Genomic DNA, 68,832 nt, shown 5'->3' with positions numbered 1-68,832 from the left:
ATTTAATATCCACTTTCTGTTTTGCAGCTCAGTGGGATAATCTTGTTTCCTTGAGAGGAAAAAGAAAAGTCTTTGAAAATGTTTCTGAAACGATTCCCTGTTCTTAATAGCAGAGGAACTTTTAGCTCCTCCTTACAAATTTTTGTTTGCAGAGTTTTGAATTAGTGAATGTGCATCTGCTACATATAGTAAGTATGAACTACAGTGTGGTTGTAATTGCTGATGCTGCATACAGATTGCACAGACCGAAGATCCGGTCAGCCTGAATGGATCCAAGCTTTAGCATTTTGGGTGTAGACAGGTACCGACAAGGCACCCACACCAAATCTTTGATCACCTCTGTGTACTTGACTTTCTGCCATCAACGTACTAGAGCTGGCGTCTCCTCCTCTGTCGTAGTGATCAAGCAGGCTGTGGGCAATGAAGCTGCTTTCTGAATGCAGTGTCTCACATTTTCGGCAGATGAGGATTTCACATTTCGGACACATTTTCCCAGAGTGCGGCTGCCTTAAAGAACATATTTCCTCCCGCGCTGGCTTCAGCTTTTTGGAACCTTTCCTGTGTAAACATCTCTTCTTGTCTTCAAACAGTTGACTTCTTCCCTGAGGGCTAGAACAGTCAGAAAGAAAGGTGACGAGTTTAACCTATACACTTCCTAGATGAATGAGCTCAGCAGAAGCAATTAGTGTGTGATTTATGAACCTTTCTTGAGGCTTTACCTACGACATGCTAAGAGCAGGTGCAGTGTGTGGTCACCTGCAGAGAACAGGAATGAACAGAAAAAGGAGAGTCTGTCTCTGGTGCTGTGATGGCAGAGACAAGTCACTAGTTCTAGAACACAGAATTATTAAAAGGATTGTTACCGTTTAAACAAAAACGTGAAAAAAATCATAAGCTAGGTAGGAGCTTTCCACTCAGTTCTTTAATATGCAGTTTTTCTGTGGGTGATCGTGGCACGAGCCTCGTGTTTGCATGAAGACAAATTTAATGCAGCTCTGTGTGTCTAAATTACAGCCCTCTGACCTAATAGACCTCACCTATACTGTCATAAAGGTTCTTTTTCCACTTGCATGCACGACTCATTATGCTGGCTATAGATAAGCCCTATATTGCACTATCCTTGAATAGAGATGGAAGGGCTGAAAGAAAAGCACTCTTGATCAAATTATATACCATTTTATTTTATATAAAATAGTACTTCAAAATCAAGACGCGAACCTACGTAATTCCTTACAAGAGCTTGCAAATGAGTGCTGAACTGCAGATGATCTGATGTGGCTACACCGCTGTGAAAGTTCTGTAGGCCCTGATGACTTGAATGTTTTTAAAAACCACTGCCGTGCAATCTCTCTGTAGAAATATATCCAGTAAAGTCTGAAGACTGACTCTCTTTCCATTAATGTGAGAGTACCGTGGGAGGAGGATGCTACATTACTGGTTTGGGGTTTTTTTTAGATCAAACTAGGGAAAATCCGTATTCATCACTTACAAATGAGGATCGAGGCCCGGAAAGCATGATTTTACTGCTTCAGTTGCACATGTTTGCCTCCCAAATGCACGCTTCAGTGAAATTATGGACAACAGAGAAAATTCACAGCTGTAATTCACTAACTCCTTGGATGTTGGCCTATGTTTCCAGTCCAGTTCCTCAGCAATGCAGCAAGATAAATCCCAAAGCAAAGCCCTTGGTATTGTTCTGCAATTGGATCAGTCTGAGAGAAGAATCTGGCGCTCAGGATCATTTCTGGCTAGTGTATTTTAATTTTATGTCAAGCTTGTAACCAGCTGCTGTGGCTATCAAGCTTAATGTAGTTAGCTGAGTAATTGCCAAGACTTGCATGCACTTCCTGCTAAGACAGTAATTTCATGATAATTACCAAAGACAGACTCTTTTTAGGAGATCTGTATAGAAAACAGTTCTTGTAATGGATGAGAAAATGCACTTTTTGGAAACTACTCCTGATCTTTGCATGATGCATACACTTCTACCTCATGTTAAGGAAGAATAATGTCAAGTACAAAGACCCAAGAAGAGAATTTCAAATCCCGTAAGAATGCTGACAATAACTCAAAGCTAATACATGCACAAAGCAGTAAGCTCAAACTAATTTTTGCCTCTTTGCCTACTTTGGTTAAAAAAGGAATAGTTTTGCATTGCTTGTCTTTTTTTCTTTCTTTTTTTTCTTTTTTTTTCTCTCTGAAAAGTAGTAAGCATAAAGGCACTATTATAGGAACGTAAGCAATAATTATGCTCTGATTCAAGAAACTTAGTAGCACTAACTTTGTTGAACAGTGATTTTGGCTGCTACCCATATGTTGCCACTGGCCTTTTCACCCTGGAGCTAGGGATATTGGTGCAACAAAAACTGCAGCAATGTTATTCCTAGAAACAGTGTCCTGGGTTGTCACAACTGGCAGCGCTTGTCTGTATGCGGAGGAATAGAGATGCTGCCCTGCCAAATCTCTCTTGCTGGGTGGGAGGAAGCATAGGGAAATGGTTATAAGATAAACATGCAGACACACGAGGTTTGGAGACCTTCATTTCATAAATACTTCTGCCAGTGACTTGCTAGTTTTTAGGTCAAGTTGTTTTAATTAGCCCGTAACCGTTTCCTTGTTTGTGAAACAGTTAATACAGCAGAGGTAACAAAGGTGTCTGTGGCTCTTTGAAAGGTGCTCTGGAAATACTTACAAAATTTCTTGGTTAAAAATGTATACAAAATATGATCTTGGATGTACTTACAGTTTACTCTTAGGAGACCCAGAGAAGAGGCTCAGTCCAGAAAATCTCTTCTTAAATAGTTGCTCTCGCTTTTTTCGGCTGTGCTTCCCATCTCCTATGCTTTCTTCTGTGAGTTCCTTCTTCCCTTTGTGCCAGCTCATTTTATCTGTCATAACAACAGCACCTGCTTAGATGAAAGCAGAAGTCTGAGTAGCTTTTCGAAAGTCTCCCTTACTGTGTTGCACCTGGTGAAGTCTGGATCTGTTACTCTACAAACCTGTAAGTGTCCTGGTTACGCAGAAGGTTTAGTCGAGATCAGTGAGCAGCCGCTTTCCATCAGATGGAGCAAATACCTGCTTTGAAAATATCCTGCAGACACAAGACGACTCTGGATATTCTTACTCAACCACTATTCCACGTAATTACAGAAAGTAGGCTTGGACATTAAATATAATAAATATTTCCCTCTACGTGCTCTCTTTCATGATTAGGCTAGTTGCTGAAAACCAAGAGAGGAGGCGGCTCGTTTGATAAAAGCAAAGAACAAGGAGCCTATGAAACAGTTTTGTGCAGAGAAGAGAAGCGGTGAAACAAATGTGAGATGAAACAAACACTGCAAAGCATAAACCAGAACCCTGAAAAGATGAAGAACCAACTGGGGATTTTAGTTAAGGCTTGGAAATTGTTTCCTTTTTCTTTTGATAAAGCAGTTGATTAGTCTGCATTTCCGCGTTGCATTGCTTTGTCTCCAAGAATTATCCCTTTGGCCTCTCTGATTGAATTAGTCTCTCTGCTCTACATTTGATACTTAGTAATTGCATTAACTTTTGGTTGCTTGACTCGGAGGGTTGCGTTCACCCCCCCTAATGATTGGAAGCACTTGTCTGTTCCTACCTGTTCAAAATATTTTCCACAAATAATCTAAAAGAAGTCACACAAAGTTTGCAGGCTTAAAAACAAAACTGACAACCATTTTGAACTATGCACTTTTCTGATTTTACTCTTCATCTCTTCCCCCTCGTGTGCCTCCCCCCAGCCTTTTAAGGACAGTTCTCCTTAACCAGTCCTTACAGGAGGATATACACGGGCAGTAGGGACTCACTGTGCAAATGCTTTGCAGGATCTCACCCTGAAACAGGCTTTCTATTGTGTTATAATTATTTACCAAAATTATACGTTGACACACATTAACAAGAAACTATAAGTACCTCAAAGGAACAGAGAGTGACACACCTTGCTACTCATACTTGGTAATGAGACATCCAGCTTTTTAACAGAACCTAGGTAAGTTGGCCTGTTTCTCCCACAGAAATGGCAGAAAAGACTATGACAGAAATTACAAACAGTTCATTGACCTGTAAACAGAAACTGTCACTAAAGAATTACCGTGCTATTAAGGAATGAATAAAAGTTGTGAATGAAAGAAAATTACACACCTCACAATTATAGACTTCCCTTCAGTTTTTAATTCATGACAAAATAAACTGCAAGTTCCAGACCCATTTTAGGCATACAGTGGTGCTGAGGTGAAGCTGTGCAGAGCAGACCAATCTGTGGCTAATAAAATCAGCAAGCGGGGAGGCAGGAATCTTCCTTACCTCCGAGAAGTGAGCTTCAAAGGCTTCTCACTGCAGGATCTTTCAGTACTAATTCCACCTGTCTAAAAGATCAAGAGAGGAAACTGTAACACTGAAAGTGCAGGTGTAAGTATGCGGAAATCGGTGACAATGAATCAAAGGTACACAGAAGGGGTCTTTTCTAAAGCCTTTTAGTCAATAATTTTTTAAAAATTGTACTGTGGACATGTATAGTATTTAATTTCTCTTCTTTTAAAGATGAAGTTGTCTGCCTATGTTGAGTTTCCAGTGTAATTAATTCTAATGATGTAGGAGGAATTCCTCCTATACTTTAACTATATATTTAAATGTGTTGCCAGATCAGAAGATCTGAATACCCGGTATTTGAGTAATTTATTTCTTTGCCTTGCTTTTCTTCTCTGCTTAAATCTTGTGAAACTTGACTACCGTTGCTTTCAATATACTGATTAACTGCCCTCACCTTTCTTACGTAGCAACAGCAATAGGGGTTTTTTGTTTTGTGAGCCAAAGTAACCAATAATAGCGTTACTGTGGCTAGCCCCGAGATTTACTTCAGTATGTGGTCAGTCCGTAAACCTATAGATCACATAATGACTCTTTAAAATGGGAATCCGACTTGTAGATCTGGGAGAAAATACGTTTCCTTCAGATGCAGATCACGTAACAGCAGTAGACAGCATTTTCAGGAACCTCAGTGTTGCATCTGTAGGTTGTCTCTAGTTAATTATAAGCGAGGTCTAGTACCTGCGAGACTTCAGATGTCAAAACTGATTTGCACTGATGCATGCTGTTGACTGCTTTCATTCCTGGACTGCCTGAGCAGTGTATTGGTGCCTCTGTAACTGCCTTCATATGTACAAATATGATTTCAGGACAAAGTATGAATTATGGATGGCGTAAAAAAACTCAACCAAACTCCAACAATTTACAAATGAGACCAATAGTTTTCGCTACCCAGATGTCTGGCAGGATAAAGATGCAGGAAACTGTTTTCCAGAAACGGAGCATTTCCACAGCCATCCCTCCAATTGCAGCAGCACACAGCAGCCCTGACCCAGCTGATATCCCCTGGGGTAAAAGAACCGAACAGAACAAGAGGTAAAATCTCTGTGGCAGGGACTGCCGTGCAAACACACAGGGCAAAAGATGCCAGGCAGGAAAGAGGTCTGGAGAGAGGAAATTACATGACTTGCAACTTGGGAAAGACTTCTCTGTGTCCCCAGGATGCAGCTTTTCTGATCTAGTTCTGTGTTTTAATTAAATAAAATTTAAGCTGTTTGAACTAATTCTGATCTTACTATTTTTGCCACCACAGGGTGTCTCTGCATCTCTTCTTACACCAAAGGCCTTTAATGGCAAGCTGCAATCTCGAGGGAATGTAGGGCTAAAGGAAAATGTTCCCCAGCTTAGCTGTGGATTTTCTTCAGGATCATGAGCCTTCTTGGATTGGAATGGTGATGCCTTCATTAGCTGGTAGGAAATTCTTCTTTAGCAATTGAGGCCATAGTCCAATGATGTTATTTAATTTGGTTTTGAGAGCTCTCCTGTATCAGATCAAAGAAAGCTGTGGCCGTATGATGTGGTGCACCGACCTAGCTTAAGCTCATTCTGCACTATGTTCACAATGTTTGAAGCATTATCCCTGTACTGGCACACAAAGCAGGCAATGTCTGTCTGCCATTTTACCTTTATGCTTATGTGGATATTTTCTGTTCTCCTTCAATCAGGATAAAGCTGGCATGAAGTCAGCATAAACACTGTACTATGTGCTCTGGATAGTTCATATATTAAAACTGTTTCATGTTGGGTTTGGGGTTTTCCAGGATTTTTTTTGAGTCTTACGAGCTTTCATCTAGCATCAATAGTTACTTACTTCACCCTCCATATAGTAGGGACATGAAATGATACCACAGAAAGGGCAGGAAGGTCTAGATAGCAGGTCCTTCTGTCCCAGGAGCTCCTGGCCACACTAGCCATGCATGACACTTCACTTCCTCAGTATTCAAATGTGTTTTGGGTTTGAGGACTAAGAAGATAACATACCTGGTAGCAGATGGTCCCAATATTGGGCTTTAGTCTATGCGTGGCTGTTGGTGTGGCTGTATGCTGCAGGGGTATTGTATTAGTATATCTTTGCCTAGGATATCTGAAAAGTAAACTGTCCTCAGGGGGAAAGAGTTATGGAGAGGAATTCCAGATAAGAAGTGCTGAGCTAAGTGGTCTGTGGATGGATAAAGCTTAAAGCTAGTCAGGAATCAGTGACTGTCATCAGGGCATGTCAATTGGTTGAAACTCCAGCTTTCCTTAGAGAAAATCCAGTTTGAAGTGTTTTTTATTTCCATCAGGGAAAGTTTCCCAGGGCCAGGCTGTTACGAGTGCAATATGTGAACAAGCCCTTAGTGATGTGGTCAAATGTAGAAAACTAAGGCTCAAAGTGCTGCTCTAAGTGATATTTATTTATTAATGCAAATAATTAGCTTCAGTAAAAGAGACAGAATCACTCTCCGGTGGCAGTAGGTATGATGAGTCTTTAATGCAGTGAGCAAGCTCTCAGGCAGCGGAGAGAGAAGGAAGAGAGGTTCCTGTGACTAAGTCGCTCTGAGGTGTTCCACCGTTCCCAAGGGGCTGGTTCCCCTTCAGAGCTGATAGCTGGGGGCTTGCATCTGAATCAGGCTGTGGTAGCATCTGAGCCTGGATTTAGGCAATAACTTAGTACCCAGGCTGCTGTGGGTGTTGTCACAGTCCCCGGTTACTTTCTTTCTCCATGAAAATACTCAACTGGTTGATAACAAGTTGAAATTGGGACTGATGTGTTGCTCGCCCCTAGTACCTGTACCTCTGCCTGTTGCTTTGAGGAGCAGCTCATCTTTTCTTTGGCTTCCACATGCAGAAAACACAGATTTGATCTGATGACACTGATGTAGTTTATCCCCAACAGGCAGCCCAAGACCTAGATACTTATGAAAGCTCCTCCGTGTTCTGGGTAAGCCCTTGCCTTACTTGGGTAGATACCTGGTTATGAAGGCTTGTGCTAGCTGTCACTGAAATTGATTGAAAGTTAGTGCAGGCAGTGACTGGTGGAGTATCTTTTTACAAGTAAAATGGAACAAGGTATAATTGGGGACAGCAACGTTAAGTTTCCACTTCTTGAAGAACTGGCTGTGTAGACTTCCTTCTTCCTTGGCCTCTGTTTAGAGTACGTGGTGGCCTTGGTTTAAGTGCAAAGGAGCATTCAGAAGAAGTTTTGTTCTCTACAGGGGCGGGGGTTATGCAAGAGAAGTGCTGATGTTAATGAAGGGGATTGAAGGGGGAGATCAGATGCCTGGACCTAGGTTGAGTGCGAGGCGAAGGCTGCAAGAAGTCAAAGCCAGGAGCATACAGACTTGGCATCGGCTTTATTTCACCTGAGAGACGCAATCGTTTAAGAAGCAATGGTTGATCTAGCAGCTTATTTGCCTCTGGTTTCTGCTCTACGTTAAGGGTAGGAACTACAATCCTGAGGACTTGCTTTTTTTCATTCGCAAGCGCTCACCCGTGACAGCACAGCTTGAACCGCACTACCTCTCGTGGTTTTCTTCTCCCCCCCGCTCCTTTTTTTTCTTTCCAGAGAGGAGAGGGAGAAGGAAGGTGGTTACAGGAACAGACAAAGGTTCACATCGAAGTGACCCCCCCGAGCCTCCTGGCCGGAATGGGCCCGGCTCTGGTAACCACACCCCGGCGAGACGTTTCCTGCTCCGCACGGGGAGGCGGCGGGACGCGGCCGGCGGCGGGAGGCTCCGTTCGCGTTAGTCGCTCTAGGACTTTCTCCTGCCGGGCGCGAGGGTGGGGAGGGGGTACCTCTGTGCCTGGCCTCTACTTCCTACTCCGTGATGTGAGGCACAGGCATGCTCAGTAGCCGGTGCCTACCCCTCCTATCTCAGCAGCGGTGCCTACAATACTAGGAGACCGCTTGCAGCAGGAGCGGAGCCGGAAAGCCATCTTTGCTGGAGAGGGAGGCAGCAGACCCTGAGCCGCTCGGCACCCGCTCGGCTGCCCGCCATGTGAGTACCCGGGCGGCCCGGCCGGGGGAGCGGCGCCCGGCCCGCCCCGGTCCCCCGCCCCGGTCCCCCGCCCCGCTGCGCTGCGGGCTGCCCCGCAAAGAAAGGCGCGCGGAAAGTTCGCAGCCGCCGCGGGGGCGGGAGAGTTGCCGTGCGGACTTCGGAGAAAAGAGCTGGGTGTCGCCCTGTTGCTTCCGCAGCCCCGGGGGGATCAACTTTCGCGATCCGGCGTTGGCTCGGTGTCTGTGGGATGCGCGGGGCGGGGTGAAGGGGCGGAAGCGGGAATAAGATGTCTGAAGCCGCCGGGGCCCTTGCGGACGGCATCCGTGCGGCTGCGGGCTCCGAGGGAGGATTTCCAGGGCGTGGGGCTCGGCGTGTCTGATTCAGCCCGCCGGAGGCTGTAGCAGGCGGCATGGAAGTCTAATCTGTCTGCCGCCGCTATTAACCTGCGGGCGCTTAGATGGGGCTCTCGCTGCTGTTTATCCGGCTGCCAGGCAGCAGCGGAGGGGATTACTGACACGGTTCTAACTCGGATTAATACTCAAAAGGAAACGCTGGGCCAAGATCCTCAACAGGTTCAAGTCAGGATTGTTCAATAGCCTGAGTCACTCCGTGCTGCTGATCCACAGCTGCTGAGTGCTGTTTATTTTCACCGTTTAACGAAATGTTCTCCCTCAAATACTGGCTGTCTGATCAATTCAGCCTCACCGTCTCCAGTACCAATGGCTTCCTGTCAGCAGCACTTGATAATAATCTGTTCCTTCTTGTTTGCATCTCTTCAAATATCTCTCCCAAGTCTTTGCATTCAGCATTAATGAAAGCATTAATGTTCTCTGCTAGGCAGTGATGAAACCCCCAAAGTCAATTCTGAAACCAGAACCGTGCTGAGGTAAGTAGGAATTGATCGGACCCCTGTTCATTCACAAAAGAATTCAGGTAGCTAAACGCATCATTTTACTATCGTCTCAATTCATTGCTCATTCCCAGTGACTCCTAAGGGACAGCCAGAGAAGATGTCTAAAACGAACAGTCACTCACTCACATGTGGTGTATGGGCCTAAATATCTGCTGGTACTGGGTGGCCTTGGAAGAACTGGAGCTTGGTTGATTCAGACAAGATGAGGAGTGGAAACCGTCCTGGCAATCTGTGATTAAATTACTTTTAAAATATTTCCAACAACCAACTGTTCTTCATGAGGGGTTTTCAAAATAGAGTCTACAATCACATATTCTGAAATGCTGGCTTTTTTCTTTAATGCTATTTCCTATATAATATTTTGGACAATAAGCTTTTGTCCGTGTTGTCTAAAATGTTTCCAAAGCAAAGAACTCTTTGGAAGTAAAAAAAATTGCTATCTAAAAGAAGGTTCCTTATGTAAACACTGAACTCCATCTAGCAAAAGCCAGTTCGTTGTAAGCTTCTGTTGCCTAGTTCTGTTTATATCAAGCCAGACGATGACATCAAATACTTTTATTCGTATGTAAGCTGTTCTTCAATGATTAATACAAGAGTTTGCTGCTGCAGTATTATACAATCTAAGCTGTTCAGACACAAGGCAATAACGTGGATAACGTTTAACTTAACCTGTGTACATTTCAGTCTTGGTGTGTATATAGGTGTTCATGAGAGCATTTGTAAATAAAGCAGAAAGGGTGATGCTAATATAACTCAGTCATACTTCTGCAGGGGACTTGCATCAGACTTCCGACAAAAATTAGAAGAAAAAGGGGAAGCAGTTTTTTGTCTGTTTTGGCAATATAGAATTTCAGTTTGATAATCGAAACAAAGCCAAGACAAATAACCAGCTTGCCATTGGCAGTGTCAGTTGGCTTCTGTTTCATTGCCAGATATTGTAATGAAAACTTTTTTTGAACATCTGCATGAATATCATGTCCCAGTAGCTTCTGAGTTACTGATGAACAACAGAGATAAATGTGTATTAACTACTGACTTGTAGCAGCAAGCTACATTTGTAGTTCATTGCACTATAAAAGCTAATTGCTAGTAAGCACCAAATACTCTGTAGAGGTTACTTGTCCTGCTATTACACCTATGGTGCATTGCAAACATGGACTCTTCTCGTGCATATACAGACATGCATGTGAGACACGATGCTGTGTCTTCAGCTGGTGTGGACTAGTGTCGATAAAGAACTCCTTCACTGGGTCAAACAACAGCTCCATCTATCCCGGTGTGCTGTCCCCTAAAGCAGCTTGCAGGGAGTGCTCAGGGAAGAGCACAAGAAAACAGTGGGTATGCAGCGGTATTCCCAGAATACTTTCCTGGTTTCCAGCGATTTAAGGCTCAGGGAGTACCTGAACCTGAGGAGAGTTCTTTGTATTTCATGACTCCCAACGGGTTTTGTTGTCCTTTCAGAAGGTGTCCAGTTGCTCCATTTGCAGTGTCCTGTGGCGAGGAGCTCCACAGCTGGACCGTGCAGGGTGTGAAAGCTGCTTCCTGTTGGTTTTGAGCTAGCAGATAGCAGGTTCTGTCTGATCTTACTCTTGTACTGGAAATCAGAGAACGGTGTTCCTTATTCACCATCTCCTCTGTGATTCATGTTTGTGTATCCCCCCAGCAGACCTGCACTGATTTACATCAGGTGGGAATCTGTCCCTGTGGTCTCTATCGCAGTGAGTACAATCCAGGGCAGATAAGATACATTCAGGTAACAGACATCTTTCACCTTGGTGCAGGCAGAGGGGAGGAAGCTGTGACATAAAAAGGTTGAATGAAAGGACAAGGATATAAGAGGGGTCTAAAGCAAGAACAGAGAAGGGTTGGACCATGCCAGTGCAGCTGGGAAGATTGTTCCAGGTGTAAGGGAGAGCACACGAACTTACTTGGAGGAGATATGAGGAGCAGTGAAGGGCTCTCCTCCAGTGAAGGAGGAGAAGAAAATGGCGCTCAAAGCTGAGGCGCTTATAGGCTTTGTTCCTCTCTGGAAAATAGACTAACAGCAGCAGGTGAAGTATATGGTTTTGTTTCTTTTACAATGGTCACATCTCAATAGGTAATTATATATAATAGAAGCTCATGGCATCATGTCATCTGTTGTTTACAGATAGGTCAGTGACCAGACAGCAGGGTGCCTTTGATTACATTAATCCAATAAAAATGTGCTGTATTGCAGGGTACAACTTTTGTGAGACAAGCAGCAAAGCAAAGCACCTGGCTCTCCCTGGGGCAGAATTGCCTCGCTGTATCTCATTCCTTGGGTAGCAGTTAGAGCTTTCTAAAAAAAAAAAAAAATCCTTCTGCCTGTTTTAGAGCAGCAAGGAGTACATCCTGGAGGGGACGGATGGGATTAAAATGGTTCCACCAGTTGTAATGACTCTGTTCTGGTTGAATGTCTATTCAGTTTCTCTGAAAAGAATGGCGTGGCTATGGTCTCCTGCTGTTAGTAGAGCAGTACTTAGCCCTCCTTTTGTGGGCATAATTTTATGAAACTCGGCAAAATCTCCCTACCTTGCCCTTCTCTTGTACTGATCAGCAGAGAGAAACCAATTTAGTACTGTTCTCTACACAATCCTGATCCAGTGCTTTTAGGGAGTTTAGTGGCTTACAAAAGTGTGTACAGCCAGTGCATGTCCTAGGAAAGTATAACCAGCATGAAATGGAGGGGTAAATTTTCTAAGTGGTGCAGCTGTTCCATGCTGGTAAGTGTCCATGTTCCCTTAGAAATATGTTCCAAAAGAGCTCTGGAAATCCATGGTGGCAGGAAGATTTGAGTCCACTGGAGCTCTCAGGGTTTTACATCTGGTGGCCAGCTGCCTCAGACCCAGAGAAGCTCGATTCAGTCTTACATTTTCTGACATTCCCCTCCCCGAGTCAGCCAGAGGGACCGATGGTTTGAGGGTCTTACAGTATTGGTTCACACAAGCATAGCTATGAAGGAGTACGTTGTTCTTCTCATTTAAGGGATGTAATGGAGCTTGTAGTGAAAATAACCAGGCTGTACTCAGTGGAGGGGGGCTGTGTACATGAAAAGAGGATGTTGAGAAAGGGGAAAGGACCCCATTTTCAGCATGGTTCTATTCTGACCCTTGTTTGCTGGTTCTAGGGTTCACAGCTCTGAGTAAGAGCCTTGAAGTAAGGGTGTTAGGAATAGGAGCTGTTGTTTAGTCTGCTGCTTTGAGTCGTCAACAGAGGGATATATATGTTCTGTTCATTGTTTGCTTCCCTTGACTTGCTCTTTTGTGGTGTCATGCAGACAGGGATCTTCACATATTGCATTAGAAATAAATGCTTCCGGCTCACATTAAGTGTTATTCCTGATACACTCACCATTTGAAATAAGGGTGGCCCAAGTAGGTCATAAATCTTTTGTATATTTGGGTGATGAGTGAAAGTGTAGAGATCAAACTGAATGGTGTCTTGAGGACCTCAGCGAAGAAAATAATCCCAGAATGGGAGCAACTGGGAATTATATGTGACAAGTACAGACAAAATGAATATGCGTCATGATAAACATTCTTCAAAACAGGCTAATATGAGGTAGATGAAACCCAAATATATTTAGTTCGGTGGTCCCTTTCCTTGTGACTTAGCGCTCATTCATTCTGCCGTGCATCGTCCATAACCTGTTCCTGTTGACTTCCAGGTATTTTGCATGGATAGTTCCAGCTGTGGCGTGACTTAGAGGACACCTAAAGTGGCTGTAGGGGAAGCTGAATTGGTCTGCCAAAGGAGCATTTACCCTTTTTAGATGCTATTTACATAATGAATGTCTTCCTGAAAAATCAATAATTGGGCTGTAGAGCACCAGGCAAACCCATGTTTGTGTGCACTTGTGTGTACAGAATGCTCCCCGGGGCGAACAGGCATGGCTGAAGAAAGGAGAGCAATGTATTAAACCTGTTATCCCCCTCCTTCCACCGCCCTTCTGCCACCACTTGTAGGATGCAGAACACATGGAAGATTCTCACTGACAGCTTTAGCCAGATGTTTGTGGTGCCCTGGAAGGGGCAGTACAGACTGTCCCAAATAAGTTCAAATTGACTGAACTGCTCATTTTAAGCAATTACAACTTAGAAAATATCCTCTCACCTACCTCATTCAGTACTCTCTACTGTCACTATTCGTAGCCATTACCAGCAATTAACTAGGCTGGTGTGTTTTAATGATGCAATTCCTTTTTTCTCTGATGTCTGTACTTGAGCCCTCTAAACTCTTTTCCATTATCCACTGAACAACCACCAAATGATTGCAAGGTGGGTTTTTTTTTTAACTGCTCGGTTATGGCAACCTTATGTTTTTCTGTGTAAAGTAGTAACTCATTGAAATAGATCTGTCTGTACATTTGCAAGTGTTTTGTCCGTTGCAATTATATTGTAGCTTCTGTACTGGGTGAAATAATTAGAATGGAAGTTCCTGACCAGATGATCTGAATTACCTGATCAAGTTCCTTGATCTCTTCAGATGCAAAACTTAATGAGAAATACGCAGAAAAATGAAAGTATTTCTATTTCAGAGTAAATGAGAAAGAAATTTAGTTTATCAGGTGTTAACTTACACCTGCTGGACTTAGTATCACAGGGTCAAAAGAGAACTCTTCTAGAAAATAGAGATTCTCCTATTAGGACCTTTTAGAAGGTGAAAACCACATTGTTTCAGGAATTGTGGTGGGGTTTTTTGTTTGTTTTGTTTTCTTTAAAGTACATTCTCATCTATTGCAGTGCTCTCTAAATGTAAACCGGTAAATGTATTGGAATCAAGTGCTGTCACTGCATATTTATACAGCAGAGCTGTAGTTTGCTTGTGTTTTGGAAGCACCAAATAGCTGACAGTTTGTGTTTGTGAGGAGTCAGTGCTGTGAACTGCACTGGAGTTTTTATTATTGTGAAACATGTCAATACCATGCAGAATTGAGACAGCCTTTGCGAGAAGTTGGAGACAGAAACAGAACTGATGGGTGGTGGGAATACACTAGAGGCTCTGATGTGTCCTGCTTCATCGAATGGTGTCCTTATGCTGGAGTCTAAGTAGGAAAGCAAGCATCCACAGAGTTTACAAAACTTCTTACGTGGTCTAGAAAAGAGCTGAAGAGAGGAAATACGCAGTGATAAGTGTTGTACTGAACTGTTGTTAGTGCCTGATACTGGATAGATGCTGATTTTCTTTTAAGATGCTCACACCAGATCCAGTTGGAAATTTATATATTGAACTTTTAAAGTTTTAATTGGAAAATGAAATTGAAAAATTGAACAGTATTAAAAATGCAGTCATTGTAGGGAAAATGCTTTTCTTACTTCTCATTCTGGATGCAGGAAAATGTGTCATGTTACAAAATTATCAAAAGACTTCTTCGCATTCTTTGAAATGAAGTTGCAAAATTTGGTTTTAAATAACTTCTTAAAGGACTGTAGTGCACGTGTTCAGGAGAGATGTTTTGCAAACTGTTTTTGGAGATATTAAAAAAACCTGACTGGATGGTGTCCTAAGCAACTTCATCTAGTGGGCCCTGCTTTGAGCAAAGGGTTGGACTAGATGATCTCCAGAGGTTCCTTCCAAACTCAGTGTTTCTGTGATTCTGTTTGAAAAGGTCAGTCAAAATTGAGTATGTTGAAGTTAATTAAACTAACATTTGATTGTTTCTCAAACATTCAAGATTTTGACTTTTCATCCATGATAACTTGGTAGCACTTAAATCTTCAATCTGTTGGTAATGGATGCCGCAGAGATACCTGTAATAGAAGGGGAAAACATACGGTTTTCGGCAAGGGAGGAAATGTGGGAGTTTAAAAAAAAAAAAAAAAAAAAAAAGGCAGATCACTGGAATGCATTATTAAATTTGGCTTGAATGCAACGGTTCATATTCCTTTCACAGAAAACAAAACCCAGGTTCCCTGCAAGCGAACTTTCTCATCTTTCATATTCAATGCAATCTCCTCTAGCTTGGTGTCTGCTCCCATCTTTCTACACCATGTCTTACAACAGCTTGGTAGTTTGGAAAAAGTTATCATTCTGTTCCCCTGTAAATGCTGTCTCAGTAGTGCAGAGTGCACATTTTAATAAAAACATATGTGCTTATATCAAGTTAGGGTGTCCAGATCCGTAACAGAGGAGAAGGAAATCTCACTGTCACATGCAGCAGACGGGAAGAGGTAAGAATTGCTGGTAGTAGGCAAGGTTACCAAGGAGTGGTGTGCTGACCGAGACAGGAGCTGTGATCCACTGCCACAGAGCTGTGGCTTTTGCAGCTCAGTTTGTAACTTCTGGAAATGGTGGGTTTAATCCCTGGTTTATCTAGCAAGATGGTGGCAGTTGAATTAGCACAAAGGACTGTGTTGCTTCAGGGCACGGCTGTGGAGGTGGATCCTCTGTCTGTGGAGCCGTACAGGAGCTCTGTGGGCACACTCAGCAGGGCGTGCTCCTTATATCCATGCTGGTAGCAGGTACCTCTTACTTTGGGGCTGTCAGAAGCAGGACAGATCCTTAGCCCAGCACCTTCCCTACCTCTCCAGATCTCCTTCCTCAGTCTAGATTTCACGTACCTCTGGAGAAGAGGTGAGGAGTGAGTTTTCCCAGTGAGCCTTGTTGAACTGTAGTTCTTGCTGGAATTAATCTCTGAACCTTCAAAGTGAGCAATGCACCCAAAGTACTCAGCTCTACTGAAACACGGTTGCCTATAAAAGAGCAAGTGTGGATCTGTGAAGGAAAGGACTTGGGAATTGGCTCCACAGGCTTCTCAGCATCTCCTCTGCACCCACAGAAAGGCCGGGGTGCTGGCTCTGGGAGGTGGGGGGTGTTGTAATGCACTAGTTGCCCTTTTAGACACTGAGGTCCTGAGTCAGGCAGTGTGCCAGCATTTTAGAAATATATGGGTCCTGGTAAAGCTTTCCTAGAAACTATGCAAATCATTAATTATCCCTAAACCCACTTGTTATCTACTTCAGGAGGTTAATGGTTAGAAATCACATTTGTTCATTTGAATTCACATACAAAAATAGCTCCTCTTTATCATGCTAGTGAATCTGGCCCTACTCGGGGCCTTAATTACAGTGTGCTGCAGTAACGCAAAGGGCACTGCTGCTTGAAAGCATAAACCTGATCTGCTGTTATCCCCCAGCTGTTGGCACAGACTATCACATGGGATAGTGTTTTGTATGTTATTTTGGAGTTTAGAGGGGAATTCTAAGACCAGACATTTCTTACTGCTCTCAGTGATCCTGAACAACACTGAAAAAAGAGTGTTGTCTCTCTCTCTCTGTCACACACACACTCTTTTAGGTTGATCTGTGGGAAAGCTTCCTGAACTCCAGCTAGGTTTGCTGATAGCTCTGACAGAGAATAGTTCCCCCTTCTCTTTCCTTCATGTGTCTCCAGTAGCATCCATTTCCAGTGTGTGCACAGAGAGAATAGCTGCACCCAACAGCTGTCACCCATGGTGACAATTTGGATGGGGAAAGGCAACAAAGAAACAACGAGCTTTAATCAATAGCAGCAAAACCAAAGTTGTCATCTAACCCTGAAAGGCATAGAGCACTCTATGCTGTCACCAAGCAGCTAAACTGATTGGCATGGCACTTTGTGCTGCCGAACATCCTGAGTGGGATCAAATCTTGCCACAAGATAATTGGACTTGCCTATTGGTAAAAATGCAAAGATTCCTAAATAGGCATCAGATTGAGCATCAATAAGCAAAACTCTGGCGGAATTGTGTAAGCTGAGAGTGGTGAATGCTGCAGGCCTGATTTGCTAGGACTGGTTCTGGCCAAGTACTCGTATTTGCAGGGGACAGTTGTGTACAAATACAGCTTGCTTTGTTTTCCGTCACAAGGGCACTGAGTGACAAAACAGTCCTTCCAGAAGGCTTTGGGTATCTGGTTGTTTCCTACACTTCAAAAGCTGACTGAGATTTGATGATGACTTATAGCCCATCAACTTACCCGAGAATTTCAAGGCAGAATTCTCTGAGCTGGTGTCAGCGCTGCGGTTGAGAGCCTTTCTGCTGATTGGGATCCGGGGAGAGCTCAGCTTGAGAGTGGGTACTGCCAGGATGAATCAGCAGATATCTTCCTGGAAGCAGTCAACAGTCTGGATATCCCAAGTGTTTAGCAGAGATCCCACCAGGCTATAAAAGTCTGCTTCTGAAATGTTTGACGACTTCTTTCCAGCAAGGAGCTGTACGGTCATTCCCTGACAGCTGTGATATTGACTCCCACACATATATGAAGATCACACAGTGACATTTTTCAGCAACTTTGTTTACTAGATGATATAAATACAAAAATATTTCAAGTCACTTAACACTTTGATGTTTTTCTCTTTGCATTGAACATTTTAGGAAGACTAGGAGAAGGGAATGGAAAGGCAGAATATGCCCCATGTGTCTTGGCATGTTGACGCTGACCCGCACATTTTTCATGTCCGTTCTCAATTGCTTCATGTACATGAAGCAACATGGTCTCTTGTAGTTCATCTTCATAACTGATGCGTGGCTACAGCAGCAATGTTTAAAGCAAGACCGTTGCATCAGCATGTTCATTGCCCTTGTTGTGACAATCAAATCACGAAGAAGGCACTTACACTAAAACATAACGATTACAGAATCAAACACTCTGTGTATTTGGGCAGAGGAAAGAGCTTAACAAGTCAGGTAGTGTGTGTGTATGAATCAAGAGGGGGCCTGCACCTCGGGGAAGGGAGCATTGTTGCCAGAGAGAGCAGAGTTCCTCTCTCAGAAATACCCTCGTTCCTGTGCACTGTCAGTAAACAAGAGGTACCGAGATTTCTGAGTAACTTGCTGTAGTCTTGGAGGAATCTGTAGTTCTCGTACCAAGTAAAAGAACTCCAGAAACCTTAAGTTTGCTTGCACTGACTGGTTGCTGGTATTGAAGTCCCTTAGAAGATGAAATGCTACCCAAGCAAAGGGAAAAGGAATCCAAAAGATCATATCTGTTTAGGAAGTTGAATCTAAAATCCTCAGAGGCAACATGGCTACTGGCTCTAGATCAGGCTCAGCTCAGACCTAAATCATTATGTACAAGGTACTTTCACTCTGAGATGCTGCAGTAGCATTGCATAACTTGAAGGAAAACATTAAAAAAAGTAGAAAAAATGTAGTTCAGAAGGTAACTCCCAATGAATTAAGCATTTACTTACTTTTCTGAGTGAACCTGAAAAATCCCCAAATATTGTAAAACATTTAACAACTTAACCAGTGACTAGCCAAATGTTCATTTAATTTAAAACTGCACTTTTTTTTTTTAGTTTGGTGATGGTGCTTGTCTCTGAGTTTGTTCTAGCATTGCTTGTCTATAGGACTGAATCTGGTTTCAGCAAAGGCAAGCTGTTCCCCCAACTTGGACCAGAGTAGTTGTGCTTCAGTGTTTGGATATATGCAACCATCTGCAAAACACCTCTAGTTGAAAGGATTTTTCTGAAAGGCTTATGTTTTTTTCTATAATCTTTGTTTTGCTTTGAAACTGATTGTGCAGGTTGCTTATGGGATTATGCATGTAAATAGCAAAGGAAGGTACTTGATAAAGATTTCTTCATATCTTTAAAAAAATTTTCATCTGGGATTTAGGATAAAAAATGAGAAACTCCTCTTACTTGAAGAGTGGTGGGGTAGTATTGTGAGTAACAGACAGGGGATAGCAACTTGGTGGGCGTATGGGGAAGAGGAGACAAATATAGGTGTTTACACTTGCAGCTTGCTGCACCGAGCCAACATTCAGTCTCTTGACAGCACAGTCATATAACAATCTCCGGCAGCCAGGTGTCTTAGGCAGTGACTCATACGCTGAATACAGTTTTCTGTTGTTTTCACTGTGGTCCCTTGTTAACCTGCAGATGGTCTGTCTCGAAATCTGCCTTCCCCTGCAGCTTCCCAGTGGTGAATGTGACTTGTCCACCTGTATTTGAGACTTTTCCCTTCCTGAGGTGGCTTGATTACAGATTGATTATAGATTCACCAACCATCAAGCATCAACTACAGCTTCAAGTGACAGAGGGGTCCTAGCCTAACAGGCCGTGGAAATGCCCTGCCTTTGAATCTGTACTGGGATGGTAGCGTGCATTTCTGGGGCTCTAACAGCAGAAACATATCAAACAGGCTGCCAGCGGTGACAGGAGACAGGATTGCAGTAATTCCTTTGTGTTGTCAAATAAACAAAGGGAATCCCTCTGCTCTGAGCTACAATTTCCTGTAATTTGGTCAAAATAGAATAATCTGTGTTTATTCTTCTTGGCTTTCTCTTTGAGAGAATAAACTAGGCAAACTTGGCTTCATTCTTTCATAACAGAAAAGACCGGTTGTAGGCTGAGGTCAGAAGAAAATTAGACTATGTGAGGAATTAAGGTGAGGGCCTTGACTTTTTCTTACGCCAAACAGAACTTTTGAATTTCAGAAAAGCCTTTGCATTTTCTGTCCTGCCAAGCTCCAACCTTGTAAATCCTTCTCTCAGGAGCAGTACAGAAAAATGAGAATGGTTGGGATGGAGAAGGCTTCTTTTACTTTAATGTCACATCTCAAACAGCAGCATCATGGATGCCTCAGCATTTGCAAAAATACTAGGCACATGAGAAATGGTGTGACCTCTGAACAGACCAAACAGTCCAATACTGTCTTCTAATGGAGACTTGAAATTTTAAGCAAAGTTTTCTCTCTCCCAAACTCTTTTAATTAGCTAGTAGAACTCTAGGTATTCTTGCTATGTACACACAGAGGTAGAGAGGTGGTCATGCTAAGCCATCCTTTCCCTGTTTCCTGTTAAATAAAGAGCTTTTTGGACAAAGGCTGACTGGCTTTGTACCGAACACGTACACTGGGAGTGCAGTGAAGAGAAATCGGATCTCTGCCCTGCTAAAAATGAAGCAACATGCTAAATCTCCCTATGTAGTATTCATGCAGGAACTATTACCGGGGCAATACCATTGCTTCTACTGCTAACTCATCAATGAGCCCTATAGCAGGGCTGAATCAGGGATCACACATCTTTGGGATGGAATAGATTGCTTTGGCTTCCTTTTTACTATAGCTACAGAGGGACTGAATGAAGAGGACACAAGGATAGACTGGGATGCACAACCCACTGCTACATTAGATGTCACACCACCTCACTATTGCACAGAGAAGGAAATTAGTGCTGTCTCTGTCCTCCTGTCTTCAAAGTGGAACAAAGGGAAGATATTGTAGTTGGCTCTCTTTTCCCTTAAAAAAAAAAAGAAAAGAAAAAGACTCAAGGACTTTGTTTAGTTATCTTTAATTACTAGACCTCTGCCCAAGTAATGGGGGGTGTTTGGAACTGGGAATTCCTTATAGTTACTGCCATAACCAAAATAGGGTTCTTCTCAAGAAGCCTTTACTTTTCCAGAATGTAGTGTATTTTGTATTTCCAAGTACAGCACAGATTTTTATATAGAACTTGCTCTTGGGCATATTCAGATAAATGCTCAGGATGCTTAACTCAGAGATCAAAGAGACAAGTAAGTTGACCTTACAATGATTATGAGAGAAGATATTAATACTCCATGAGAAGTGTGAGATTTCTAGGTGAGAAGATATTCAGCACAGGAACAAACACCTCTGCCTAGGAGCATGCAGACTTTTTTCAAATTGCCAATGTTTTTAATGACAGCTGCTGTGTGCAGATGTGTATAGAGAATGCCCAATTTAGATGTTTCCATGATGCTGTGCAAGAGCTATTCTGCATATGAGCGTTATGATGCAAAGCATGTTCTATTTGACAACTTAGTGTTTTGCTCTGTCTTTAGAAATAAAATCCCGAGAGGCTGGTATTTTTTGCACGTGTGTGCATTAGATGGGTTGTTTTGGGATAGGCAACTTGTTTTGTTTATTTTTCAGACTATCAAAAATGGAGAAGTTGTTTGACAAATTAAAATGTTGGAATTCAGCCTCTTGTTTTTGGGTCCCCATCTCCAGTCCACTGAGGTGGCTGTTGTCCCAGTTCAGGCAATCTGGCTTTGAAGAGTACTCGTTTCTTCCCAGCAGTACTTTGCTTTACACAGGTATGTGTTGTTGGTGCTTATCTTCTCTATGTGGAGGTATCCTTTATAGTAAGTCTAATGACAACAAAACAGTAACAACTATTTTAAGTCATGTGTCCATAGCATCAGAGAAATAGAGAATACATTTCATAGAGGGACAGCGTGTGGCTGTTGACTGCACAGGAACTAGCCCTGTTCATAAAAGCTGAAGGTTGTGGACCGTATAATACCATACCAGGTAGAAGAGAATACATCCAGCATCTTTCTTGTTCCTTCTTGTCCCCAGTCTGTAACGTACATGTAAGTAAAGCAGACTGATTCTTGGAATATAGCAGTAGTCCTGTATCAGCCATATACAATTGGCTGAAATCAAGAGAAATGTGTAAATGGCCCACAGGGCCTGGGTCTCTCACATCTGGTACACCAGAGCAGAGCAACAACATGGATCAGACGAGCAGACAGGGATTTGAAAGTTCAAGTGAATGTATAAGGTTGAAAACTCTTCAAGAGGGGGGTGAGAGATTTCCCTCTAAAAACGCCTGTCTGAAAGACAGAGCTTTTTTAAGTGGGGGAACAGACAGTGCATTTTAATTAGGATAATGGTTTTAATAGGCTAAAACCAATCAAAATACCCCTCTGTGTCTTAAAGACAGTGGTACTGGCAACCTCAGCACTGCACAGATTTATATCATATAAACATTGACAAGTGAACCAAAGAAGAATTAAAATCTTGTTGGAAAACTAAGACAAATATAGCATTGTATATATTTTATGGATTTTTTTTTTTTTAATCTTCAGAATTAGCAACTGTTAATGGGAATTAAGAGAGAAAATAGAACATCCTGGTTTAAACTGAGTAGCATAGGTGAGTAAAAATGATTTAGGTAGTTCTCTTACATGCTTATGATTGTCCCAGAGCTTTAATGAATCTCTTCCCTTTGCTGACGTCCTCCAAATTTGTCTCACAGAATTGTGTTAGTGTGGGATTGTGTTTCCATCACGGTGCTCCAGAAATTGACATTTGAAAAGAAGTTAAGACTTCTGTCCTCTTCCTGAATGTTTCTTCTCTCAAAGTACTAGGAAATAAAACAGCCTGCAAAAACCCTTACTCACTGTTTGGCTGGGAAGGTGGCTTCAGCGTGGTGGCTTCTGCCATTCATGGTTCTTTGTAGCCCCTGCAAGTGTGCCTGGTGTTTGGTGATACATACGATAGTAAGTACCAGTTAGGTGGTGAGCAAAATAGAGGAGCAACAGGTTGTAATAGCATGATGCTCGTAGAAGGAAAGATGTTCTGGTCCAGTGAGGCTCACGTAAAGTGGGTTACTGGGGTAAAACATAACCATCTCTGCCTTGCTCTTTCTTTTTTCCCTCTTTCCTTACCTTTGATCTATGACTAGCTCTGACTATCTTTGCTCTCCTGTAACTATTCTGCTGCGCAAAACCTTTTGTGGAGCGAGTTTGCTCCAGCAGCGTGTGCACAATATCTGTCTTTCAGATTTTTCATCAGAGGCCACATCTTGTGCCATCAGGAATAAACTTGCCTGACTCACTTCTAATCTGAAATTTGATTTCTTAAATGTTAATAAATTAAAAAAAAAAAGATTAAAAAAAAAAGCAGTCATGCTGTGACGTGTGAAGGGAACAGAAGCTATGGACTGGGGAAAATACCTTCTCAATAGAAAAGATCTTTGAAGAGAGAAAATAAATTCCCTCTGGAAAGATCAAAGCACATGAAGTTAATGGATTATGACAAGGTAAAAAAGAAGAAACTGGAGAAAATAGTAGGTTCAAACATGGAAGAGGGAAATAGGAAAAAGTGGTTTTTTGTTGGAGATAAAGGATAGTTAGATGGCTAGCTAAGTACTTGAGATTATATGTTGTAACTAAAGAGCTGTTAGCGGGAATAGAGATTTCTTTCCTCATGCCTGGCACAGCCTCAAATTACGCGGTGTCAAGGTAGCCTTGGAGTTGCAGTTCTGAATTCCTGCTCTATTGCAGTGCTCTGTGCTCATGACTACAGCCTAATGCATCCTGTAGTGTGCAACCAGACCCTCTCAGACTGACGCAAGACTGATGAAATTGTAGTAACTCTTGAAGTCACTTTAATAGTCTGATTAGGTCCTGCTAGGGTCAAAAATATATGGGGTTTATCAAAGGAAAAAAAAAGCAGAAACCTTTCTGGTGAGCTAGGAAATGTTCATGGGTGAAGAACTCTGGAAAAACTTTTGTTCAGGTTATTGTTATCAAAGATCATCTGTACTGCTATAGGTATCTATGTGCCTTCTTCATTGCTGCAGTGTTTGATGCCTCACAATCATACAGAAATAGAAACAGAGAACTACAGCTAAGGCACAAAGACAGATCCTCAACGATCTCGCTCTGTGGCATACGCATCAGTGGCAATCAGACATTTGAAATGCCTCTCAAGAAGCTGGGATCAGGTGACTTTGTCCAAGGCTATGCTGGGTTTCTGTGGCAGAGCAGAAGCCACACCTCACTTCTCCCATTTAGTCACCCATTCTTCCTCCAGTCCCACCACAAAGCAGAAGTCCCAGGGAACATGTGCCAGTGCTTTACATGCACCAGGAGGTTCACCTGCACTAATTAATTACAAAGTAAGTGTTGGATCTACTGAGAGATACTCAGCCACCCAGAACTCTCTGCAGGTGTTGCTGTTTGCCCCTCTGGTTTATTTCTCTACATGTTTGAGCAGTTACATCTCCACAAACCTGCTGTTTGTCTCCTGGATTGACAGTGATGTCTACATTGAGTGAGAACCCAACGTTTGTTGCCTGCCCGTAGCAACACCCGCTTGCCCTCTGCCTTGGGTCAGTTTCTCATTTGCCTTTTCACAGTTCTTAAGAAACCACCTGCCCCTCTTGTCTTTCTGTCTGCAGAAGTTTGTTTTGAAAAAGGCAGTAGATTCGTGCAGTGACTGGAGGCAATAAAAGTTTGCATATGTGGGACACCTCTGTATTGATGATCTGACGGAGAGCTGATCAATACTGGAGCTTATTTAGAAGTACAGTGTCTTGCCTGTGACCGTATGCTATGAGAGAGGTGGTGTTACCAGGTGGGGCGAGGGAGGGATTAAGGCCCTGGTAAATCCTAGTCTCCCAGACCTCCCTCCTCATTAATACTGCCTGTGCTTTGTGTGTGCTCCTCTTCCATGTGAATTTTTTAACTTCCAAGAAGTGGCTGAACTGATGTAGGAACTGTGTTGCTTCCAGCTCACAGGCAACTTCAAATTAAATATATATTTAACTTAATTAAAATTGTAAGCCTTTCTTTTTGTTAGACAGCTTCACTTTAAACTAGAAATTCTTTTTCCTTGTTTTACAGCAGCTGCAAAAGCAGTAGTCTCTCTTGTCTGTCCCCATGACGAGAAGGAATTACGTAAAGGAATAGATTCCAGTGGGTGCATAGTCCAGAAGGAGCAACATGAGTACAAAATTCAGTTATTAATAGCAAAATACTTCTATCGTCTGTTCTCTTAAGATCTTGTTTAGTTTGGTGTAGTATAGACCAGAGAAACAAAAAGTGATGGGAACTAGATGCAGCAAGACTGGGTTGGATAGAACAAATGGTTTTGATTAGAAATGTTATTACTGTACCCATCTAGAAATGAGAAGATAAGAGACCTTGACCTGAATATTTGATCTTCAGAATTCTTGATAATAGGATGCCAACAAAATTTAGAAGCAGTAATTGAAGGACAGCTGCCATTGGGTGACTTATGCAATACGTCAAGAACTGTTATAGTATTGAGGCCTTTGCCAGCTCTGGGTATGAGGCCCATGCTTCTCCCACCTTTTCTAGGAGAATGTTATAGTCCTTTCTGTGTCATGAGAAAATTGTGCACTTTATGTTATGTCTGGCACTATGGTTGTATCTTTTGCTTTTAGTATCTAAAACAGATATTTGGAGTTGTGGAGCTTAACCAAACTCTGCAGCAATTGCTGCTTACCAGTTACATTCTGGGCCTATACAGATGTGTATATATAAGGGCTAGTAGCCTAGTACCTCCTAATTAGCAAATTCCTGAATTCCTTCAAAAGCAGTAAACCAGGATGTTGAACAAAGGCTTTTTTTTTTTTTACCACTCAGTTCAGCAGCCAAGTTTAGATACTGGTCCTGAAATTTCAGTTTTCAACCTTTATTTTATCAAGTTCCACTTCTACGAAGTGGTAATCCCAGTGGTGCCCTTTTGGCACGCACAGTTCCTGCCAGGCCCAGAGCAACCGACCTGCTCTGTGGAGTAAAAGGGAGTGCTACTCCCAAAGACTGTTCATGGGTACAAAAGTGCAGCGTCTCCTTCTCTTCCATCTCTTTCTGTTTCCCAAAGCTATGTATGGCTTTCCTTTTGTATATTGTCAATTTTACCACCAATCATCTCCGTTTCAGTGCTGATGTATGGAAGATGATAACATACAAAATGTTGCTACAGTAGGGTACTACTATGAGATGATGCTGGCAACGCAGGCAATTAGCCGTATTAATTTCTTCTCTTTTAATAGCTGAGAAGAAAACATATGGAATCAGTGAGCAACAAAACCTCAGTTTTCATTTGAAAAAGGAAATGGAGAATGATTCATTCTAAAACCATACGCTCCAAAGGAGGAAGATTTGAATTATTAGCAACATATCTAAACATGATGGGTGCTGACACCTTCATCTCTTTTATTTTTACTGCCATGGATTTTCTTCACATGCAGTGAGAGAATTTACACTACAGGAAGCGTTAATGGTTTCACGCTTCCTACCCTTTTTTAGCTGCCTAATTTATGGAAAGACATTACTAGGTGAGTCACTGCTTTCACAGGATTAGTGTGGCTGAGATAGAGCTTTCGGTGTTCCTTTAATTTCCATATTTGCTTGAAAGGAACAACAGACCCACATTAAAACTGTTAGTGTTTGGTATTACAGCAGAGTTCAGAGTCTTTGCTCTACTTGATCATGTACAATTATTGCAAGAGATGCTCCCTGTCCCTATCAGCTAACAAGCTAAATAAACAAGAAAGATAGAAACTATCTGCATTATAGATGCCGTGAGTCAGGGTGTCTTATTGTTCAGAATTTGTGCCTAATTGGATGGGAGTTAAATATTTGCAAAGATTACAAACAGAAGCAATACTAGGAATCTCACTGTAAAGAACTGTTCATTCTGCAATAGCTATTGCAGAAGCACATTTACTCTCTTGTTGATCTTAAGAGGTTTCAGTTAGACATTCATAAGTTACAAAAAATAACAGCCAAGCCTGAGGATCAGGGTTTGCCCCTAATAGTAAATGAACCATGGGTTGGAATACATTTGGGCTGTCTGTATGTTGTGGTTTAATCCCAGCCAGCAACTAAGCCCCACAGCCACTCGCTCATTCCCCCCCGGTGGGATGGGGAGAGAATTGGAAGAATAAAAGTGAGAAAACTCGTGGGTTGAGATAAAGTCAGTTTAATAGGTAAAGCAAAAGCCACACACACAAGCAAAGCAAAACCAGGAATTCATTCACTGCTTCCCATGGGCAGGCAGGTGTTCAGCCATCTCCAGGACAGCAGGGCTCCATCACGCGTAACGGTCACTTGGGAAGACAAACGCCATCACTCTGAACATCACCCCCTTCCTTCTTCTTCCCCCAGCTTTATATGCTGGGCATGACGCCATATGGTGTGGGATATCCCTGTGGTCAGCTGGGGTCAGCTGTCCCGGCTGTGTCCCCTCCCAGCTTCTTGTGCCCCCCCAGCCTGCTCGCTGGTGGGGTGGGGTGAGGAGCAGAAAAGGCCTTGACTCCGTGTCAGCACTGCTCAGCAGTAACGAAAACACCCCTGTGTTATCAGCACTGTTTCCAGCACAAATCCAAAATATAGCCCCGTACTAGCCACTATGAAGAAAATTAACTCTATCCCAGCCAAAAACAGCATACTCTATCATGAATGTAACAGGAGAAATGCAGTGTGTAAAATACTCAAGCACTGAATAAGGTGTAGATTTCATAGCCAATAGTCTTTGTAATAAATAACTCAGAAAGATTTGTTCAGTTTAGAGAACGGTCTCCAGCAGACAGTAACAGATAAAATTTAAAAGACATCTTGAATTGATTTTTTTTTTTTAACTAATTGGCTCTTTTATAAACCTCTTAACTTGTCGCAAAAGGCATGTGTTACCTATTATGAGTCTTTCACCCAGTTAGAAGCTCTTAAACATCTACGTTGGTTTTTTTCTGCTACCGATTTTCTGTACAGGTCTACCTCCAGAGGCTGTTTTGTTTCAGTTATGTGTAGGTTTCTTAATTAAGGAGCCCATATCTCGCTGCACAGCACCTACCAGGTAGTACAACTATCCATCTGTAGCTTCCGCATTTGCCTTGCTGGGAAGTCTGTTGTGCAATTGTGTCAGTGTGGACCTGCGACTGGGTTAACTTTGAACTACTGTCCTAAAGAAATTATAATTTTTGGGTTCTATCTCTACATAATAATGAAACGAAGCATCATTAGTTCTCCCTCTTTGTTTTCCACTGGAGAGTTTGTGGGGGATGAAACTGGAGAAATGATGTTACAAGTAATTTATTACTCAGGGTTCTTTTTCTCTCCCCAATTTCTTTCTATTCTGTCAGTTTCTTTTTTCTCACACCAATTACTCTGACTTAAGAAATTACACAGCTCTTTGTAATAGTGCTTGAAGATTGGTATGTTTGCTGTATAAATTCTGAGGCAGATCTTCACCTGCTACAAAGTGAAGTAACTCTGAAGCCACAACCTTTTTTTTCATCTAAAGATCTTTTGTATATGAGCTATCTGCTTTTTTCCTAGGGTTTTCAAAATGCTTGAAAGATTTTTAAAAACAAAAGGAAAAAAATAGAATAGTGAATGATGTGCATAAGGTTGCATAGGGAGACAATAAGTTACTGGTGGCTTGTTAAACGCTAAGTTACAGAAACTAAATATAGATCATATTAATCAATTGGTGTATGTACATGTCTTTATGTGTACCCCCATGTGTACACTTTTGAAAGAGGTGTTGAAAATAAATCCCAAATGACTCTTACAATCTATCATCAAACTGATCACACGAGAATGGTTAATAAGTAACGTAGGCAAGTACAATAAAACATTCTTCAACTACTGTTTTGCAGTATGAGTCCGTGGTGGAGACGGAAGCCCATTGGAATTGGCTTTTATAAGAAGAGTCAAAGTACTTCGAGTATTTAGAATTGAACTGTTCCATCATGCTCTTCCAGTAGGATTTTTCTTAATGGGAGTGTATTTGGACTATATATTATTCACTGGCCATATATGTGGATTTTCAGGCAAAAAAATATTTTTAATTCTATTCTGAAGTTAAATCGATGCAAACATTTGTGGTGGATGCTTTTATTTGTACTTTCAAAACACTCCACATTTTTCACGTTCTTATTTCATTCAGGGCAGTTGAGTGACTAAATGCAGAAGAAAAGAAGAAAAGCAGCAATGTCCTTTGAAAGCTGAATGATTGCCTGCTCATTTGTTACACCACTTCTACGTAAAATGAACGGTGTTTTTCTATACTGAAGAGCCACTGACATGACTGAGGCATAACACGTTTGAGTAACAGTAGCAAAAGCAGAGGCTAAAAAGAGGTGTCTACATGCAAGGCTTTCAAACGGTGCTGACTTTGGCCCGCCTTTCCAAGGAAATGCAGTTTGTGTGACTGCCGCTTTACTATTCTGCTAAACTTGATAGAGTGGTAAAGATCTCATAGATACAAATTCCTAAAAGCTGTGGGGAAATCAGTGGCTAGGTAGAGATGAGGCCCCAATAATTGTTGCCAGCTGAGGAAAAGTCAGTGAGAGAAGCTCAGGAGCTTCTGTGGTTGGCCGTACGCAGGGGTGGTGTGGACCTCACCACACCAGCAAATGTTCTGACGCTCACTGGAAGGGGAAAGGGTGGAGGAGAGCTAGTGGATGTGCAGGAACTGGAACTATTACAAGTTAGCAAGTCTTGCAAGCTGGTAAGGGAGGTAAGCTAGAGGTATTTTGATGACTGGGGAGTGATGTAGCAATTTTGGATATGAAGCCGGGTTTTATTGGTTTGGTTCCTCATGGAACAGTTCATAATATAGTCTGCAATGGTTGCTTTTTAATGAATGATATCATAAACCAGGGAATAAATGGAGTAATTCTGAATATTGCTCATGTTTTAGACCAGTAGAAGGGATAAGACTCAGTCTTGGTATCAATAAAAACTCATTGGGGACCCTAACCATAGAAAAGGCAGAAATTGTATACAAAGTGAAGAAGTACAATAATATACCATGAGTATTTGTTCTATAAATAAATAAGCCAGTGGACTGAGTATTTGTCCTGCTTTGATGCATTTTGTTTCCAAGCAAACTAACATCCAAATGATAAAAATAAAGCAAGCCATTACTAATACTCTTCTTTTGGCACCTTTACTGAAATCTGTGTTTCATTCTGTGGTGTGTACCACAAAGAAATTTCTGAGTCCAATACGTATCTTCAAAGTAGTAACTGACAAGTCAATAAAAGCAAGAATTAGCAGACTCAGACCTGCCTCTTCTTTCTTTTGTTTGACTCAATCCATTCATACAAGGTTAGATGTTCTGGAAAGTGTCAGTGTTTAATGGATACAGTCAGAATAGTTTAATGCCTACTTTATTTGCTGCTTCTTATAACTGAATCAAGCAAAGATGTTCTTTTCTTTCGGACATTGACAGTTGTCTCCAACTGCACCACAGGACATCTAAAATGGTAAGATGGAGCTATACCCCACTATTAAAAGCCCCTTGGACATTGCTTGATACGTTGTGGAGTTGTGACAGTAATATTTTACTATAATTGCTTTCTTAAGATGATGACAGAGACTGCAATTGCTGTTATTTTTTCAGTATGAGTTAAACCAAATATGTGTGATTCAGGCATATTCACTTGACAGAATGCTCTGAATTTGCATGATTAGAAAGCTCTTCAGATTAAATGCAATTCATCAAGGCATTTTTCACAAGTAAAATACCTGTGTCAGATTGGGTACTTTTTCTTCACGATGGCAGGAGAGTAATCTTACTGAATTCAAGAAAAATCTCTGAACTACCTGCACGTGCCATCAGGTAGGTAGGTAAATAATGTCTCTAATTAGTTCCAGATGTAAAACTGCATGTGCAAGATTGAAGGCTGAGTTGAAGTTCTTTTAAAAAAAAAAAAAAAAAAGTACAAAGTGCTACTGCAAACTGCTGAAAAAGAGGCTTTTTCAGAAAATCAGGCCCTTCAAATCTATTGAATCCCATGAAATGTTAGTCAAAATCTTAATAATAAAAAAGTGTTAGAAGGTTCTTGATTGTTGCAGTATTGTTCAGGAAGATTGTATATAGAAGTATGCAGCAGGATCTCTGGAACGTTGCCATAAAATACAGTTATGTGGTCTCAAGATATCAATAACCATTTACAAACTGTTCTTTTATGCTAGTTTCAAGCTCCTTGCAGAATTATTGGTATTAATCCACATATGCACAGATGGTGCATTACATATGATGGCTGCTGGTAATCATGTGAATGCAACACAATTGTTGCACCTAGCAAGAACTTGCATTTATTTTTAAAAAGCTGTGGTACTATGCAATAACTCAGATGTTTTGATATTTTTGAGGTCCCGATTCTGCAAGAAATGTACTGGAGAGAAACTATGAATTTGGTACAGCTTTATCCAGAGAAGATTATAGTAGAATGCAAGAGTGGAGTCAAAAACTAGGCAGGTGCTCCCTTGATAAAAGAAGTTGCATCATCTTTTTTCGTTGTGTTTACTTCCCTATGTGAACACAGTAAAAAATAAACCTGCTTTAACTACGCTTAGTTGGATGAGTGTTGGTGAGATGGTGATAATTACAGGTTCGTTATTGGAAACTGCATGCTGTTCTTTTGATTCATGAAAGACTTAAGAATTTCTGTTAGTGTTTAGTGATGTTATATAAAGAGTATATGAACAAAATAAATAGAAAGAAAACCTTTAATATTAGCAACATCCCAGAAGATGAGATTGTTAACAAAATTGGTTTTTCTGCAAGTTACAGATTACCTTTCATTTACTTGGATAACTTGGATATAGCAGTGTGGTGAGATTAGCATAATCACCAAATGTATACTTTATCTTAAATTTGATTTAGCAGTTATTGATAAAAATTTAATTAATTCAAATAGAGGGTTTTTTTTTTCAAATGAACTGCAGTTTGAATCACAGACTAAGGCCAAAACGCCATTAAATTCTGACTTCTTGTGTCATGCAGCTATATTATGTCACAGTTTATTTTTTTAAGCCATTACAAGTTTGTTTGAATTACAGCAAGGATTGGTTTGTTGATGTTCAGGTTTTTTATTTGGAATCTAGCCTTCATTTAATCATTTGAAGTGACAACCCACTAATCTTAGACCATTATGTTTTTCTTTGCTAGACTGGAAAATAATCTAAATCTAGCATCTTCTCCCTGATCATCACTGGTTTTGAGATTTTGACATACATGCATACACACACACACACACACACATTCATGCATACATATATGTGGCATTACTTCAGTCCCTTTTAAATAGCCTGCATAACAAGTCTTGCACTAGTAACTTTTATGATTTTGAAGTGAATCAATACTTCACAGTTTATTATTTCTTTGACTTTTCAATTTGGAATTGCCTATGAGAAGTCTGAGCATCTAACAATCTTTTTGAAAAATCATTTGCAAGTAATCTCTGAGAATTGTTATTCAGTGGATTACTCACAAGCTGTTAGTTGTTTTTACTTGAAATCTGATGGAAAAAAATGAAATGTGGTCTGTTCATTTAGGCTGGATTAATTCTGTAATCTTCTCCTCAATTTGAACACTGGAATCAGGCTTCAAAATCTGTTTTCCCAATAACATTGTAATTTATCTTTCTGATAATATTTGTCTCAGTTAACTTACTCATCTAAATATTCACAGACAGCAGGTACTGCAAATGTTAATGTTTTTATGAGTATATTATTAAATCTTTTTTAGGAAGTTACCCAATTCTAATTAAGACTATGAAACTGAATCAACCCAGTTTTAAAGAGAACAGGCAATGAGAGAACTCCGCTTTGATTTGAATAGGTCCCTTCACAGGTTAAAGTGTATTTTGCAAAAGATCTCTTAGACATTTCCCCCAGAGTCAGTGTGATTTCTACCAAACTTAGCAAGGAAAGTGACTTCTGTTCATTTTCTGTACTAAATTGCTCTATAGATATTCAGCCACTTCTAGGACTTCATGGATAAAATAAAGAGCTTGCTGTTAAGGTTTTCATGCAGGCACAAAGATTCTTCATATTCACAACTAACAACTCTTTCCTTTCTAGATATTCTAGTCCCTCAGCTGATTCATGATTGAGGGACCTACAGATATGTTTTGGCCAGTCCTCACTTAGGGGCCCCAAGACTAAAAGTTGCAAAGCATACTTGCAAGGATTAATGGCTCTGCCTGGCGCTCTAGGAGCTTTGCTTGAGTTAAAAGTGCTAAATGAACCATCTGATACAAATATTGTTGGGAAAAAAACAGACAAGGCTGAGGCAGACAAACCTCTTTCAGATCTGAAGTAGAAGTCAGTCCTGCCTGGAGATAAGGGAATGGTCAAGATAACTCCTCAGGCCTTTTCCAGATAAATTTTCTATTTTCCATTATTCTGTTGGGGGGGGGGGGGGGAGGAGGGGAGTAAAACCTCAGTCAAAAGGATGTCTTCTGCCAGAAACACTCCCAGTTATGTCAAAATCTGTTGCTTACATTGGGAACTGACTGACCTTGTGTAGTTATGCCCCACTTCCTTTTTTCTTAGTTCCCAAAATTTTTACTATCAGTCCAAAGCCTAAGGATTTCATATTGCCATCTAAATAAAATCTAATTTAGTTATTGGCTAATTAACTTTAAGGGAATACCGTATTGGTATGGAATGCATAATGCCATGTGTCAACAGTGCATCTAACATACAGCAGTCTCGTTTCTAGGCTAACAACATCTACCTGTGAGAATTATAAGGCATGACTTATTGTATCCTTTTAAAGCACTTACCAAGTTTTGCTGCATTCAGTGACCATGTTCATTATCTGGAAGCACAATGATTCTGGGGCTGTGCATTGTCAGGTCACTAATCTCCATCCTGCACTCAGCCTATCAGCCACATGAGAATGACTCATTCTCTGCAAACCTCCTGTTGCTTAGGAGCTGTTTGTAACGTGGAAGAGAGTTGGGAAAGTAGTGGTGAGGTAAGAGGAAAAGGGCTGGGAGGCAGTGTTCCTGGCTGCCTAAAAGGAACTTGTGAATGAGGGTATTATTTGACCTTCTAATTGGTGAGGAATCTTTCTGTTTCCTCACAGATACAAGGTGCATGAATTTACGTGCTCTGCCCCTCTCTATTCTCTGCAGTATCCAGGGAAGTTAGTCATGCTTGTGGGCCTTTATTGTATGCATTTATTTATTTACCACCATAAATAAATAAGAGATGCTTTTAATAGTATCCCTTTGTTACCTAGGGAACTGGTTACAGCCCTGCACATTTATTCCTCTGTTTGGTGCGTCATGATGCTCCCGTATGCCATACACAAGGTTCTCAATAGTGTCTGAAGAACCGTACGTCTGAAACCTGTTGTGCCAGGCCTGCATTACAGCACTGGCACCAGCATGATGACTCAAATCAAAAAGGGTACAGGAGCCAAAGAGGAATTTAAAAAAAAAAAAAAAAAAAAGTAATAGCTCTATCAATGCATTGAATCTTGCTGTAGGTAGGCTGAATTCGTTGTGGACAGGTGGATTTAATTCCCAATATTTAGTTGGGATAGCTGTAGAAAGTTATTTAGCTTTTTTTATGGAAACAACCTGCACAAATAACATTTGCTTCTAAAGTAAAGTATGTATCTGTATCCCAGTCATAATAGCGGGAGGTAATACTTTGCCCTTCAAGGGATGTAACACAGATGGAGAGAGCTTGAAGAGTAGCTTTGAGGGCAGGAAATGTTAGCGACGGGAATGCTTCAGTGATCTGACTTTTTCTTTGTTAATATAAACAGGACTTCATGGTTGATTGTAAATGGATTGCTTTGTCCCAGATATGATTCTCACCAATTTCTTCTTCTCACTTGAAGAACATATGGACAGTTCAAATTTTGATTAAGTCTTTGACTTTTAAAGCATAACAGGTTTAAATCTCAAACATTTCTCCTCAATCCTAATGACTTTTTTGTTTTCAAAAAAGGAGATGAGGAACAAGTGGTTACTTTTGAAGTGCTGTAAAAATAACTAACTTCCAAGTTTCAGATCAATGCTAAGCAAAATAGCAATACTCACTCAGCAGACATGGAGGAGGGTTTCCATTTATCTAGAGAACCCCAAGGGCTGCTTATAATGAATCAACTCACAACAGATTTTCAGCAAAGTGTCTAAGCATTTTAACAAACAGCAAAAGGGAGTCTCCTGAGTGTAACAAGACTAAAAGATAGAACCAAGACAAACTGGTCTTTACTGAATTAATAGAAGTTTATGTTTATTTGGGGAAGTTTAATGGATTTATTTGGGGAAAAAACAGCAAATTGAAGTTCAGTTTCTGGACTGTAGCAATTTGTGAATATACAGGTGTGCACAATGTTGATTTAAATACCTCAACTAAATTAGGAAATCAGATGCCATATCTCAGCCTTAGCATTGATCCACAGGGTATGTCTGTAAGCTTCTGAAATCACACTAGGGGTTCTGGAAACGTGATTTAAACACAGGTCTTTCTGTAAAGCAAAGATGGTCATTAAAAAAAATCAGAGTTTTGAGAGAAAGACAGATGGTAAGATAAAGATGGGAGCATAGTCTAAGCGGAAACTACAAGGCTCTCAGTGATCCCATGAGGATGGGAGTCTGAAGAGTTTAGGAGAGATGGCTGTGATGATATAGATGAATCTTACTTTACACGTTTAAAGTGCTCAAAACATGTTTCAATATGGATCGCATAATTTTCTGTTAGGCAGTATTTAATGAAGTCACATTAGTTTGCCAAATGATTTATTTGGCAAAGTAGTCTTAAAGATCTTCTTTAAAAAGTCTTTAAAACTCTGGTTTTGTTGTATTCAAAATGTTCTGGGGTTTTGTTTTTTTTCATTCAATGAGAGTATGAAATGAGAAGGTTTGGTTTATTGCTTTAATATATTTGATTGGTTAAATGGAATCTAGTTTCAGTAATTGATGGATATTGAAATTGGGGAGAAGAAACGTTGTGTCTGAATCATAACACTGTGGGAAGGTGGAGCACCCGTGATAAAGACACAGTTACTTGCAAATGGTAGCTATGTTTCGTGGCAGCTCTTCAAGAACTGAACATGATATTTTGTGAGAAATAAGGATGAAAGTTTGGCTTTATGTACAGATACTTTTGCTATTCTCTCTTAACACTTGCACATACTGTGTGACTGCTGTTTAAGTAATGAATAGGTGGGATAAAGCGTTCACTGTAGTTCTCTTGGCCAAGTAGTTAGAGAAGATTTAAGCTTAATAAGCCTCCTGATAATTACGCTTTAATATAAGTAAGGATGGTAATTACTCCATAAAGTTCAGTTGTGATGAAACTGCCACTGAATAGATGTATATAGCAAGGCTACAAAAACATTACACTGCTGATGGAAATGTGACTTTGTTTCAGCTGGGGCTTTTTTAATTAAAAAAAAAAAAAAAAGAGCATGTTAATAGTTTATTTCCTTCTAAAGTGCAGCAAGAATGCTGGGAAATAATTTACAGGCAAATGGAAAGCCCCCAAGCCTCCCAGGTTTTAATTTGGGTCTCTCAAAAGACAGGCACAGAAAACATCCTTGATCCAAAAAATACTACGTAAAAGTAGTGAAAGCATATCAATCTTACCATTCCTTTGAGAGTCTTCCTTGCTCCTCTGTATCAGAGTTAACTTTTAACTGACTGCAACCAGCAACAAATTACAGCAGTTTCTTCTGCACCAGTACATGAGTCAGCGAGTAGGGGATGGCTGAGTCAAACTCTACCTTGATCCTTCCCTCCCACTCCCTGCCCAGCTGCTTACTGTTTACTCCTTTGGGTAGAGCCCATGATCCTGGAAGCCTACACAGAAAGTTAGAAGTAGTGGATGCCCTTCCTCCTCTGCACGAGAACATAGGTGAAGTCTAACGATAGTGTACCACGTCAGCATGAACTTCAAGTACATCAGCTCGTGATCAGAAATAGGACTTGGGACTTTGCTTAAAGCTGACCATTTCCACTGAACTGTGTCCTTAGTGATTGCTCTAGAGGTTGAAAATAGAGGTTTGTGAATCTGGAATATCTGGCAGACCAGAATGTTTAACATCATCAGCTTGTTCAAATGAACTCTGGCTTTAGAGTCCTGAATTTTTGAAACATTTCTCTAGCAACGTATTTAGTATTGATGTATTTCCCTATAGTTTCCAAGACAATTTGTGTTTCTTCTTTTTCTTCCAATACGGAGAGGAAAATGACAGCAATGATACTGACTGCATTTTCAGTGTATTTATTGCTTTATTCATGATTTGTTTCAGGCATATCTCACTAAGCCACTGAGTGAAGGTTTGTTCTGTTAGGCTTCCTCTCTCCCGCAGCCTGGTATGCTTTGGTGATTTTCTGCTTTAATCCAGCAGTTTTCTCTTTCCCTAATTTCAGATCAGTAACTTAGCACAAGAAAAATAAAGGCTTGGTGTTATCCAGGATTTGATTTCTCTGTTGAATCTCTTCTTTGGTTTGTTCTTTTTTTTTTTTAATGCCCAGTGAAAGCACTCTCCAATTTATAAACTAAAATTCCTTTAATAAAGTTTTCTAGGGAGAAAAATGCAACTCTTCGTGTGATGGTCAGTCTTTGTGTTATTTTTCCAGGTGCGTAAGGTAACCTCAGTGTGCAAGACAGAGCTGTAGTAACTGGAGAAAGGCTGCTACCAATGCATCTTGCAAAGTCAAGAGCTCTCAGGGATGGACTTGAAGACCACATCAGCTCAAATGGGCTAGATTAAGATAAAAACATATGGGGCTGATGGAGCATAAGGAACTTTTTTTAAACAAAATTCTGGCATTTTTTGTAACGGTATGTTCGTTTACCTACACCTTTGAATCTGTTTGAAATTGGCAACCCATGCACTAGATTTAATCTACATTCAACTAACTTGAAATAGTAACCATTTTGTGACAAAGTCAGATCACAGAACTGATCTTTGTGCCAGTTTTAATGCCCTTAGCCCACATCATAATCCAGACATGCAAGGTTAACAGATTAAGAAACTTCAAAAAAATTAAAATAAAAAAAAAGAAGATTGTGTTCTTTCAGCTAATGAAGAGAAATTACTATAAAAGCCTGAAACCTGCTAATTCTGAAATCTTGTAAGAAGTAGTAGAAGGTACAGTCAATACTACCTAGGAACTAGAGATAATATTTTAAAAATTGACTTTTAGTGCAATACAGTGTTTTGGTATTTTTCTGTGTAGACATTGCACTGAAGATAGTTTTTAGTTATTAACTATCATGAATATTTCACACGATGGATTTTCAACATTTTTTTACTAACTGTAATTTCTATCCAAAAGCAGCCTGATGCAAATTACGAATTTAAACAAACAAAACTTAAAAACCAATAAAGTACATTTCTCTTTTTTCACAATATAGTCTTAATGTCAATATAAATACTAAGAGAAAGTTTTTTATAATTGCTTACACCTATATTTGCTTTCATTCTCTAATTAAAATAAACCTCATTTAGTATAAAGATTACAGTTAGTTTCAAATCAGCAAATAATGAGGATTAACCCTTTTCTAAAAGAAAAAATCTAATATGGGACTAAAATTGGCTGAAGTCACTGGTCAGTCTGAGGAAATGACCTCCAAAGGAGATTATTTACTTTAGAGTTGTTTAGTTATTTCAGTTCTCTATATTTAAGTATATAGATTTGCAGTCCTTGTAGCTGTGACAAAATATATGTAATTTGATCAGAGATTACCCAGATCTGTGGCTAGTCTAATGCAGAGGTTTGTCAGGGGCAAAGTCCCCTGCTGATCTGAGCAGGGCAGCGGAGATTCCCCTCTCCAGCTTGCCTTGCTGGCAGTAGGCGAGCAGAGGTCCCACGCGCAGCGAGGTGCAGTGGGGCTGCCCCGCAAGCTAACCAGCTCCGTTGGGTGCTCAGTAACAGGAGGCTCTTCCGTCTCTCTTGCAGTTGTTCCCTGAGAGACCTAATTTGCTGCTCTGCCCCTCTGGGAAGAGATGGGGAACCCTCATCGCTGCCACTGCTTTTGGAGAAGCAAGAGCTGTGGTGTAAAAATTAGAATCCGTATCACGGTGTGTTAGAGCCCAGATTTGGTTAGTCTAGTCTGGGTCAACACAATTCCTAACTGCAGTTTAAGTAGCAGACGGAGCTCTTTTAAGTGGATCAGATAGGTTACAGGTTATAACGGTGACTGTCTACTTGGTTGTCTGCTTCATTAGTTCCATACATTTTTGTTAAACCTTTCTTTTGTCCAGTTAAATGTGAAGATGAGACTGGTCAACTGGGATCTAAAGACATGGTGGAATTAATTTGTATGTGCAGGTGCTTTTTTGGATAGGTGATCACTTGACACTAGCATATGTTCGATGGTTGGCTTCTATTGTGTAGTTCTGATTTTTTAATTTGTGAACATAAAATGTATACGCTAGCACCCTGAGTCATCTAACCCTTAATGATCCTTCAAGCAAATCCATAGACTCCTCTGCAAATCATGGTTAGTGGTTATCTGGTCAGTGGAATCCATATCCCTGCATGGTGTTGACTTTATCTTAAGCCACAGGCTTTGCAAGAGTTGACAGCAAGGGGAAAGAAGGATCCAAAAAATTCTGTAGTGTTGATATTTCAGAAGAGGCATCCTGCCTTGTGTTACTTTTCTGACTAACAGAAACCCCGCCTGAGTCACCACAACTGGTTGTTGTGAAGACTACAATTTAGAGAAATTATGGAAATAATGCAGCTCTTTCTGGCAAATTCTTATGTTTGTCACAAAAACCATTTGGCTGAACTAATTGGCTTGATTTAGAATTCAGGTGCTTTTGGCCTTGTAAGTAATACTGATTTGGCTTGAATAGAAGATACTGGAGAAGTTAAATCAGTCAATCCTTACTAGCATAACAAGTGATGATCAAATTAAAGATGATGTCTTAAGGCTCCTCTATTTTTCCTCTGTGTGCATATTTAGCACACCAGATGGTCAATGCAGTCATAATAAACTGGTGGGAATATTTAATTAAATGTGTTCCCAGGACATTAAATGTAGGGTATTATTCTTTGGCTGATGATCAGAGTAAATATTTTGTAATAAGGGAGAGTCCTTGTAGAATATTGATGGTAGTACATGAAAATCACATTTGGGAACAGGAATGTGTTCAAAGCAGAACTTTCTTCACAAAATTAAGACATCTCAAATGCTAATTCCTTTTATATGTGTTTTTTGTTTTCCTACCACCAATTCACTATTAGTCATTGCTACCCAATTATTACAAATAGCATGAGAAATCGTTTTAAAATTGATAGTCATAGAATGGAATGAGTCTAAGTTAAAGTCTGTAGCCATTTAATTGGCAATAGTCACGTCTTTACTGATACTGAAGGGCTCAGATGGAACACTGAAAAGCACAGTTAAGAACAACATCTCTGTTAAAGCAGTGATGGTTACTTGGTAGTGAAGGAAGCCTGTTTGCTCTTGTTGGGAGTTAATTCTGCTCCCTCTGTGAAATCTCAGAGGACTGAAAACATCTTTCCATAGTCTGAAAATCCCTCCACCCCCAAGTATGCAAATGTCCACTAGCCCAGCAGTGATACTCCTTTGTCAATAACCTAATTATCTTTTCACCCTAACCAGTTTTATAATATCATGACTTTCTTTACTCCCATAGAGCAGCTTTTTTTTTCCCTGTGAAAGTGAGATTGATAGAATGAAAACAGGGATAAACTTAGCCTATGAAAATAGGCTAGTTAATAACTGGAAGGGGGAAGATCAGATAGAAATCTGAAATACATACAATTAGTGGGCAACTGAACTGAAAAGTAAATTACCTTACTGAGTGCATCTACCTTGGAACTGGGTAGGTCATGCTCTCTAGCCAGGGATTTCTTTTGAAGAGTCCTCTCACCTTACAGGCAGAGAACATCATTATCTACAAGAAGGCTGAGAACCTAATTCTGAAGGACACTAAATTTTATGGGGGCATTAGAAGTAAGTTGTCTTTTCTCTGAACTTCTCCCGACAGTGTGTGGTTTTGAAAGAGTAACAGGACCTGCCATTTGACACTATCCCATTTCACTATGGGAAAAGCAAAAATCTGGGTAGGAAGTGTTGGGATGGATAGCTCATGTGTCTTGATTTCTAGACACACACATCTATATATTCCCAAATAGAAACACGATTGTCCACACAACTGTGTTAGGCCTGTACTATTGTTAAGTTTGTACAGTTAAGCACACAAGTCTGGAAGGCCCAGAACTTTAAGGAGTTTAGATATCAAAGGTACCAATTTCTCTGAGAGATGGCATGTAAATAGGCTAGCACAGAATTTTAGTCTGCTCTCTTTGGTTAGACTGGTTTTTGTTAGGACTGTGTCAAACTGCACATAGCCAAACTGATTTTTAAGAAAGCTGTTGTGCTAGTGTTAGCTAAACTGACTGACTGCAGAAATAAAATCCTATGAGGTAGAATCTGATTAACAGAAAACTGGGAACTAGCAAATCCCTCCAGAAAGTGGAAGACACTAAGTATTATCAGAAAGTCCCCCTTTGCAAATTAGCAGTGGAAAAATTGTCTTAGCTATTACTGCATAGGAATAAACAAAGCAAGTTCAAAACTAACAGCAAACCCCTAGGGCTATAGAGCTCCTTTATTTCCTTAGAGATCCTCCCTGCCTTAAAGCTTTCAGATGCATCTAAATTCACAGATGAACACTCTCAGCACCAGGGACAATGTGAGAGCGGTTTGTTTCTACAGTTACTGTTAGGTCCAGGATCTTCACTGACATCCATAGTCACTAAAGTAGTGTATGAATTTGCATTTGTAGCTAATTTTAATAATTGAGTTAAATGTCAAGAGTAAAGAGCTATGGAAGTGTTCTGATTTATTTTACAATTAAAGAAAGGGCTTTTTGTGGTGTTTGGTTGGTTGTTTTGTTTTTTTTTTAAAGGCCTTTGGAACCACAGACTGTCAAACCCTACTTAAGCAATCAAGCCCAAATGAATAGTTGCCTTTTGAAGGGGTCCAAATGGAAGAACAGTGTCTTAAATATACATAAGTTTGGTTACAACAGTAAATATTTACTACAGAAATATGGTACCTGGACAGTAAAAAAACAAAGAGGAAGAGAGGCAGTGCAATTTTATGTTTTATTTGAACAACAGGGAAAGTGTTTGAGGAAAGAGGAATCAAACTGGGATTCATAGAAAATTGCCACCTTCATTTCACTTTTTGTAGGGATCATTAGTCAATTCTTCTGTTGCATTAATGCGCTTTCACTGCCCCCTCCTCTGAGCTTTGCTGGCTGATACCAGCTAAAGCTGTCTGATGTAATTCTCACTTTCCTCGTGCTGTAACCTTTAACTGTGTGTTTCTCACTATTTAAGTCTGAGGGGTAGAAAATAATCCCTGCTATTAGAAGTAGGTTGTGAGCTTTGATTTGGAGTCAGGAGCTGAAGAAGAGCGGAGCAGAAGGATGGCAGTGAAGAGGCCTGGGCTGCTTTGCCACAGGCTTCCTGTGCCACTGAGCAAGTCACTTAATCTCTCTGTACCTGTTTCCCAGACATATGCGGGGACAATAGCTTTTCCTTAGCTTATTGCAGTGTTGTTAGGATAAAGACTTTGAAGGGATTAGGTCCCATAGCTGGAGGCTTTAAAAGCACTTTAGATGGATACAACAAGTTGCTGAAAGCAGCTATTGAAGTCCTAACGTAAACTGTACCAGAGTCACAGTGGTGGCCTGGCATCCTCCTGGTATTTGTATTGTGCATCTCCCTTCCCTAGTCTGACTAACACAAAAAATTTCTCCTACGTAGCTCACACATATGAACAAAAATGGAAGTATGTGTCAGGCAGCTTCCCAAAATGTTAGATACACAGTCATCCTTAATGTTCTTTCAGCCAGTGCTGAAATGGAAAACAGTAACACTGGGTATCTCCAATTTTCTCTTAATTAGAGTTGCAGCTCCCTTTAACCATTAGATCCAAGTAGTAAATTGCTTCCAAAATATCCAGGTGAGATGAGAAATCTCTTAGTCATGATTTTGACCTACCAGTTTCAGGCCCAGCAAGTAACCAGAAGAACTGAGGATGTCTGAGTCAGCTGGGACCATTTTACTGAATCACTAGGACAGTCTCCAAATGTTTCTTCATAGGTGGCTGCATGCATACATACACAGATCCAGCACCTGCTTTCAATCAGTCAGATTGCTCATGTGCTAACTGAAGCAAAATCTGGCATGGTGGGGGGCGAGGATGTAACTAATGTTATACAAAGAATGACCTAACTGCCAAGGCTCTAAGCGTGTGGTACTGTTGGCCTGAAGTAAGTGTACTCATCACTTTCCCAGAGCGTACCCAGTGCTCTGATATCGCAGAGTGGTTGCCATTACGAGTATTTGCTAGGGATTTATATCCTTTTTCACAATAATAGAGCTTTGTCCCCCCTTCAAAATTAATTTGTCCTGTTCTTGGAAGTGAAGATTCTCAGCATCAATGGTAACTTTTTTCCTTTTCCTAAAAAAAAAAAAAAGTACACAAGTCTGATGGCTAAGGGCCCAATGATGGAGCTTTTAGATGGATTTTTGCGTTCTTTTGTAGCTCCCAAAAATCATGCCAGGCCATGAGAAATTGGACTTTAAAGTTGTGATGCTTCATGTATTTCAAAAGAAAGCCTCTCTAAGATAGTGCTAATGTTTTGCATAAATTTCTTTGAATAATGCTTCCAGGGATGGTGACTCAACCACTTCCCTGGGCAGCCTCTTCCAACGTTTAACCACTCTTTCAGTAAAGAAATTTTTCCTCACGTCCAATCTAAACCTCCCCTGGCACAACTTGAGGCCATTTCCTCTCGTCCTGTCGCTTGTTACTTGGGAGAAGAGACCGACCCCCACCTCGCTACAACCTCCTTTCAGGGGGTTGTAGAGAGCGATGAGGTCTCCCCTCAGCCTCCTCTTCTCCAGGCTAAACAACCCCAGTTCCCTCAGCCGCTCCTCATCAGACTTGTTCTCCAGACCCTTCACCAGCCTTGTTGCCCTTCTCTGGACACGCTCCAGCACCTCAACGTCCTTCTTGGAGTGAGGGGCCCAAAACTGAACACAGTATTCGAGGTGCGGCCTCACCAGGGCCGAGTACAGGGGCACGATCACTTCCCTACTCCTGCTGGCCCCACTATTTCTGATACAGGCCAGGATGCCATTGGCCTTCTTGGCTGCCTGGGCACACTGCCGGCTCATGTTCAGCCGGCTGTCGACCAGCACCCCCAGGTCCTTTTCCGCCAGGCAGCTTTCCAGCCACTCTTCCCCAAGCCTGTAGCGCTGCATGGGGTGGTTGTGACCCAAGTGCAGGACCCGGCACTTGGCCTTGTTGAACCTCATACAGTTGGCCTGGGCCCATCGATCCAGCCTGTCCAGGTCCCTCTGCAGAGCCTTCCTACCCTCGAGCAGATCAACACTCCTGCCCAACTTGGTGTTGTCTGCAAACTTACTGAGGGTGCACTCGATCCCCTCATCCAGATCATCGATAAAGATATTGAACAAGACCGGCCCCAGTACTGAGCCCTGGGGAACACCGCCCGTGACCGGCCGCCAACTGGATGTAACTCCATTCACCACAACTCTCTGGGCCCGGCCGTCCAGCCAGTTTTTGACCCAGTGCAGAGTCCACCTGTCTAAGCCGTGAGCCGCCAGCTTCTCTAGGAGAATGCTGTGGGAGACAGTGTCAAAGGCCTTCCTGAAGTCCAGGTAGACCACATCCACAGCCTTTCCCTCACCCATTAGGCGGGTCACCTGGTCATAGAAGGAGATCAGGTTGGTCAAGCAGGACCTGCCTTTCGTGAACCTGTGCTGGCTGGGCCTGATCCCCTGGTTGTCCCACTTATGCCTTGTGAGCGCCCTCAAGATGAACTGCTCCATAATCTTCCCTGGCACCGAGGTCAGGCTGACAGGCCTGTAGTTCCCCAGATTCTCCTTCCGGCCCTTCTTGTAGATGGGCGTCACGTTGCCAAGCCTCCAGTCATCTGGGACACAGTACAGAGGCAATAATAGAAAAATTATGTAAATGTAGGCTGGACTTTCATTCTAGCATTTTTGCACTAAGATATCCCGGAGAATATTGGTGTTTTCCAGTGATGTAGGCCTTCAATTCCCTTCTTTACTAGAAAACTTAGGTTCAAAGGCAAACTCTTAACAGACGCCGTGTGGGACTGGAGCCACATTAGCTCACAGAGGTACTGCCTTCTGCTGCTGCCCAGCCAGGATGGTTTCTACAGGGCTCAAACACTGGTAGGGCTGAGCCAGAAGCATGGAGACCCTTCTGTCCTGTTCTGAAGTGCCTTGGGAGGCCAGGAGGAGGAGAGGTGATGCAGGTATCTTTGTGCTTGTTTCTCTGTTTTGGATATTACATGCTGCCCAATGTCAAGAGAGGGCTCATGCCTTGTTAACCTGCAAGATCTGCTGCTGGCATTAAAGCCATGTGCTTAAGGACTGACTTCCTAGAGCCTGTCTGGGAACTTGTGCTGTCCCCTCTGCAGTGGGTGCTGCATCTCTTCTAGTGAGCACTCCTCTGCTTGCGGCAGCTCATTGCTCTGACCCACGAGGTCGTGAGCGAGGCAGCTGCTCTTACTGTGTAAGGAGAGCACAACTCCAGAGACAAAAGGTTTGGAAAGAGTAGCTCTGCACTGCAGGCAGCACCCAGCTCTGGTTACTCTTGTATTAGATTTTATGCGTTTAATTAAGATGGATATGCTAATTACAAGCTTGCTGGACCTTAGCATAAAGATTGCCATCTCTCTTTGGTAGTTACAGTAACTCTGCTGGAAGGTCAGGGCAGCTGTAAAAACACCCATTCTTCCCATCCGTTCCTCCCTTACACAGGGAGCAGAGAAGCCCCAGGAAATACAGTTGAAACCAAATTAGATGGCAGCAAGGATGCTGGAAGAGAACAAACTGGGAAGTGCCTACTTTATGCCAAATCATTTTAAGGACAGCTTGGGAGGTGCAAAAAAGATGAAAATTACTGGGCAGAAAAGGTATATGGCAGAGCACTGAACTTTTGAGTTATCACACAGCTTTGACCAAGAACACCGCTGCACTTATAAGCTACGCTCACTAGAGAAAAACGTGGCCAAGAAAAACACTTCTCATGCGCTTTCCTTCTGTAGTCTCTGGGATGCTAACAGTACATAGCTCAAGAGGGGAGCTCTGTGAAGGTTTGCAGTAGTGAACAGTGTGACACAATGTTTCCATAGAAAAAATTCTGCTTGTGTTGATTGGGAAAAAGCCCATTTACTTCCTTGACTGCAAAGAAACTTGACAATTTCAATTTTAGCACTGTTGTTGTACCAGGAACTCCCTTTGAAGTTGTTAATGCTCCAGGGAGATCTTGTTTTGCGTTATTTGAGTCTGATAAACATTATAGTCAGATTTTGATCCTTTGTGACAACAGCATAAACTCAGAATAAATACTCTTGGGACCCTGGCCCATGGCCCTTCAATGGAGTAATTCCGTTGCAGGTGGCAGCAGCATCTGGTCTTTTATGTTTTTAATAGTGGCTGTAAGGTCCTCAAAGGATGAACAATTTGTGTACGGCTCAAGTTCTTTTCTTTCAGCTAAAGCTTGATAATGATGTTCTCACCCACAGTTAAAAATAAAAGAAGTGTTAGATACAGAAGTGCTCCGGGTCTGCAAACAGGTGCTCCATCACTGGGAGTCTGTGAGGGTCAGCGTTATCTGTAGGGATCTCAGCCCGCAGGCGATACTGTCAAACTGAATTTTGCAGCGTAAGGTGCCTTTGGGGAACTAACTTTAGTGCCCCTGGGCACTTTGAGAGTGTATTAATGGGGCCACAATTCCAGCAGCGTTAATCAGACCCCAGGATGTAAAAGGGAATGATTCACAGAGAAACACTGTGTTCTCTCGGTCTGTCACTGTGGGAAGGCATTGGTAATGCATGAGTGGGATTTGTGGTATTTTTCAGTTCACATGCTCAGGGATTTCCTCTGCAGCTTCAGGAAGAGTTTTATTTCTCTGCAGGAAGAAGTGACAGGGGTCCCTTGAAAGGAAAGTTGAGGTTTCACAGGTTAAAGTGTGGGTGTGAATAATGACTGGCTAAGGTTGAGGGACCCTGTTCAGGTTGGCAGGGTGACTTGCCTGCACAAGCCCATGTACTGAGACAGACCGGATCTGTTGTTGGATTTTGAGGGACCTTTGTTTTGTCTTTTGTTTTAAAGCAAGCTGAGGAAAGCCAGTGTTGATGCTTAAGGAAAGAGCTGATGCACAGGAATTTGGGGGTCTGTTCACAGTTTTGCTGCTAATATTCATCCAGGGTCCATGGCAGATGTTCAAGCCTGGCCAGCTGCTCTGGTGGGGCATTTGGTGACCACTGGTGGGGTGGTTAAGCATTGCTGAATGCCAGAGATGACTAACCCCGTGCTGTGTGCAATTCTTACCCCCACTTTCCCCTCCATTTCTTTCTCCTCTCCTTTTGTTTATCTTTACTTGGTTAGCTTCCAGCCAAAGACTGAGGAGCAGGGGAGTGCATCATTCAGCACACTGAGAAGGAAGGCAGGGTCGCAGCCCTGGCTCCTTTAGCATCAACACAAAATACCAGTAGCAGAGTCTGTTTCCTTAGTGGGACATAAGCTCTGCCCTGCTAGTCAGGCCTGTGATCAGTTTGGCCATTGGCCTAAGTTAGGGCAGATAATCTGAATTGCTTGCTGTTTAAAAAGGCAGCAAGGGAGGGGAAGAGTTTGATATGGTCCAATCCAGAAATAGTGTGAAAACTAATTGCAGCATGGGAGGGAATGGGACAGAAGGGTTGCGATCCAGGAATGGAAAAAGTGGGCTGTGAGACAATGGAAAACTCCTTTTAAGCGGTATGTACTTTTGACTTGCTCCAGAAAAGGGGAAGTGAACAAGTGAAGAGGGTTTCAGTCACTTTTTATGTTCTCTGGTTTTGATTTAGGTCTGCTCCAGCTCCTACCCAAGGGCCCACCAGTGCTGGGGCTGCAGGGCCACCTCCTGCTACCAACGTGTCAAGCAACAAACGGCTGCAGCAGACACAAGCCCGGGTGGATGAGGTAAGTGGCTCTAGGTGATTTGTTGCTCACCACAAGGGTGCTGATGTGATTTTTTTTTTTTTCTTTAAGATGCTTTCCTCCCTAGTGATCCAGCAACTCTGCTTGTCTGAAGGCAGTGGATCTAGAAAATTAGGTTTACCAAAGGATGGCATTTATGAGGAGGCAGATAGTACAGGAGAGATTCTGAGTACGAACATATTTGTACCAGTAACACTTCTGCAGAATAAATGTAGGCATTGGTGCCAATTCAGGAATTCATCCCAGTCAGTCAGATTAGGAGGAAATGTCATAGTGGAACCAACTCTTTTAACATGTTCCTGCCTTCCTAAAGGTTAGACGCTAATCTCACAGGCTGTTTCACAGGGACAGACCATCAGCTTCTCATAGATAGATTCAAGCCATGAGAATTGTACAGCTGAGGGCTGTGTTCATTAGCCAGAGCTCTATTCATTAATCATCACAATTTATCCCCAAAGAAAGGCACCCACACATGATGTCGTAACAGCATCTCAACAAATCCCCACTCCTTTTGTTGGTCTTAGAGGACCACGTGCCTGTTCCAGCGTGGATCCTTAAGTTCTTGTAGCATACAGACTACCCTGCCACCTCAGCTGTAATGCCAGTGTCCATCTAACTGCTGTGATAATGGGAATAAGTGAACATGCCACCGCTCATGGGTGTCGTCCCTGAGTGTACCAGCAGTACAGTAGCAGCTGTAGCATCCCTGCACACCTGCTGTGAAGATTTGTGTGCTGGGTATTGAGCGTAGAGTTTTGCTAAACCCCTACAAAGACTTAAGTAACTAATTGCTTACTGTCCATGGGGAATTGGCCAGGGCTTGTGTGATTCTTTAATGCCAATTCAATAAAATACATATTAGAAAGTAGGTATTTAAATGCATAAAGGCCTCTATTTTCAAAAGCTCCAGGTAAGCTTTAAAAATAGTAGAGAAGGCCTCACAACATCCAACTCAAATGCATTTCTTAAGATGAATTACATACACCTGTCAAATTGAGCTTTGTCTTTTTTTCTTTGCTGAACATCTGAAACAGGGTCTTTCTGGCCTCCCCATTGCTGATGCTTGGAGCTGATCACAAGAACATCCTCTGGCTGAAGAAATGTCTGCAGAAATTTCTAGGCCTGGTTCTCTCATTATCACTGATTTTCACATCACACTAACTTCATTGACATTAGTGGAGTGTCTCTTGCAGTGGGGAAAAGAATATTACATTTCAGCTTTTGTCTTGGGTCAGAATAATGAAATAAACGTCTTGTCCTGAACATATTACATCATGATGGTGCTGTAATTGTTTATGTGAGCTACAGCAAAAGTAATTGTCCCTAGAAGATGAAAAATAATTGCTAGTTATTGTCTAAAACAAGTGGTGCAGATCAATGGAGATGGCTCCAGTGAGGCTAGTGAACCCCCACTTTGTGTTTAAGATGCTCTGTATTCTAAGACTTTTCACTCAAGCCCATGCAAGTTTTTCTTCTTGTGAAGCATGATGGCATAATTTTGGCAGGAACTCCCCCCAGTATGAGGGAACAGTGAGTAGATCTTGGATTTGAGGATTATGCGGGTGATAATCAGGGTCCACGTTTTTTTCGCCTCCCATTTGAGAGGGAGGCTGAGGTTGGTATGGTCAGCAGATCCTTGTTTAATAGGAAAATCACAGTATAAGAATAGCCAAGGGAGAAAAATGCCACTGGGCTTTCAGTACTGTGAAGTCACTAGGATGAAACTGGTTTATAGCACCTAAGGATCTATCTGTTAAGCATTGCTTTGACCTTCCTACTAGATCTTTCCTGGTTGTTTTTCTTTCATGTCTTGTAGGAAAGTAATCTATAGGTGGCACCAAACACCACAGCACAGCACTGCACTCCTCTGGCTATTCTGCTCCAAGTGCTGTTCTGCACAGCACTTCAGACCCAAACCCAAAACTCAGCAACACGATCACGGCTCTGCTTAAGAGAAAATTTTTGGTCTTGGTAAAATGACCGACATTTTTAGTGCTATATCAGTGCTGATATAGTATTTCAGCTATATCCGTGTTGGGTTTCCCCCTCTGATTTCTCTAGGCATCCTAGAGCTTATTTTCAAAGGCTCAGATCTTGTTTTTAGTCTAGACAAACATCTATTTATTTGACAAAAATGCATTCTCGTCTGGACAAGTGTTCACTGCAGTCAGGGTAAATTCAATAAATAGTTCTGGGGGAAAAAAAGGACAGAATGGGTAGGAAATATTACAGTGTTTTTTTTTCAGCATTTTCAAATAGTTTAAAATTTTCACTATGAAACATTGTACCAAGAAAAAATTCAGCTAAATACTAGCTGAGAAATGAAAACAAAAGTTTTTTTAATTTGATATGAAGTTAAATGCTTGGAAGGTTTTGGTTTGGAAAAGCAAGTAAGAAAATTTTGGTTGACCAAAACATTTGATTTTGTTTTAGGTTTGCTAGACAAGTGAAACAAATCTTTTGAGTTTTGGAACAGCATTTAACCCTATGCCGGTCCTTTCAAAAATTCTTTCACTACCAGTTTCATCTCACTGTATTTAAATCACGTATTTAGTGGGCGTGGTGGTGTTTAGTGGGCATGGTGGTGTTAGGACGGTTGGACTCGATGATCTTAGAGGTCTTTTCCAACCTTAATGATTCTATGATTCTATGATTCTATTTTTTTAATAACTCTGGGGTTTTGCAGGTAATAGTTAAATTACATTAAATACAAACAACATGGATTTCCTTATTACAGAGTATGAGAAGTAACAGACCAGCAACCATATTCGCTGCTAGAATAAATGGACACAACTTTACCGAGACTGGTATACTGTCTAACATTTAGACAGTGTAATTTGACAGATTAATTTGTACAGGATTTCTATTTAGAGTTATTGGCTTGCTAGAAGAGGATTTTCATCTAACTCAATGTATAAAATATATGCATGAATGGGCCTTACCTATTGCGTACTGGCTGCGCACACTTTTTTTGCTGAGGCTGTGCAATGAGGTGGCATGAGCTCCTTGCTACACTTCAGGCTGAATTTTCTCAGGTAAAATTTTCTGCTCCTCTGCTTTCAAGCAGGACTTCAAATTATGGCTGTGAAGTCATCTTGCCTGAGAAAGATCTGCCGAATGAGTAAATTCCTTGGTCAGGAAATACATACAGTTCCCTTTAGAGTGGCCTTTATCTAGCCAATTTCTCTAGTTCAGGTAAGGTAATTATACTAAATGTATAAGGAAAATAATGGCTTGGTCTTAGTGATGACTGGACAAATGTCAACCAAATTGTAGTAGAGATACTGATCTCCATCGTTTTTTTGTATCTATAGTGAACTAGGTAGTTGTAGACTAAAAGAAATAAAAAGCTTTAATGAAACTAATTATGGTATTTCATAATGTCCCTTTATTTTTTACCTTTAAGGGCATCTGAGCACAGTATAGCTATGTTCATCTTGTTCTCACTGTGTCTGTTTCCATAGGCATGGTTTTTGAGGCACTGTCCAGGTAATTGCCATCACATACCATAATGGCAAATGGCTGGTTTCAGTGTGATATGTGATATTCCAGAGTGTGAACATACGGTGACCTTCGGCTTTACTGTGAGTGGAATCTAACGTGAGGCTGTGCCTTTGCAGGTGGTAGACATCATGAGAATGAACGTGGACAAGGTGCTAGAAAGAGACCAGAAGCTATCAGAACTTGACAACCGGGCGGATGCATTGCAAGCAGGTGCCTCACAGTTTGAAACCAGTGCAGCCAAACTGAAGAGAAAATACTGGTGGAAAAATTGCAAGGTAAGGGATATAAATTCTTGTTAAGAATCTCTTCATGGCAGACATTACTTTCACTTGCATTTAATGGGGCTTTGCTTGCAGGATGGCATCTCTAAGTGGTCTCTTCTTGTCAAGGGGAGAAAGAGATGCCTTGCCCTCTAGGCTCCAGGATAATAAGTCAAGCAACTTTGATCTTTACCAGAACCTATTCTTTAGATAATTTCTGCAGTATATAAAATGTAGATATGAATTTTGATGCTTCAGTCAGTGCCTGCAGATAGGGATGGGAGAGCATTCCATGTTAATTCATGTCAGTTCCCTGTGTGAATGACAAAACCTGAACAGGTGTAGTGAATTCTAGTGGTGGGAGAAAATAAGTTTTTTCCTTATGGGAGATCATCAGCCTCTTGATCTTTCTTTAGGAAGGTAAACTACCAAAAAAATACTTGGTTCCACAAACCGCTGTGAGAAGTGAGGAAATGACAGTCTCTTTTAAAGAGGGGCAGATTAGGATAGAGCAGGACTTTAATCAACCAGCTCTCTCCTCTGCTGTCTTCAGTCCCATCCTTTCCCACGAGCAGAGGGAACCTCACTCTCCTTTGCTTTTTCAGACCTCCTCAAGGACTTGTGTTTTCTGGACCCAGAAACTTCAGCTCCTCTTATTCATATAAGACCCCATATCCTTGCTTCTTTCTACTCATGCACCACCAACACATGAACACTATGCCAAAAGTTCAGCTTCATTTCCATTTCTCTTCAATACCATCTTTGCTGCTGATCATTCACGTCCACCCAAAAAAAACCCCCCCTGTTCCCAAAGGAGAATCTCACATGTATCTCTTACCAGTCTGTTGCCTGCTTTGTCTCTTCAATTCACAGGACTATGAAATGTAAAGCAAGGCAAAATATTCTGGGTAAACTACACACAGAAACACTCCAAAAATAAGTGGATCTAGGTTAGAAATTCAACTGAGCAGTTCCTCTGGGCCTCTTCTAGTTGTTGCCCAGTTGCTTTGCCTGACAGTGCAGGAAGCAGGGTTTTTGGGAGCTACAGACACAGATTTTGAGTTAGGTTCACCAATGCTGACTGCAGTCACCACAATGACCTACACTACACTAGACCTTCAAACCTACCTTTGTTCTCCTTTCCTCGTTGTCCCTTCCTGCTTTACCCTGACAAACAGAATCCCCCTGTCTTTCCTCTGGGTCCTAAACTCTGGAAGGAGGGGAAAAAATAAATAAAGCTCCTGCAAGCCAATGGCTGGCTCTGTCCTCCAGACATACATTGGGAGGAATGAAGGCCTTGATTAGACATGTCCGTGTTTGTTGTTTTAGTCTTTCCATTCTCACTGGGGTAATGATGGGAATTGGACTGCAGCATCTCTGGTGGCCTCAATAGCATTCAGCAAGTCTCACGTGGGGGCTTCTACCCCACACAGCTCAGTGCTGTTATGGTCTGTGCACAGCTGGCTCTGACATATCTGTTCTTGTGTGAACAGATTTCAACTTTGCGATGAGCTATTTCCAGGCTAACACACTGGAAACTGTGCTGGCTAGCATGGGTTACCTCTCTCAACAGCACAAGTACACAAAGCCAGCACAAATAGCTACTAGGCATTAGACATCTCCAGCTGTCTCTTCCCTGACTATGGCAACGTGGTGAAAAGTGACCACGTTGCTCCAGTATAAAGTGGTACGTGGCCACGTGTTAATCCAGCCACTTAAATCACCTCTGGAGTTGTTTTACTTCGTAAGTTTACTTTTTCTTTACTTTACTGCTGGAAATGGATGAGGTTGGTCACTGCATTTTAGCTGGTGGGCAAGAACTTGCTAGCTTTGACAAGAGGTTATGTCCATTGCTGGTGGTCAGCTGTTCCTAACACTGACACTAAATTTGGGGCCTTAACAAGTCTGTTGCAGTGAGTCTTTGCAAGAATTAAAAGTGCAAGGAATGAGCCACTAAGTAAAAGCAAAAAAACTGAGGGCTTAATGTCTTTCATGTGAAAACCTGACTTTCTCTTTTTTTTCCTCATAACTTTCTTTTTACAGATGATGATCATCCTTGGTGTAGTATGCGCAGTCATTCTCATTATAATTATAAGTGAGTAATTAATTTTCTCTTTTGTTTATGATCTCAATAGCTCTGTGACTTACGAAGTGCTGATATATTAAAAAACCAAACCAAAACAAAAAATGGATATAAAATATTTAAACTGATTAATTTGTGAAATTCCCCTTCTAGTGTCATGCTGTTATAGTGAGAATTACTGCAAACTCTCTGGACACTTATATAGGTAGGATTTGTTGACATTTAATGTATTTTACATTAGCATGTTACATAACTTTCCCTAGGATTAAAGACTCTCCCTTTTCATGTATATATAAATTTTTATGCAGTCTCAGGTATCTTCCTTTCATTACAACCACTGCCACAGTCCTGGTGTTTTCTAGTGAGAACAGTAATGCTTGAATTACCTCATGCCTATAAAAAGAGGGTGAAGGCCCACAGGCAAACGGGCATCTGATGATTTTTTTAAAAGCATGTAGGTGCCTAGTTCCCATCAAATCAGCTGGAATTTGAGATGTTGGTGCTTCTGAAAATCCCTTTGCATCTTGAATACCTAAATATTGTTAAAAGATGGCCCAAAGTCTTACCGATTTCTTGTCTCAAAAGATCATCTCATTCCATAAATTTGTTACAGGAAAGATAGCATATAAATGAATAATAGCAGTCGTGCTGGTTGGGACCCAGGGATCTTTTAATGACAGGAACTGAACATTTTATTTATGTAACCTCTGTGTTAGCAACAGCTGTTATGTGACATAACTGTAATACGGCATTAACTCCTAAAAGGGAGATTTCTTGAGTTAGACAATCTAGGTAGTAACCCAGAAGAGATTCACTAGAAGGCTCGACTGTGGATATGAATTAATTCCCAGCTCTCAAATTACATGCCTCGTATTCGCCATGTTTTCATTTTCCTCTGTTGCTTCTGTAAAGAAGGCTTACAGAATCACCTGTAGACATGACTAAATGGATTGAGATACATGTGGCAGTTTATTAGTTTATGAATGCTGGCACCAGAGTGACCCAGAATAATTCTAGGGTTTCGTAACACTGATACAGCAAGAATGGGAAATGGCTAGATATTAATTAACTATATTAACTGGGTACTCAAGGCAACTGGCTTCAAGGGAAAGACGGGCCTTTGTTCTGCAGTCTAGTGCAGCAAGCTGGGAAGACAGATGTGCAGCCATTGAATTGATTGCTGTGTGTATATGCATCATTGAGCATTATGTGTATCTTAACAAGAAAGTAAAAAGCAGACAAGATAGCTCATAATTTCTTCTTAGAAGTTAAGCCTGAAATTATATATAAGTAATGACATTGTTTCCCTCCTGGTTTTAAATAGCAGGTTTGACATGGCTTAGGTTGGGTTTAGGGTATTTAATCACAAACTTGACCGTCACATCGTCAAACCAGGTCATGGCTCACCATAGTGAGATCTAGTGCAAGTTTGGTGAGATTTAAATCTATTTAAGCTCTGGATCTTAAATTATTTCTTCAGTCTATTTGATCCTTCTGTAATAGTGCCTAAAGGTTGCAGCTTCAGGAAGGACCCTGTGTATTGAACTCAATGATGTACTTATTTACAGTAGCTCTCAAGTATATGTTTAAATCCTGTTGACATCAAGCGTTCAAGTGCTGCCACAGACAAGGCCTGCACGGCTTCTCCAGTCACTGATTTCAGTGGGAACAAGATCATATCCCCCATGCAGGGCTGGCTATAGATGCAGGTAAATTGGGTAGTTCCTCACAGCGACAAGCTACCATGGGTGGTGAAATGGCCCAAGCCAGGCTTCCTACCAACCTGGTAGTGGAGCCCTGGAAAAGCAGGCTGGTGCCCTGCTTTTAAGGAAGAGTTACAACATGTGGGACTGCAGGTGTTGCTGGAGCTGAGGGTGGCAGCTAACATCACCATCAGTCCTTGCCCTTTCTGTCTTTCGAGCCGCAGTCTCCCCTGCTTTCCACTGCAGTTCCCCTTCCGAACTCCTTTTGACATGGGAGAAGCAGCCCCGTTCCAGCCAGGAAGGCATACTGTGTGCAAGACATGTCATGCTCTTTCAGCAAAGGTGTGCTAAAGGTGTTTGCCATCCTCTTGACAGCACACGCTTCTGTGAGATAAAGCACAACAGTAACTCTGTAATAACTGTTGGTTTATGTATTTCTTTTCCCTTCTGCTTTCTTTCCCAGTTTATTTCTCCACTTGAAAAAGCGAAGAAGGAAGACTTGGCACAACTTTGTTCATATCAACCAACGCTATCAGTGTTCCTTTGTTGAATTCCGCTTTTTAATTCCCGGTGTCTTGGGATTTTTGCTTGTAATAACCCATAAGCATTCAGTGTGATGTGTTTTGGAATTCTGTTGTTTCCACAAGAAACTGTACCAGCTAAATACTGCCAAGTAGTTCCATACGCTGTCTTCTCACTGTGTCTTAAAATGTGTACACACTGACCTTCAGAAACTGTAGTATATGAAAAGCATCCTAAACATCTCAGAATCAGAGAATGCAGCTATGGAGAAGCTCCTGCTTAAAGGGACACTGTCAGGTGGACTGAACCCAAACCTAAGGTTGCAGCAAACACTAGGGCCAAAATTCTCTATCTGAGCACCTGAAGTTGGATGGCAAAATCCACTATCAGATGTAATTTTCTGAGGTAGTGAGTATCTGCTACTCCCATTGAAGGGAGTGGTACCTACAAGTATATATGTAAGACATCTTATTTCAACTTAGCCAACCAAACACAGATTTTTTGAGATTAGTTGTAGTATCCAAGTCTAAAAGCATTGCCTGCAAAAAATAAATAGGACTGGATTATCATCTTTTATGGATTTAAATTTTTCCTTATGGGGTGTTCTGTACAACCAGGATGGCCTCAGTATGAAAGCCAGAAAGAAAACTGTGTGACAACCAAAAAAGCATTAGCTAGCACAATCTTGAAAAAGCCCAGTGAAATGCAAAAATGGTAATACAATCATCATAAATGACCAAGATACGGTGTCTTGCTAAAAACTGAAGGCACTGTTTGTCAGGCTTGATGGGACTCTCTTGAATGCCAGTCCCCAATATTTACGGCCCTAACTTAAAGCACATGAACAACTTTGATGATGTCTGTGGCTTCCCAGCACAATTGTAGGAAGCTACCTCTGCACCATTTTGCAGAAATGGTCGCAACTGTGAGGACCGTTCAAAAATCAGGAGGAAGGTGGTATGGGTAAATAGAGGGAACAGTGGAGAGAGGCCGAGAAAGGGAAGGGTGCCTAGCAAAGCTTTCCTGGAGAAGAGGAAGGCAGAGAAATGCTGTTCCAAAGTGGTGGTGTTAATAGGCATTTTAAAAATGTAATTTAATTTGTGTGTGTGTATGGTTCGTAAACTATAGTGTCGTCTTTGTAAAGTGCTCAGCTGAGATATTTTTCATACTCAATTGGTTTAAGCTAACATTTGATGTAACTAAGAGAAATTATATATTGCGGTTTGAGAGAAAGTTCTTGTATGCTTTTGTTGTAGGGTTTCTCCTAAATGTTGAATTCCTTGTTTTTTCTTTTTTAAACACTGACTAGTTTAATCATAGTTAACCAAACTAATAATGAATTACCAAATTTTGAGCCAGGAAGTTCTGAAAGGGTCTTTTTAGGATAACTCCTTCAGAATTTCTAAGAACTCATAGAATTAAAAGAAAATAAATTTGGGTTGGTTCCCCCCCCCGCAATTTAATTAGGGCATAGAAATAGTGATAATAGTAGTGTAAATATTCCCACTGTGGAGCATCTCTCTTGACATGGTCTTAGATGAAAAAAACAGAGACCCAGACCAGTTCATTGCAGTGGATGTATATACAAATTGTGCTTAAGTAGAATTTTGCAGCGAGAATAAGCAATGATCAGTTGAAAGGTTCCAGTTGCATTTTTTCCCCTATATATTTATTACTTCATATTCACATGTACTGTTTCATATCATTAAGTAGTAAGTGGCCGCAGTCTTAATGAAACTTAACTTTCAAAGTTACTGATGTGCTACTGGACTCCCTGGTATGCCCTGTTCACTTCAGTCCTTCAGCTGAGCGAGTACACAAACAATTCTAAAATCTTCATGGGCCAGACAGAAAACTCTGCTGTCATGAAGGGCCCGACTCCATGAGGTGCCACAACTAAATGCTATGTACAATTGAGCCTTCGCTGGAAAAGGAATAAGCCGTCCAGCTTCAGGACCCTTTTTAAACTACTAAGATATTTGGCTAGCTGGTATGAAAGAATTATCTACTAAGAGTGAGACCCTGCCACCCACACCCATGTTGAGCGTGGCTTGATCCTCACAGGGCTTCTTTACAGGAATGCTGAAAGGACTCAGGAGATGAAGATAGCTTCCACTGGAGATGGTACAATCAGTAAGGTTATAAGCTGATACAGATCCTTAATGTACACAGTGCCTTCTCCTATGAGAGTCTGAAGTGACTACTGAGCTAATATGGCTGCAAATACACATCAAAGAGTTTGAACCCTCTAGCTACAAAGATGCAAAGTTTCCAAATGAAACTGTAGTAAAACTGCTATAAGGGTGCAAAGCTTACATCCTCCTAGCTAACGCATCTCAAGCAAGTAAATAATCGAAGTGGGAGCTTTAAGGGAGAGTGGAGAAGAGAAACTGCTGGTTGTGGAATGTGTACTCATTCTCCTTCAAAACAGTAACTAATGGGGATGACTGCTAAATGTTGGTGAGAATTTGCAAGGAAGAGTTTAGTCAAGAAACCTAGCCTTTAGCGGGTTGTAAAATGTTTCTGAAGAGACAATTTCCTCCTGTGTGCTAATGAAATATGCTAAATTAATGTGTTTAACTCTTTTAAGTTTGCATATAGTGTGCTCGTGAATGCTCAATGTTTGCTAGTTGTGCTGGTTGGTCGCAATTGGTAAGATAGGCCATGTAACATTTCTAATTCAGCCCAGGCAGCATGAACAAGTATGTCCTTCCCTGATGCACAGACCCAGAGTCAGACTGCTCCTGCAGAGGGTTAATTCTTCTGCAGGGAGAATATGGTAATATAGGACTGTTCAGGGTCATAGATTGTGCAACACCATCGCGTATATGTAGACTGGTACAGAGGACGATCTATATAAACACAGTTGGAGATCTTATTTGTGTTGAAGCCAGGATTGATTGCTTTCCACTCACTGCCTCTACATTTAAAATGTCCATGCAGTTACAACTGCCTACGTGTAATAGTACATTTCCGATGAAAAGGTTAACTCATTCTTGTTTAGTCAGCACTGATTAGAATTCCAATTACTGGCTGGAATTTCAACTACTACTCTTCATCACTAACTACTGCCTAGGTTTTTACCTTGGGCTGGTAAAAAGGCACAAAAGGGCTTCCTTTTACCCACTCCCCAGCAAACCCTCAGGGGACTGCAATGCTGATTGCTTTCTGACTGCCATCTTGGGGACTGAACTGAAGACTTCTCTGGCTGGAAGCAAGGATATTGATAGCTTTAGCCAGAGTTAGACATGGTTTGAGACTTGCATATTCTAGCCTTATAAGAAGCGCTTATTCTTCCTCCGATTTCTGGGCTACAGCTGTTCAGCTAGGATGCTAGCATGATATGCCATTCAGAAACAGTATAGCTGAAATGGGATGGTTAGGAGCTGGTCTGTGCTTGTATCACAGCTGCTGTTTGGCTTGCCAATTGTCCTGGTTTCGGCAGGGATAGAGTTAATTTCCTTCCTAGTAGCTGGTACAGTGCTGCATTCACCAATGAATGCACATCAGCTTCTGAGGTTGAAGAAGTGTTATTTGCATCCTCTGTCCACAGGCTAGTAAGGTCCTGCTTGGGCATTACACCTTCTTCCTTTTAATTTAGCTCACCTTGCAATAACATAAATGTGGCTTTAAACCTAAAAAATTTGGTACACAGAACTTGCAGGAGCAAGTAGCGTAGAAGCCCAAACAGGGCACTTGACCTGATTTTCACTTGACAACATTATGTAACAGCACAGTCAATCCAACATAGTCCAACATAATCCGATATTATTAGAAGTAGGAGGGGAGAATCTGATAAAGATTCTGAATGTAACCTAGGGTCTGTAAGACAAGAAGTGATTTAGAAACGTAGTCAGTTTGATTTTTAAAGCTGGCACTTTAATTTTATTGGAACCTGCATGACATTAGCCCTGAGAACAATTCAGGCAAGTAAAATACTTGGCTTTTTTCTTTGTAAATAGTGATCTGCAACAAGTGACTTAAACGTTCACGATGATGGAAGAACAGGACAGTGTGAACTGTACAAGGAATTAATTAGAACAGCCACAATCTGCTATGTTTTTGTCTGGGTAGCAAGACCTTTTGAAATTCTCCTGTTTCTGTGTCTCATTTCTGTCACTGCTCCTCTGACAGGGCTTCACATAACTTTAACTTTATGAACAGCTGAGCTACTTCTTGTCTGAATACAATGGATTTTAGCTCTTAAGAGCAAGTTCATGACATCAGTGTTAGAGCATACCTGTAAAATGGTAATCTCTGCTTCTCAGCAGTGCATCTACCATGGGAGACTCAAACTTCAAGAACTTTTAGAAGCTCAGACGTTACTCAACTCTTTTTCAGGCTTTTACAGAGTGAGTTTTTCTCTGTTCCATGGGAGGTTGTCCACCCAGTGGGAGTATAAGCTATTTTTTTTTTATGACAGCACCTTGATCGTACGTGTTGGTGCTAGACCTTCACAAAGAAACTAGAGAGCTCTTGGGTGTGATCCAGGATTTAGATCTCAACCCTGCTTCTCCTGCCCTTTAAACAGGGAGGAGGGCTAAAGCAGTAGCCATATAAGGCACTGGGCTCGTTCCCAATGTACACAGTGAGTATTGGAGAAAGGCCTAGAAGAGACCAAAGTCTCTTTGGTCTGGATTCCTGTCCTGACCTGAACTTTAGACCCATAACAGATCATAACCTTTGGGCCCCCTGTGTAGTCAAAAGAGTGAGATGTTCTTCCAGCCAGTTCTTCCTCTCACCTGATTTAGGTCCCTCTTGCTAGATGAGATACATTTGAGCATGTGTTTCTTCACGCAAGAGAAAGCACAAGCACCCTCAAATTATCTTCTTTAAAAGCAAAACCAAAAAGGCTGAAGTTTGAAAAAAATTAATTGTGTCTAGAGAAATGATTGGCTGAAGATTTCTCAGATGGTGACGTTATTTTCAGGAGGGATTGGGATGTATGAAACAATCAAACCAGAATCTCACATCAGTTGTTCTTTCTTCATCTGGCCTCCTTCAGAAACACATTTCTATTCCACTTCAAGAAAGGATTTTGTTTTCCTCTTCAGCTAATTTCCCTTCCTTATTTAATTAATGTATGTCTCCATTGATATGCTCATAGCTTTTTTCTCCATTGAGAACCAGAAGACTGTCTGCCTTTAAACACATACATAAAAAGAGATCTGACCCACCCAAGGAGTTTACCTTTCTTCCCAATGCACTGACATTTAAAAGCTACATCTTACAATAAAGCAGAAAAACTGTGGCAGTCCGGTTACATGCAGTTTTGGTGGAGTAAACACTTAATTATTCAACAATGAGTCATTTCTGCAGTAACCCCATTCTGTCATGACTGTATCGCATCTGCTAACTCTCCAAAGCAAAAATCATAACCTGTACTGGTTTAAAACATGGATACAGCCTCGTGGTTCATACGTAACACTCTATTCAACCAAAGAAGCCATGTGCTATAAGTTTAAAAGGGCAAAGTACTTGTTCTCAAAGAGAAAATATCATAGAGAACAACAAAGATAAATATGAAAAAAGCTTCTCCATCCTTCAGCTCTTCTCACAGTGTCTGACTTCTCCATTATTCTTCAAGTCTCTCTTTGTTCTCATAGAAAGCCTTTGTGCTTTTGGAGCGTAGTGTATTTGGAACATAGCATATTGGGGCTAGGGTTGTTCTGCTGCCCTCTGAGTTGACTCCCTGCCTTCTGCCATATTGTTATTGTTGACCTCAATCAGAGCTGAGGCAGGCCTGAGTGGAGCAGAACCTCCTCCCCATAATGCCCTGCTGTCCTCAAACCAGCCTCCACTGATGGGACGAGAACACTGGAGGCAGAATACGGCTCCTGGATCTTAATTTGGTTCAAAATTATGTGATATACAAAAGAAGGCTCCTGACTGCTAGACAACAGCATTTTTGCTACACTACTTTAATTGTAACACTGGAATTTTAATTAAATGTATTTAACATTTCTTGTAACAGTAATTTCATCAATTTTGATGGAAAAGAGAGGAAACAGCAAATAAGGATAGTGTGATAATGAAAAGATAGTAAATTGGGAAACTGTTTAAAAGTGAAATAAAGCCAACACTCAGTAAGTTCCTTTTTATAAGTGGCTATACCTACGAGCACCCTTCGTATGTTAAAACTAAGCAGTGCTAGTCTATTGAAGTGCATATGGACTACTACTTAAAATGAACTATGACAAATGGTAGTTGAATTTACTTCCTTTCACTTTTTTCTTGAAAACGCAGGAGATAGATATATGCAGGAAGGATGATCTAGTATTCTTTGCAGAGAGTGCAATTTGGTGTGTACCGTCCAAAAACATGCTGCTGTCGTCAGCTGCAGAAGTGGTCAAGGACTTTAGCCAATTAAGGGCTCCAGACTGCTTGGTGCAGTAAAGATACGTACTGAATGCCCACTTTGTTGATAGCATTTCGGCCTGCCAGTAATGAAACCTTTTTGACACAGCTTATTTTGCTTACCCTTGTTCCACTCGAGTATCTATGCTTGTCCACCAATAAATCGTCTAAGGAGAGAATGGAAAATCACTTTGCTGAATCCATTACATTGCTGTCATGTATATGTGAACACGTGGTGGTGGTCTGAGCTTTTGTAATGAAAAGAGTTTAAAAGAATGAAGAGGTCTCAATATTTTAATCTGTCCTTTGAAATTAGTTTCTCCCCCTGATAAGCTGCAGGTTTGTTTAAAGTAAGAGTAAATAATGGCAGCTGCTGTTGTTTTCTTTGTAAGATCAACGTTTGAGATAGTGCACATAATGGAGCCACAAACTCATAGATGCACAATGCGTAATTTTTTTCAGAAGTTCAGCTATTAATATTTATAGTATTGACCTGAAAGGTTGCAACAATTTCTCCATTAGTCACGGTAGTGTTGGCTGGACCTGAAAATTCAGTGGTCAGCACGGCTACCATGCCACTAGCAAGCGACAGTGTACTAAATAATGCAAGTTCAGCCTTTCACAAAACTTAAAGGGAAAAAAGATTCTGAATAAAAGTAGAAATGTATAGTAAAGGCCATAAGTATACAGTTTAACCATTACTTATTTAAGTATTATTTATCTATTATTGAAGCAATTAGCAGCTATACAAATAGTCAAATAATTAGCTTCCAAAGCCTATTTATTGATGAAAGAATATTTTTTCTCATTAGAAATGCTAAGTTCAATCTATGTTCCATTTGCTTTTTCCCCAGATTGGAAATAAAATAAAATGCTAATGTAGCTAAGACACACTCACAGGTCTGCACAATAAAATGTTACTGATAGCCCACTACTTGTCATGAAAAACATCATTACTTGGTCTCGTAAATGAAAAGTCCTCCCTCCCCCGACCATATACATGGTAAAATATTAGTCACATTATGTATATCAGCACCACTGAAAGATTAGAAACTAGTACCTCCTACTCAAGAGCGGGGCTTAAAAACATCCTTTGTCTGTTGCAAAAATACATTTTGAGGGGGAAACACCAACTGTTGTAGAGGTTAAATTTTTATTTGACAACTCCTATTCTTTTTTCCTCTCCCTTTCCAAAAGAACTGCTTATATAGGTAGACAAGCATTTGTCATTTGGGTGATATGTTCTCTTTCCAAGTATGAAAGAGATGAAACATAGCCAGTATCTACTGTGAGCAAACTTGAGTTTGTTTTGCAGCATCAAAAGTTCTCTTAGTGGCAATATATGAACTCTTATTATAAACTTGTTTTAGCCATTGCAGGAAATGAGTTTGTAGCCAGCTAGTTAGTATTTTCCTTAATGACTTATGCTTGAGTCTTAACACAGAAAAGCAGCCTCTGGAGGTGCTATCTCACCAATTCAGCAGTGTAGACTTAAAATGGACAGATGGTTGAGTATTTCACACTCTCCGGCCCAGAGTGAAGAGCAAAGCATGCTCTGTTCTGGAAGCGACTTCAACATGTGCTTAAGCATATAGAGAATTTCCATTCTCTGTTTAAGACAACAAAAAAACCCCTCATTCGTCCTCACTAAATCCAGGCCTGATATGGAATCTGTGCCATGTTCTAATTCAGGAAGGGAAAAGCCTTTCCTTTGAATGATAGAAAAATTAGGTTGGAAAGGACCCCTGGGGTTTATCTAGTCCAATCTCCTGCTCGAAGCAGGGCCACCTTTCAGGTTGGATCAGGTTGCACAGGGTTTGTCTTGATGAGTTTTGAAAATCTCCAAGGCTTGTGATTCCACAGCAAATTCTGCCATTGGATATATTCTCTGCCCTACCAAGGTTGATAAAAGTGCAGTATGCACCTTCGTAAGTGCATGTGGTTTGTGTTTTTTTCTTTTTTTTTGTGCACTGACCTGATTCAAGTCAAATTCAGATCTGGGGGGGGGGGGGGGTAAGTGCAACCCCCATTTTTCAAAGAGTTTCCACTGACATCAAGAACTTCTCTTTCTTCCTCATTTACATTGGACTAAGCCAGATCTGACCACACTGAAGATATCAGTGCATTCTCTCCCCTCTGTGTATGTGAAGCCTGCTCCTCTGACACCGAAGCTGAGGATAGGCATAGGATCAGATTCAGGACACCTGGTGAAGTCTAGTTCTGTACTGTCTGAGGTCAGTGACAAAACCATGATTGGCTACTAAGTCACTAGACTGGCACCAAAGAAAGAAGAGGATTTGCTGAGATTACTATTTCTCCTCACAAGTCACCTTAGCAATGGCAACCCATCTTTCAAATGCTGCTGGAATGGCAATGCAAAACAAAAACCTTTCTTCTACCTCTTTCTTTTTAATTCTTCACGTTTTACTTCCTCTAATAGGAATAACCAGAAATAAGTTTTCAGTTGCCGTTTTAAAAACTAAACTCCAGACCAAATCTTTAATTGCATCCTTTGAAAGGCCACACAGTAGTGTTAAGCTATGTAGTAATGCACTCAGAAAGGATCTGAAATTCTGTGCTGAGAACAGCATCCCTCACCTCATAGACTCAGCTGTACTGAGGAAGAAATTGTGATTTGTGCCTCTACAGAAAACATTCCATTTGCATCTTATTAGAGCTACCTGGGGACAAAAAATAATGTTGTGGAGACAAGGAAATTTCTTAAAGTGCTTTACCTGGAGGTCAGTGGAATTCCATTTATAAATGATGAATGCATGCATTTTGATGCTAAAATTGTGATGACTTACAAAGTTTGATATTATTGTACTTTTCTGTGGACAGTGATTTTTTTTTTGAAGTGGTGAACATATTTTCCAAGAATATCGCAGACATGTGTAACATGTATGTTTGTGCCAATAAATCTTGTTTTAAGAAGTTGCTTTTTGTATCATTTCTGTTCCCAATACACACAGTTTAAGGACAGTTAAGCAGCTTCAGCTTTCATTCTCTCTCCGTTAAGTGCTAAAGACTTCTGGAAATTAAGATTTTCTAATTCACACTGAGCTTTTATATATTCAGATTAATAGAAAAGAAAAAAACCACTTCTGTTGTATGAACAACAATGAACTCTGTCCAAAAAAGGGGAGGGGAGACAGTGGTACAACCATTAAAGAATTGTGAAGAGGAGCAGATGGGAGAATGCATTTAGTGCATTTGACCTTATTCTTAACTTTCTTAATGGTAACATATGTTTTCCTTTTAATAGGGCACAGCTAACTCAGGGAACTCATTGCCATGAGATACTGTTAGTTCACAAATCTGGTGTACTTTGGACAAATTTTTTAAATTAAGAAAGAAGGATTCTCTGTGAGAGGCATACAGACTCTCTTGCAGGGTCATCTTCTGCCTTAACTTGAAACAGCTGATGCTGGCCACTAGTGTGATGGCTTAATGGGGCATGGTAATTGTTGCCATCATTATTCCTAATGAGTAATTAAGATCTTTGAAGGGACAAGAGTTGGAAGCTGCTTTTCTTCCCCTCCTAGTGACTACACCTACATTTTAAAATATATAAGCATCACAGTAACTCCTGCATAGCTCTGCACCTTCATGCATATGGGGCATTACTCTTATCCAACAGCTCTTCTAATTTTGTTGCAAATCAGCTCAGCACATATAAAGGGCATAGTACCGTCTCTCCCCACCCAAACACACCAAAACCGGGTAATGTCAAGATGCCTTCTTGTATGACAGTGCTTTATTAGTAAAACTATAGATTTTTCCTTGGTAACTCTTAGCATACCTCGCAATAAATTGGGGGCACATTGAGTCTATGGGGAGGAGCTGCGAAAAAGCAATCAGTGATTTCATACAGTGCGTGTTCTGGTCTACGTGAAATAGCAAATAAGGACTAAGTGAGAGGGTGCATTAGGTTGATTGATGCATATGAATGTGATATTGAAGATCACAGGAAACTGACCAAAGCCAAAATGAGGCTTATGCTAATAATGAAGAGAGCACAATGGGCTAATACTCCATTAGCACTCTTGTAGTCAGGTTGCGTAGTTAGCTCAGTTTTGTTGAAACAAAATGTCCCAATTTCTGACTTTCAAGCTTACAAAGAAGTCTAGCAAATGATAAAACCAAGTGAAAATGAAATTATGTGTAATGTAATGGAGAGATTAAGGTGGATACGGCAGAATCAGTAAGATTATATGAAAAATCTAATGTATTTCTGCATGCTGTTCAGATAGCAGATTTGCATAATTCATGGAAGTTCAGGGAGCAAAAGGAAGGACTGCTTCTTAGGGGTTACTGAGTTATGTGGGGTGAAGAGCTCTGGGACTTGCATATACTTTGGAAAGTCAATAGAAGATAGTTCAAAGACAAAACAAATCTTGAAGTGACTGTCTATATACTTTGCTTTGTGAGCTGAAGTACACGGAGGTAAGTGAATGAATAAGATGCTTTTAAGTGCTCCTGTCAGATCTAAAATTTCAAAAAAAGTCTCATATGACTAAAGATGGTCAGAACTGCAATCTGAGAAGAAAAGCAGGTAATCTTGAGACTGCTAGAGCTCTATATGAGAGAGAGCTAGGCAGTGATGATGACTATTATAAAACCAAACCATCTTTTTTTGCTTTCCCAGGTGTTTCAAATCTAGGGGAACATAACCTTGTAACACCACCTGTGGTTTGGGCAGTTATCATCAAAAGCTCTTAATATGTGGCAGACATATTAAATACATTTTACTATGGGAATTTCCTGGTACCAAATGCACTGAGTTATTACACTTTTAAGGCAGTTTTTAGAATGATTCTGCGGAAATAACACCTTTGCCTTCTCCCTTAGTGTCTGAACAGTCTAATTATAATTTAACAGCTGGTAGCTGAACTGCTTTACAAAGGCAAATAAGCCTGGCTTTCCTACCTTCTGTTGGCTGTAATGCAGCTTTTCTCTGTTGAATGTAATCAGTGGATTTGATAATTAAACTTCTAGTGTGTTGTGGTTTAACCTGGCAGGCAGCTGAACACCACACAGACATTCACTCCCTCCCTCTAACCCTCCAGTGGGATGGGGGAGAGAATCGGAAAAAAAAGAGAGTAAAATTCATAGGTTGAGGTAAAGACAGTTTAATAGGACAGAAAAGGAAGGGAAAATAATAATAGAATGTACAAAATAAGTGATGCACAATGCAATTGCTCACCACACGCCAACCAATGCCCTGCCAGTTCCTGAGCAGGGGTCGCCACCCCCCGGCCAACTCCCCCCAGTTTATGTACTGGGCATGACGTCATATGGTATAGAATGTCCCTTTGGCCAGTTTGGGTCAGCTGTCCTGGCTGTGCCCCCTCCCAGCTTCTCGCTGGCAGGGCATGAGCAGCTGAAAAGTCCTTGACTAGTGTAAGCACTGCTCAGCAACAACTAAAACATCGGACTTCCCCATCCTCCCACATCACCCACCAAGTGCACCCAGGTCCTTGAGCAAAAGCAATCCCATGAATGGGTTTGCCTTTGCCCGAAGCAGGAATAACCCAGACTGTCTTCCCCAGCATATTTTTTATGTGCACTACAGGGACTTTATTCCCATCTACAGTATGTAAATGTTTTGACTGGGCAGGGCTAGCTCGATTGGCAGATCCCCGAGTGTTGACTAACCAGGTGGCCTTTGCTAAATGCGTATCCCAATGTGTGAATGTCCCACCACCCATTGCTCTCAGCGTAGTCTTTAACAGTCCATTGTATCGTTCGATTTTCCCAGAGGCTGGTGCATGACAGGGGATGTGATACACACACTCAATGCCGTGCTCTTTGGCCCAGGTGTCTATCAGGTTGTTTCAGAAATGAGTCCCGTTGTCTGACTCAATTCTTTCTGGGGTGCCATGTCGCCATAGGACTTGCTTTTCAAGGCCCAGGAGAGTGTTCTGGGCGGTGGCATGGGGCACGGGGTATGTTTCCAGCCATCCGGTGGTTGCCTTCACCATTGTAAGCACGTGGCACTTGCCTTGGCGGGTTTGTGGGAGTGTGATATAATCGATCTGCCAGGCCTCCCCATATTTATATTTCAGCCATTGTCCTCCATACCAGAGAGGCTTTAACCGCTTGGCTTGCCTGATCGCAGCGCATGTTTCACATTCTTGGATAACCTGCGCAATAGTGTCCATGGTCAAGTCCACCCCTGGATCACAAGCCCATCTATATGTTGCATCCCTTCCCTGACGGCCTGAGCCATGGGCTCACCGAGCTAGAAATAATTCACCCTTATGTTGCCAGTCCAGATCCACCTGAGCCACTTCAATCTTAGCAGCTTGATCCACCTGCTGGTTGTTTTGATGTTCTTCAGTGGCCGACTCTTGGGTACGTGAGCATCTACGTGACGGACTTTTACAACCAGGTTCTCCACCCGGGCAGCAATATCTTGCCATAATGCGGCAGCCCAGATGGGTTTGCCTCTGCGCTGCCAGTTGCTCCGCTTCCATTGCTGCAACCACCCCCACAGGGCATTTGCCACCATCCATGAGTCAGTATAGAGATAGAGCACTGGCCACTTTTCTCATTCAGCAGTATCTGAAGCCATCTGGATGGCTTTCACCTCTGCAAACTGGCTCGATTCACCTTCTCCTTCAGCCGTTTCTACAACTTGTCGCATAGGACTCCACACAGCAGCTTTCCACCTCCGATGCTTTCCCACAAGACGACAGGACCCATCAGTGAACAGGGCATATTGCTTCTCATTTTCTGGTAGTTTATTGTACAGC

General features: G+C 41.3%; 1 protein-coding gene across 1 annotated transcript; it reads left to right on the top strand.

The window, feature by feature from the left end:
- The first annotated feature begins 8,126 nt into the window (after positions 1-8,126).
- VAMP2 (vesicle associated membrane protein 2) lies at positions 8,127-55,759 on the top strand. Its single transcript, XM_076340827.1, has 5 exons — positions 8,127-8,360; positions 47,513-47,627; positions 51,266-51,424; positions 53,453-53,504; positions 55,659-55,759. Coding segments are annotated over exons 1-5 (345 nt in total). The 5' UTR covers positions 8,127-8,358; the 3' UTR covers positions 55,676-55,759.
- Positions 55,760-68,832: the final 13,073 nt, after the last annotated feature.

This window comes from Aptenodytes patagonicus, chromosome 6 (genome assembly GCF_965638725.1).
Source record: "Aptenodytes patagonicus chromosome 6, bAptPat1.pri.cur, whole genome shotgun sequence".
Lineage (NCBI taxonomy): Eukaryota > Metazoa > Chordata > Aves > Sphenisciformes > Spheniscidae > Aptenodytes > Aptenodytes patagonicus.
The sequence above is the reverse complement of the archived record's forward strand: the minus strand, read 5'-3'. Positions and strand labels throughout refer to the sequence as shown.

Excerpts from the sequence above, each read along its gene's own strand:
- VAMP2 (XM_076340827.1), top strand. Across the intron at positions 47,628-51,265 it reads CACAAGCCCGGGTGGATGAG|GTGGTAGACATCATGAGAAT; the intron begins GTAAGTGGCTCT and ends GTGCCTTTGCAG. Across the intron at positions 51,425-53,452 it reads ACTGGTGGAAAAATTGCAAG|ATGATGATCATCCTTGGTGT; the intron begins GTAAGGGATATA and ends TTCTTTTTACAG.